Raw genomic sequence first — 69,181 nt, forward strand, 5'->3', positions numbered from 1 at the left:
GCGCTCATATCTAGGTACAAATAGTACAGGCCTTCTGTAGAGCACGGCAGTGTGAAAAATAGTAACACTTAAAAAGATGTACTGGATGAGCAATACAATGAATGCTCCACTTCTGATGCTGTGGAGAAGACTAGTGGAAGTTTTGAAATAGTAAACTAGTAAGGAGGAGTAGAAAGGTTATATGACTGCTGTATGTGACTTTTGTTACGTCCCACAGAAGAGGTATTTGAATTTTATAGAAAGTCTTATTCATGAATGCTTGTTGCTGAAGAGCATTCATGCAGAAGCACTTGTATCTAGCCTATCTTCCACCTCCTTAATGTTGCTGACTTGTGTGTACTCTTAATATCCCTTTGCACTTGATCAACTGCACATACATTAGTTTGTTTCTCTGCCACGAATTTTTGCTATTTCAGATTAGTTCAGGACAGTTTCGCAGTCAGGGACTCGTGCAGTACTTGAGAAAGCTCAAGTATGTAAAGTCAACAAGTCTACCCAACTGGTAAAATGATTGTAAACTGATAATGGAATTATAGTGTTTACATAGAAAAAAATAGTGAGGCCCCAGTGAAGAAAAGCAACAATTATTTGAAAATTAGAGAAAACATCTTATAATGGTGTAATTAAAGAGTATAAGGTAGCTGAAAGGTGACTTGATTATGGCACATAAGTTCCAGGAAAATATCATCAGGTAGTAATATTCTTCTTCAGTCTAAAAACATAGCACCACAAAAAACAATATCTGGGAACAAAACCCTAGCAAACCTGTAATCAGATATAAAATCAGATTTTTACCAGTGTGGATGATAAACTATTGCAACAAACTGGATGCGTTATGAAGTATGAGATTTGATGAAACACAAGTAATAGGGCTTGTTAGAGAAGCAGATAGAATTATTTAGTCTGTGATATCCAGAGGGATGTAATCAGATTACTTCTGGTGGTCTCCAAACACGAAGTCATTTTTAAAGGTGTTTCTGCTTCAGTTCAAAAATTATAATGGGTCACACATCCAGAAAGTATGAAAACTGACAGGGTGCTAAAGAAAACCAAGTTCATAGTGAAGTGATACCTTTTATTAAAAATGGGAAAGTACAGTTGTGCCTATATATCATCATTTTAATGTATCGCCTAAAATATCTATTTTAACTTCAAAATCTTGAAGTCTGAATGTAGTAACTACATTTTCCCTCTTAAAAAATTATAAGAATTTTCATAAATAATTGACATATCTTTGCAGGTTATTCCAGGTGGTAACTTTGGACATTAAGTGCTATGCAGTTATTTAAGCTTCTGCTGAGGTGTGTCTTGTGTTTCAAACATTAATATAAATACGAAAACATTAAATTTATATTTTTAACAGACGTGATTTTCCAGCCTATGATTTTTGAACTAGTGTAACCATGGTGGTTATTCCTACATGAGAAAGAATAATTTTGTTATTCTTGTTATTAAAATGTGTTACTCCAGCTGAGACTTTTAGCCTCAAAATTTCCAGTAGATTGACAGCTTTAATAGAATAGGTGGAGTTGGATAGATAACAATGAATCACAGAATCACAGAATGGTCAGGGTTGGAAGGAACCTCTGGAGATCATCCAGTCCAACCCCCCCGCCAGAGCAGGGTCACCTACAGCAGTTGCACAGGACGGCGTCCAGGCGGGTTTGGAATGTCTCCAGAGTGGGAGACTCCCCCACCTCTCTGGGCAGCCTGTGTCAGTGCTCCGCCACCCTCAAAGGAAAGAAGTTCCTCCTCATGTTTAGACAGAACTTCCTATGTTCAAGTTTGTGCCCGTTACCTCTTGTCCTATCACTGGGCACCACTGAAAAAAGACTGTTCCCGTCCCCCTGGTGCCCTCCCTGTAAGTATTTGTAAGCATTAATAAGATCCCCCCTCAGTCTTCTCTTCTCCAGACTAAAAAGCCCCAAGTCCCTCAGCCTTTCCTCATAAGAGAGATGCTCCAGTCCCCTAATCATCTTAGTAGCCCTTTGCTGGACCCTCTCCAGCAGTTCCTGTCCTTGAACTGGGGAGCCCAGAACTGGACACAATACTCCTGATGTGGCTTCACCAGGGCAGAGTAGAGGGGGAGGATGACCTCCCTCCACCTGCTGGCCACACTCTTCTTGATGCACCCCAGGATGCCATTGGCCTTCTTGGCCAGCAGGGCACATTGCCGGCTCATGGTCATCCTGTTGTCCACCAGGACTCCCAGGTCCCTTTCCACAGAGCTGCTCTCCAGCAGGTCAGCCCCCAACCTGTACTGATGCATGGGGTTATTCCTCCCCAGGTGCAGTACCCTACACTTGCCCTTGTGGCATTTTATAAGGTTCCTCTCTGCCCAACTCTCCAGCCTGTCCAGGTCATGCTGAAAGGCAGCACAGCCTTCCAGCATGTCAGCCGCTGCTCCCCATTTTGTATCATCAGCAACTTGCTGATGGTACACTCTATGCCTTCATCCAGGTCATTGATGAATATATTGAACAGGACTGCACCCAGTACTGACCCCTGAGGGACACCACTTGTTACTGATCTCCAACTAGACTCTGCATCAATAACCACAACCCTCTGAGCTCTATCTGCTGGCCAGTTTTCAATCCACCCCACTGTCCATTCATCTAACCCACACTTCCTAAGCTGGCCTATGAAGATGATGCGCAAGACAGCATCGAAAGCCTTGCCAAAGTCAAGGAAGACAACATCCACTGCCCTCCCCTCATCCACCCATCCAGTCACGCCATCATAGAAGGCTGTCAGATTAGTCAGACATGACTTCCCCTTGGTGAATCCGTGTTGACTACTTCTGATAACCTTCTTTTCTTCCAGCTGCTTTGAGATGACACCCAGAACAAGCTGCTCCATCATCTTTCCAGGGATGGAGGTGAGGCTGACCAGCCTGCAGTTTCCCGGGTCATCCCTCTTGGCCTTTTTGAAGACTGGAGTGACATTGGCTTTCCTCCAGTCCTCAGGCACCTCACCTGTTCTCCAGGACCTTTCAAAGATGATGGAGAGCAGCCCAGCAATGACTTCCCCCAGCTCCCTCAGCACTCGAGGGTGCACTCCATCAGGCCCCATGGACTTGTGGATATCCAGTTTATCTAACTGATCTCTAACTTGTTCCTCATCAACCAAGGGAAAGTCTTGCTTCCTCCAGACTTTCTCTGTTACCCAATGAAGTTACTGTAATGATATCATTCAGTCTGTGGGATAAAACAGGACATAGGACTCTCCTGAATTATTTCCTGTTTGAACTTGTCCGTATCCTTGGAGGGGTGGTGTGTTTGTTTGTGTGAAATCCAGTTACGAAGGCAGACTGCAACCTACAGAGAATATAATGTGATTACTATCCAGCATTTCTTTCTGGTGTGAAGAATCTGAGCATAATCATTTTTAGACTGATGTATTATTTGACTTCAACCATCCAACCGGAGTGCTGCAGTATTAGATGTTACAGGGCCTACCAACAAGCATTGCTTGGATGCTCTGTTTTAATCTTGAACGTACATTTTGTGTGACCACCTACGCAAGTGTTGGAAGCCCAGCAGTTTTTTAGAAGACATAAGGAGTCTAATAACCATTACATCCCCAGTCAAACTAAAGCCAGTTTCCTTAACTTCAACTTCAGAGTGTCCCCACAGTGAAACTTAAGGGCAAGTCGTCATTGACTATACAAGCATCTGTTGTCCTTGTTCTTCCAGGAGAGAGAGAACTTATTTAGGAGAGCTGATAGAAGAAGCTAAGCTTACGTGAAACTCTCATGTTTGGAGAAGAGTTGACGATGGACTTAAAGTTGACTTGCAAAGGATTTTGTTTTGAAATTGAGCTTGTCCCTTTTTAGGTGGGGGGCTTTTAAGTTGAGAAAAGGAAATCACACTGTGAATGGTGTTACAAATTATGCTCTTTTTGAAACAATCTAATCTAATCCAGGGTTGCTGGTACAGTCTCTTGGTTAGCTCAGCTGTCGTCAACTCTCACACTTGAATGGAAACCCAGGACCTGGAATGCTATAACAAAATACCCATGATGTTCTGATGTTAAGTGGATCGTAGCTAAGCCCACCATTCGGTTTTTCAGCTCTTTGCTTTCCACTCTTGTGTCTTCATTATTTTTCCAACTGTTACGGTTCTTACAGGCTGAACATGTTTTGTAGTTGTGATGCCAAAGGCAAATCTCCCTGTGTTTTTTTTTAGTACATTTTAGAACATTTTCATAATGTTAAATAAACCTAATAAGGCATAATTCCCTCTTCACTTTGAAGTCACTTTAAGGCATCTAGGTGTTAGATCTATTTGGTCTTCCCTTTTGGGTTTTACATCTGTAGTCATTTTGAGCCTGTTCTCTCTTTTTTTCTCACTCACTACTTACAAACTGCTGCAGAATCAAAAAAAAATGTTGAACATTAGAGCTAGTATTATTTATTGTCTTTGATTATTTTAAATGATAAATTCATATAGAAAAGTATATTAGTGAGACCAAATTGGCTTTGAGTGTAAGTGTTCTCCAATTATGATTGGAGATTATATTTCTGTTCTCTAATTATACTGGAGAGGAATTACTTGCCATGTCCTCTGTGCTGGGCTAAAACCTGTCTCTTTTAAAGTCCAAAGAAGTTTACATTTTACTTCAATGCAGGCAGGATGTCATTCATTAATTACTGAAAATTAAATATTTAAAAGTTAGCTTTTCCCTAGGCATCTAGGACCCCTCAAAAACCTGCAATGGAAAGTATATGACAGAATGAGCTCAGAATATAAAATAGGTTGCTGGTACTAAGATTCAGAAGTGCAAAATTCTCTCCTCCACTCTAATACTGCATGATAATCTAAAATAAAAGAAATCCTGTTAGCAATAAAAGAAATCCTGTTAGCATGTGGATTTCTAATGAAAAGGTACATAAAATAATTAGAAGATATAGAGAATCGCAAAAATCTGAAGCAGCTTTCTTTATTGGTGGTACCTGAGTCACCCCAACATAGTATGGGACGTGAGAATAGTTTTGCAATGGGAAAGGATGGTTTCAGGAATTTTTGATCAGCCAAAGTTCCCAGTAGAACAGTACTGAATACCTGTAGGAGGGATTATTCCATTATAATCTGCTAGATTTTAATTCTTTGACTTGTCTGGATTTAAATTTCCACTTGATGGTAATTTAATTCAAGTATTATCCAATATATTTAAATTAATATAAAGAATTAGTTGAATCTCGTCCTGTCAGAAGAAAATAAATATCGCTAGCTACAATGTTTTAAACTGTAAACTGAGTCTTCCTCAGCTAGAATGAAAGAATGTTAGATTATCATTGTTTGGTAATTTCTTTACATCCATGTGACATAAAAATTGCATATTAAACAAAAAGATGAGAGATAATACGCAATGACCTGTTAGCATTACATAGTCCATCTACTATGGCTAATGTTTTAAGTAGCAATAATAAAATGAGTATGAGTAATTTTTTCTCATATTAATGTATTTAAAGCCATTTCTGCTTCTGATCTACAGTCTTGTACCAATCACACTGTAACCGGGTAAAAGAATTTAGTCTCTGCAAGGTATGGGTAGAAGATTTAAGAGACAAATCAGCTTACCTTTGGCTTCCACAAAATGATGCTTACTGTGCCTCGTGCACAGTGCTGGATGTGTGCATGGAAGACGTGGTTTGCTTTTGCCAGACAATACCAAGCTTCCAAGCTAAAATAATTTGCAGTGCTTATCTATATTTGATAAAATTTCCAGTGGTGTTGTTCAAAACGCATGTAGAAATATTGTTGACCCCAGTGTAAGATTTGTGCAATCTGAGAGTAATTTGACCCAAATATAAGCTGGTTTAGAGAAATTTTGTAAGCCTGACACGTGTTGGGAAAGTCCTGAGCCCCAAATTCCAGCCTGGTCATGGAACCACTAGTTTTATGCCAGCCAAGGAGCTACAATAGGAATGACTCATCCCTTGATTTAAACTGGCATTTATTGCCAATGGTTGCAGTGTTCGGAAATATTCTGTTCATTAAATTTCGGTGAAGTCTCCTTGGAAGTCTATTGAAAATGAACTCATTCTTTAATCTGTTTGCAAAAATTATGCTTTACTCTGGGTTCTACTTGATGATTTCTGTATTTATGGATATCATCAATATTTCCACATATGAAAAATAAAAATAGAGAAGCCTTGATGGTTTCAAGGATTTATTATAATTATTGAAGATTCTTGTGTACATCGGTGAAAATAACTGAATCCTTTTGCCAGTAGAGGAACTGAGGACAATTAACGTGCTGTCAGCTGCAGTGTATAGAAACTGGTGTGCAGTGGATAACTCTCTCGACATTTTTTTTGTCATGGAACTCCGGCTCTTCTAAAGTGGCAGCAGGTCAGCAACAGCAACATTTGTTCATCTGCAGCTCAAAACGTGTGTTTGTGTACATTGTGTTGGGTATTATGACAAAAGCAAAATGCTTGTGAATCAGATATGTAGTCTTTTTTATCAGAAGATAAATTTGTAATTAACTTCAGAGCTGGAATGGAAGCAGTGGAAGGTGATATTCCAGCCCCACTGTTCTCGGTGCAGTTCTCGCTGGTTTACAGTGGGATAGGCAGGGATACAGGGCTGTACGCGCAGGATTAACTCATGCAACATCAGACATTAGGCCTTATTTCTTCTCAGTATTTGGTGGCCTAAGGGAACCATGTTGGTATAATGAGAACAAAGACCCTAGCTAATTCTGAGGTGCTTCTGTTCCAGAAGATTTATTTGGTTTTATTAAAGTAGATACAATATGCAATTTAGTTGATAATAACATCATTGAGCCCCGAAATTAAGCAGCACAGCTAAGGGAGAGCCATGAGGCAAGACGTTTTTCATGTCTGTAAGCACAGACTTCAAAAGGCCCTTTTCCCTTGAAATCTCTTAAAGATTGCCATCTAAAAGGGAATTTCATATAACTGAGTATAATACTGGGTATTTTCAAAACTCGTGTGGGAGAATCACAGTAATGTAAGAACCAGTAACTTGAAGATTCTTGTAGTTTTAATTGTTCTGCAAGAATCACCTTTTTCCCCAGGAAGACAGCAGTAATCATGATGCACTCGCAAGAAATATATCCAAATGTTTCTCAGTGCATATCACCTGCAACTCTAAGTCTAATGACTCATTTTCACCATGTTTTTACTGTCTCCTTGTAATATCATTTCTGTTTTGCAGAACGCTGAAGATAACTCACGGAGGAATTGTTCTCCAATCATGCTAGCAGCTGCTTGGAAGGATTTTAACAGGAGGTGCTTATTCACTAGCATGTCTCACTCAGTAAATTGCGATTCTGCAAAAAGTACACACATGAAAATCTTCATGCACGTGAGCTGCTTCCTTTGAACAGTGACTATCATTCAACAGTCAAGGGAGCTAAGGTCGTAGCTCTGCAACTTTTTAGTCCTTTGAAGTTGGTAGTTATTTCTTCAGTGTTGGTAGTTATGAATTCAAGGGATTTGAAGGGGAACAGAAAGTAAATCTAAACTTTCAAAGTTTAATTCTACTTCTTAATGCTTTCAGATACAAAAATCAGCAAAATATTTGCTGATGTGTTTTGATGTTGGAATATAGTATTTTCCTCTTATCACTAAATGTGGCCTTGTGTCCCCGCTGACAGACTGCAGTACGTTTATCAGGAGTGTAGCGTGACATCTCGGAGGAGCAGCGGGAAGGAATCTGCTGCCTCCTCCCCACTTCTTCGACGAAGGCGTTCTGAAGCCTGATACAGTATTTCGTTTCAATTTGTGAGTTCCCTCACTTTGACTGGGAGGTCTTTCTTGGATCTGTGATGGGAAACAGACATTTTGTGACATACACATTTCTGAGAGAAGCCAAGAGAGTCTCCTATTTGTGTATCGTGAGTCTAGACACAACCTGAAATGGGACTTGGATCCCGTAAGGTAGCCTGAGGCCATTTTTTTTTTAAAGCATGTATATGTCAGAAACATGTGACAACAGGGAGTTGGGATGAAATGATGCGTTACAGTTGCCTCTGTTACTCACCGGCGGGTTGGCTTGTGGTGTATCTGTGCAAGCGCTTTAGTTGAGATGACTGTCACAGGAGTACAGCTGTTCTGCTTTGAGGGACAGCTCATCTGGAGCAGAACAGAGGCTTTGAGTTGGAGCAGAGCCTGAGCTGTGAGGCTCAGCCGGATGCTAGCTGGCTCCTTGGTGGTCAAACGTCTTCTCAAAGCCAGGCATACTGGGAGGTGCAACACAGTGATACCCAGATGTCTCTGAACAAGCTTAACCTGGCTCCAACTTGGAGTCTTAGCCAGAGTTCAGGGCTGGCCCTTGTAGACCTGTCAACAGAGCATTCAACAGTGACAGCCCTGAAGCTCAGAGGGGGACAAAACCAAAGTGGTGGTGGTTCCCGTACCCTTTGAGGGAAAGGAGGTGACATTCTATTTTTTCTATACTTTGCTTTTTGGCTTGGACAGTTATGTGTTAATGCACAGAATGGGCTTGAAGCAGCACTGTGGCCCCAGTCAATATAATATAAGAATATAAAGCAGGGATGCTCAAGTGACTCTGCAGCACTGGCTTTGTGTGTTAGGCACATCCCTCCCGCATCCCGAGCTCCTGAAGCTACCCAGGCAATTTCCTATGTAAGTAAGAAGTAAAAGATTATTCAAGAGGCGATAATACTACAGCAACTAAGGGAAAGGGGTTGCTGGTTAAATTAGTTGTGGATCAAGACAGAAGATAAATTTTTTTATAACTAAAATATTTTGAATAAACGTGTTCATTCTTTTTAAGTACAGTGTATTAAATCTGAGAAGGCAAAGTTGGCTTCTGCGTACAGGTTGTGTAGGAGATCTTTTCTTCTCATGGATCTAGCCACTGAAATTAATGGCATTAGATGCTGTTGAGACCCCATTACCATTGGGTTTGCTTACATTTTTGGAGACTAGAGAAGGTGCAGATAAGGTACCAGATGAGCACTGAGGCTCTGTAATACATAGCTGTTAAGTGTTTGCCTTGCTGCTTAGCTTCAGCACTGCCAAAATTTCTTTTGGGACTTTCATTAAACCCCTAGGATATGTTATAAAAAACTTTTACAAGAACCTGTTAGTAATTTCCAGACAACATCCAAAGAAAGAGAACCATAGGATTACTTAAAATAAAAATAGTGCACAGAGAATAGGATGAAATATTATAAAAAGCACGTTTTGAATACTATGAAGAACCTTACGATACAAACCACAGCCAAACTGACATCTTTCTTTCTTGCTATGACATGTTTTCATGTAAGAATTGAATATAGTATGTAAATTTGGTCCTTTACTGTACCTTTAAAAGCAAGGAGCCTGTTGTAGTCTCCACTGCTAGCAGGATTCCAGCAGATCCTCAGCTGCTAGAAAACAGGAACATATAGCTCATACCTGAGGTATGGTATAGGTACTGAGACGTAGCTCCCCGTAGAGTTCAGTTTGCCACCAGTCAGCTGTAGCATGCTCGTTACCTCCTGTATTTATAACCATTACATCTCAGTTCCAGAGGATTTTGGGGGTGTAATCTGTTGAGGCCCTTTTCCTCAGTTTCAGAAACAACTGCTGCAAATATCTAGTAATTGTCATACTTCTTGTCAAGTTTTTGGGTCTCTAAAAAAGGCTCGTTGCTTATATGCAAAAACCTCCTTGCTGCTTCTCTCCGGTGAAAAATGCTGCGTATGCAGCAGATAGGCTATCAAGGAAGTCAGATTAGCAATTCTGTCTGCTTTAGTTGAGGGCAAAGGGCAAAGAAATATTGTCTTGAATGGCAGATGATGTATAAGATATGATTTCTTCTTTTGTTTAAGAAAAAATAAATCTTAGAGTCCCACTAGCCCATCAGTTCCAGGCTACTCTCAGGCCTGGAAGTAAAGGCATTAAATTACATATTTATGTTCAAATCTACTGGACATTAAGAAAAAAAAAAAAAAACCAAAAACAAAAACTCAAAATTATTTGTCAGGAATGTCAGTTTCTGCTCAAGACAACCTCATCACAGTGGTTACAATTCCATTACTCCCCTGCATGCCAAATCAATCAGAAAAGCTTGAAAAAATAATCAAACACACATTTTAGAAAGATTGTTCTGCGTTTGAATTAGCCCGCAAGATTCTTTAAATAGCAAGCCCCACATTAGGGTTTTTCTAAGCTTCTGTTCATGCAGCCCAATTACGTTAGATTTAAATAGGCTACATACAATAGCTTTTTATTTTTGTAAAGTACTATCAGACCAGTCAGAACCAGACAATATAATTAGCATTTCTTATTCCCTGGACAGTCCCAGTAAGGCTGTTACTAACTTTGATAACATCATGGAGAATGACTCAGATACACTGGTAGATAATTTTCCGTTGTAATTAGGTGCATAATTTCTGTCATGAAATAAGGCAGATAATTAATGCCTCGTATCTGGTTTAAAATATTTAAATCTTATTAACCCTTTTGGATACTTTTACAGAAAAGATAAAATGAGGCTGAAGTGTGAAACTCTAATTGCTGGATATCAATTATAAAAAGATGTATCTTTCGCTAAGATGCTAGAGCAAGCTTTAAGAGGAGGCTTCCGTAATGGGGCAGGACAGGAGTCAAGACAGAAGGCAATGTCCCTTAACAAAGGGACTTTGGCTGAGAATACAGAGGGGTTGCTTCCTCGAGGCAGATGTAGGTGTCATAGGGCTCGTGGTTGAAAGCCCTGCTCTTTCAGACGTTCATCTGTCTCGTGGCACTAACAGCTTGGCATCTGCCAAAGCTCATCCATATGGTGAGATTTAAGCACGTAAGGGTGGCATTCATAGAAGAGAGCACATGAATCTTGTCCTCAGCTAGCTACTAGAAGATGTGAATAATGGGTTGTGTGGTTTTAGAAAAAATTCTACCTTTCCCTAGGAGTTAGATTTCCAAATTTGAACTGTTTGGCTCTTTATCCACAGATAATTTCCTGGAAAAGCCTAATCCCTTTATTTCAAAACTTCAGCCTCAGATTTAGGGATTCAACAAAGTGATTTTCGGCGCTCTCCTCTGTCACAGAGAGTCGAAAAGGAAACACTGTGGCTATGTCTATAGTGCCTGCTGAAATTCAGTGCAGAGTTACCTACACTAGGATTTAAGTGAACTTGCTCAAGTGTTGAATGCAGTCTGCCTCTGAGTGTGGATCTCTCTGGTAGGTAAATTAAGCCCTGTGTGTTGAAATTCTGCTCAAGATGGTGAACAAAGAGGTTCGATACTGATGTCAGAGCCGTTAGGGACTTGCAAATACATTGACAGGCAGACAAGGCAAAACCAAATTACTTGGATCCCAAGAGCAAAGGCCATTCCTGAAAATGCAGTCTTGCATGTTTGTGGTAGGAAGCAAGGGTTGACAAAACCAGCCTGAGACTGTAGGACAAGAGCATGTCCCTCAGAAACCACCAGAGGAAAGGGAAGTTGTAACAGAACTGTTCCGTCAGAGCCTAAAAATAGGCATTTTTATCTGCAGCTACAACTGAAGTTGCTGCTCTTTCCAGAAACGTTGCTGAAAAGTTGTAGAGAAATGCAAGAACTTGCTAGAAGATGAGAAAACTCATACATTGTTTCTCTTCTTTGTTTGTCACTGATGCCTTTATACTTGGTGAACACAGCTGTCTACAGTTAAATTACTCACGCATCTGCAGATAGCTTTGTAGGTGACATCTTTCTGATTAAACTGCTTTGAACAATAATGACCAAAGAATGCGATATGTCCCCGTGTTCTTCACAAACAGAAACATTTCTTGGTCAAAGTTTTTTTCTTTCCAACAAAAGAAGAAACTTGCTACATTGACAGCCATGACAGCAAAGACTGCACTTTAGGTCAGACAGCAGCGTTCTTCTTATGGTCGAGGAAAAGAACCTCCTCTGTGTAGCCTTATGGTTGTTATATTTTCTTTTTTGAGATGGTCCTTTCCAGGAAGCATATATATACCACTTTCCCTCCTTTCTTGGCTGGAAGCCTACGTAAGTTTTTCTTACAGAGCAGAGCCAGCTCTTCTGGAGCTTTAAAGAGGTGTATTTTACAAAGGCATACATTTTAGCTTATCTCAAAGTTCCGAGAGGAGGTTTTTTTTTGATCTGAGGGATGAATCAGTCAGAGGTGGCAAAGACTGCCTTCATGCGTTATTGTAAATTATTTATGAACCCCAAGTTTTCATGGCATGTTAAAAATTCATATGAAGATTAGATTTAAAATTTAAGTATCTGAACTAGCTGAAGCACTTCCTCAGGCTTGTAATCAGGCAGATATGTAGCACTATGCCCAGCAAGGGAGACTTGGGACTTGTGTCCAGACCATCAGATGTAATATGTAGCCAACTCCCATTGACAGTCTAAATTTGGTCCTTGGATAAACACCGTGGTCTCTCCCTTTAATCATCCAAAGACAGAACATGTCAGTAATGTATGTTCACTCTTCAGCAACCTGATTTTGTGTAACTGAAGCTAGAGTTCTTTAGGCAGGGTTGGATTGGTAGCCAGTAACAACTTCTTCAACTAGAAAGTGCTACTGAATGTGAGTGGCCACAGTGAAATCTGACCCTGCATTTGCTCTTTGCTATCTTTCTGGGTTTGGAAGAGGTATGAAACAGTAGTCTTGCCCTTGATTGTCTCAGTCAAATCGCATAGCTTTGTTGGGGCTATATTCCTCTTACTTGACAGTAACCATCTGAACATTAAGCATGGGCTCCAATTTAGTCTGTTGAATTAGCCTTTTAGCAGACACTGTGAGGCACCATTGGAAGGCAAGTCATCCCACTTTTTTTAGAGTGGGACAAACTGCCTTGTGGAGCCGTCTGTCTCTTTCTCTGCTGTCCCAAGGGGAGTCTGGACTGTTAGGTAGGTAAATATACCTGGTCAGGCAGGTAGCTTTAGGTACCAAGTTAACAGAGATAGCCGGAGAGGCCTCAGAGATAGCCTTCTTGTTTTCCATTGAGAAATAAAATAGGAATCTGCAAGGTCCTCCTTTTGTATAATAACAAAAATATTGGCAAATAAACTGCTGAGGAAAGAGTCTGCTAGTATTCTCCTAAATTCTTAACAAATTAAAATTATTGACAATGGAAATAAACAGAGTGTTCCATTCATAATTTAAAACTTTTACCAAGGTGGCAAATCAAATATCTTTTGATATGTGCTTATGGGTTTTAATTTGCTAAAATCACTTTTCTGGAATTCCTGGAATGAGAAGGCTAATATACTGAGATGCTTCAATGTTGCCAAAAGGAACAGCTCTTTAAACATTAGGCTTGAGAATTTGTGTGGGGTGGAGAAAAACTCATTGTCTTCATTGCGTTTAAATCTGAAATTCTAGGGAGAGTCTTCTAATATAGAGGTGTTATATTTTTGAAAGAACCGAGAAAAAGGAAAATGAAAGTATTTACAAATAAAGCCTTCTTACATAAGAGAGAGAAAACAATAACCGACATAAGTATAGTATAAATGTTTATATTTCAGATGTTCTCTGCCAGACTTTGTACAAAATATCAAATATTCAAAGGTATTTAAACTAATTGGTTACTTGACTTCAGATGGTAAAGAGTTTCTCCTTGTTGTAGAAGTGAGCATAATCATCACAAGTATGTGCATAAGTGGAAAGGAATGCACTCAGTTCTGCAATACAATTTTGTAGCTCATGGCTTGTCCTTGGCTGGATGCTGATTTGAGGCATCTCCTGCTAAGAAGGCGCTGCTTGTGTGAGAAGAAGCAGCAGGTAGATGGAGGTATCAGATATTTGACCTTGGTTCTCAGAGAAGGTGCTCTGGTTGTCACAGGAATAACAGTTCTCCTCTTGGCTGATGATCTTGTGCTTTTTTGATGTTGTCTTCCTCTCCACGGAGCCTTGTTATCCTTGACGGGAAGCTCAGCTAGATACGAGCACTTGCACTTACATTTCCTTTGTGGAAACAAAGGTAATCAGCAGAGCAGCACAACAGTGGCATATTACAGACCAAACTGGGACCAGGTAGATAGAACTTCCCAGCAGCTAGAATCAAAATTTGCTAGCTGTGGCTTCCTTTATGAAGAAGTTGATTACAAGGGCTTCTCCATGGGCGAAAATCTTGTCCCTGTCTCTCCTTATCTTTCAATGTCCTACAGCAGTGGCAGTCTTGGATTGAGAATGTACAGGCTGCTCTCCAGAGATCAGAGATCTCCTATCAGGGCAAGGGTCACTAAGAGTGGAGAGTGTTGCATGAAGAAGATGCCCGCCACCGTCCAACAAGTGGTTTGTGTTTCAGACCAATTATTTTTCTCCAAGTGAAGCAAATTCTTTTAAAACTTGCCATCTCTCCTACTCAGAGTAGACAAACAGATAACCATTGCTGAAATATTTCTTCTGCAGAGCCCTGAAAATCCTCAGAAGTAAAACAGAAATAAAATCAAACTTCTGGGGCTTGGAGGTGTAACGCAGGAAACCTGTTTCCATTTCTCTGTGTACAGTGACCTCACAAATGTATGCTGCCTTCATTGGGACCAGCCGGTCAGTCAGTCATTTTTGATCTAGGCCTGCACATAGCAGAATGTACAATCTGCGTCCACCTTGGGGTGATCCTTTGATCTTGACAAGTGTATGTCCCGAACGCATACCAGCACAAGTTCTGGAAGGGTTTGTTCACGTGATCTTCCTCCACAAGAGAACCACTTTCTCACAGGACTCCTGAATAAGGTCACCCATGCTCATGGAAAGGTTTTAGAGACTATAGGGTATGCTTAAAAGGTGTGACACGCCATCCTTTCATGCCATAGTGCTGAAGTCAACTGCTATGTCCTAGCGTAGTGGGTCTTTTGGTCTGGGACATCCACTAAACTCACCTCCAGTCTCAGAGAGGACATTGAGGTGCATGGGCAGAGCTAAAAAGATAAAGCAGAGTTGTGGGACTTCTGACTGGTGCTGTACCCTTCATAGTACTCGTATGCTTGAAAGGTGATTCAGATACTTAGATGGTGAGTACAGGTTGAGAGTCTCTTTAGAACAGAAAAATACAGGGAAATGAACAAGTGAGACACATACACAAAGCAAAACCATTGTATTTGTAACAATACCAATCAGAAACTAGGCAAAATATCATGACTCTTGGAGAAGAGCACTGAAATTTTCTGATGAATATTTGTTTCTATTATTATAATATGGTATACATATACACATGGCATAAAGCAATCTGTGCAGTAATGCAAGTGAACTACTAATGCTGCAGTAAAGATGGCTAAAATTGTATTAAACCCCAACAAATTATGTGCTTCCAGAAATATGTAAAGTTAATCTGTATGTAGTACATGGAGGAAAGCAAATCAATTTTTTAGTTGGGCTGCTTGTAAACATTTATTAAAGCAGCGCAAGAATCTCAGTGGGCACCTCACATTAGTAGCATGTGCAAATTTGGGAACAGAGTCTGTTCTTGTGATTCTTACTCTGAATCAGCCAAAAAGAACATTTTTTTTTTTTTTTTTAAAGTTAGGACTCGTAAATCCAAGCATCTCTATATTTTGCCATCTGATCTGCTGTCTGAACTCTGGCTAAATAGGTCTGAGTAGATCTCATATTGACTAAAGGGATCTTATATATTCACTCAAATGAAGATGCTACGGCTTAGTTCAGTGGTCCAAGTATAGACTCCAATGCCATTTGTTATGACTTAGGTGATCCTGCCAGGCCTCCACAGACTGCAGGGATATGCTTATCGAGCTCTAACAATCTTCACTGCAGATGCAGACCTCGTGCACAGCTATGTGACAGGCGTGATCGGTAACGGTTAAACTGGTAGAAGCAAAACAATTTACTGTGTAAGTAAGTATCCAGAGAAGGTAAAGGCGGCATTACAGTATGAAGATAGTCATGCAATAGCAGTAAGGATCGTGAATGATACACGATCGTAGGACTATACAAACAGAAACACATTTTCTATCTGTAGAAAATAGGACAGTAAAGCAGGAACATTCTTCTTGCCACGCTTTTCTTTTAGGCACATAGCAATAGCTTTAATCCACCTCCATTTCCTCCTCCTGGTTTTCAACTAACTCGTTGCTTTCCACAAATGAGCAGCTTTCAGAGCTTGTCATCTCTTGTTAAAGTCATTAGCAATTGCCTCAGTGGCATCTGGAAAGAAAAATGTGCTTTACAGCATGTCTTACACGGCTTTTGTTTGGGGGGGGGGGGCATGCCTGAGCTGAAGCCACTGCCCATGATAGCAGGGCAGGGGATTCTTGTCAGGTAAACAGGAGCTAGGTCTACATCTATATTGGCAAGGTTTTAAAAAAAATAGGGGCTTGGGCTCAAACACTGTGCTCCGCTTGTCCAAACTGTTTAGCTGTTAGCGTGCTCCCTGCAATATTTTGGCAGATGCCAGTTAGGATTTCTCCAGACAATTCCTGAGCTTGTCTCAGAGGACAGCACAGGCTGGGGATTTTTCCCGAAAGGCAGTTCCCTGCTCCGCCTCCCATGCAATAACACTCACCATCGTGGTGAGGGCATAAGGGTACCAAGGCCTCTTTTATTCATCAGTTTGAATGTAGCGTAGAGTACCTCAGTCCTCTAACTGCTGTCCCTGCCTGGTACAGATCAGCCATTTCCCTTCAGATCTTTGTTGCAGTTCCTGTCAAAACACGGAGATGCTAATGCTCAGGAAGAACATTTTACATATCTTTGTGATTTCAAGATGGGGGGGACACTGCATTTTAACCACATCTTTCTGCTCCTCATGTCAGGTGCTTTTCCTGCCAGTGGTCACTCTCTCAAGGCGTAAAAGCTCCAAGTGAGATCAACAGAGAAACGTGTTAACTTCTCCTCCAATACCAGTGGCATTGACAGTTTGCTTCCAAAGCAGAAACTTGAAAGTCCTCGGAAAGTGAGCTGTATGGGTAAGTCTAAAATGGTTACCCATTTCAAAGTCTATTATAGTTCTGTTATGCACTTTGAGTGATCTTACTGGTATTAGGATCTCACTTCAGAGACACAAGAAAAGCGAAACTACAGGTTTAGTAAACTAAAGTAAGTGTGCTTTCAAGATGAGAAGTGAAATTCAGGAAGATGGTTTGTTCTAAAAAGAGAAAAAGAGTCTTTTCAACAAGTAAGTGGAAACATCTAGTAAAGACCCAGCTGGAAATTACAGGCAACTCCCTTCAAAATCCGGTTAGTTCCATAATTCCCCCTCCCAGTACTAAAACCACCACCCGAGAAAGCCAGAGCCGGCAGGATAACGACTCAGTACTTACTGCCCCTGGGGCTGCAGAGTCCCCTGTTCAGCATGGGTGTTCTTGGGAGGGAAGGCTGTAAGGGAGCTGTTGCCTGGAATGAAGAAGAGACATTTCTGAACGAGGCTGTGTTCTTTTCTGCCTAAACCTCAAGTAGCCTGAAACTGCAAGGGGCTGGAATAGCAGTGCAGCAGCTTGTCAGGATTTTCTCCAAAATTTTTCTCCTTCCTGGAAAGCATATTGAAAAGTTTCAGATATGGAAAGAGAATAAGATTCCCAGGACCCAATAATTGACTTAATTCCTATCCAGAGCACAGCCTAGGGGTGCTTTCATATACCTGCATATCCGCAATTCTGTGGGCTGGGAAGGAGGCACGGGGCAGGAGGGACAGGGATTTATCAGAGTAGATTTGGGGTAGAACACGATATTTTGTCTGTTCTTCTACCCTCCAAAGCTCTAAAAGGCAATATCCCTAGTCTAGGCAAACTAGTAGAATCATTAGTTCCACAAATTTTAAAGGCTTTCTGAGCTCTTAATCAGACATCTATCACAGCATTTGCTGGAGACTCTGTTCTGTGAAGAACGTATTTTTTGAAGTTAGAGATGGCCTTTGAGGAAGATCTTTTAGGTGTGCTCTTCAGAACGTCACATTGTTCTTCAACACTCACTTCCATTTCCACTTGCATTGCTGGATCTGAGTTTCCTCTTGCTCATAGGAGGGTGCAGGAAGGTAGATTCTGGGATGATGTGATGGAGGGAGATGTTTTTGGTGAGAAGGTGATATAAATGGGTAGAGATTTGCCCATCCCATCCTCCTGTTGAGGGACCCATAACAATAAAATGAGGGTTTTTTTGAGATCTTAAGAAGCTCCTACTTAATTTTAGGTCAATTGCTATGGGGGTGAGAAAAAGGCACATTTTTCACTGGTCTCTTGATACAGACTGAGAGCACTCTTCAACACATGCTCTTTGGTTGGATTTATTTTTAGTAAGGTTCTGTTCATTTTTTTGTTCATTTTTTTCCCAAATATCCTTCCATAAAACTAAAATAAACTTGAAAAGAAGGAAGAGAAAATCAGTTTGATATTTGCAGTGAAGCATAAGACATTTCACTCTGTTACTTTATCTTAAAAATGGGCAAAGGTAAAGGAGCAGAAAAAAGGTCTTGGAATATAATGGATCTATGAGCCATCTCTAATAACCACTTCCAAAAAACCTCCCTTCCATCAATCCCTCTTTAAATACAAAGGAGCAGAAAAAACACTTTCAGCATTTTACTGGAGTGAGTAAGCAGGAGGAACACTATGGGAATAAGTGTAGAAATATTAAGAACTCAGATACAGACTCCTTGATGTTAACAGCTTTTCTTGCCAAGAAAGACCTTTCTTCTCTACTTGCGATAGAAATCCCCGCTATACACATAATGCAGCTAACACGGGACTCTCTTCCTAGCTCTGATGCAGTTTGGACAGGAGGGTCTAACTGGAGTGCATTGCATATATTTTCTCCTCCTTGGTTATTAGAAGGAATTCAATTAGACTAACTTTTCCACCACCCCCTGCCCCAAAGGAATGGGTTGATGGGTGAGAAAACAGCCCAATGCATTGGGTCGAGATGGATGCTTTTGTGTATTTGGTCCTGACAGTTACAGGATGTGGGTATGTATGGGAAGAATAGGAGCCCCAGGGACTTCAGAGAAAAGACAGAGGACTCTACAGCCCTGGGAAAATGGTTTCTGCTGGGAGCCCAGGGCACCAGAATTTGGACATACTCGTATGTTCATATTCATAGCTCAGCAGAGAAAAACAATGTGTAAGGCCCAGCATATTCTGAACTCATCTGCCATCTGAAGAAAGAAAAAGATGAAGAAGATGGACATGGCCTTCTTGTAATGGATCTTGGTTCACTGTGAACACGGGGAGGCTGTGGATGTACCATCTTTCAATACTGTCCACTCTGTGGCCACATGAGGGTACTGCCAGCATGACACATCCGCACCGCCTTTTAGTGGTGCGTGATCCATTGCATGGAGGGACTGATGGGATGCTCGCGTATTATATTTCTTTCTGTCCTGTACACCAGATGCTGGTTGTAAGCAACGTTCAAAGCCATTTGTTGATAGTTGTGTTTTTACAGTGTTTGGGTCTTCCTCAATAACTTAAAATCACAGGAAAACTGAGCCACGTACACCTATTTCCAAACTGTGTGTGTCATGGTCTGCATGGTACATGAAACTGATAGCAGTCATTGTATCTTTCAAGCTCGGTATCTCGGGCATCACAAGACCCAGCTGTATTTTTTTTCAAATTCTAACTAGATTTGTAATGCACCTGGTAAATATCTGCCCTTTCGGAAACACAATTTCACTTCTGCCAAAATAAGCATTAAGAATACTAATGCAAGGTCAAGTAGTTTACTGTCGGTATGAGCAACAGCATAAGTAACCCATAATTTGAATCTAAAATGAATAATGAGTAGCTGCCATTGTATGATTTAAGACTCTCTAAACAAAACAGAAGGCAGTAAAGAAATCCAAGAAAAAGGTTCCTGGAAAGACAAAACAAAAGAACGTTACAGCTGAGTTGATTTTCTTGCTTTAGCTGTGACACTGAGGTGGGAGAGCAACTGTGGAGGTACGTAGAGCCTCAGATAAAGGATTGGAAAACCTATAAAACCTGATGCAAACAAAGAAACCCTGAATCTCTGCGTGAACGCTTTTAAGCTTAAGGAGCTGAGTCTGAATGAAGTATAGCACCTCCAGTTTCCCACATCTCCTTGGGTAGCCGGTGAAAACACTGGTAAGACCCTGTTAACAAAGTGCATAAAGTCAAATTTGCCACCATATGTAGACAAATCTTTCCCCTGAACAATGTACACCGTGCTGTTCTAGTCTGTTTTAAGCTGTTCCTAAGTTGAATGGCTAAAGCAATCCGGGACAGGGATCAGTGTCTAGAAAGCTAAGTTGAGCTCTGGCTTTTTCATGGAGTTTATGTGTGTTTTGGGACAAATAATTTGATCTCCTGTGACACAATGATTGCTAATAACTTTATAGAGGAAGCAAAGTTTATGCTTTCCAAAGAGAATTAGGAGCGTTAGAGGCCTGCAGCTTCCTTGACCCAGGAAAGGACAAGGATCTGTGTTTATTGTACAAGTGCACTATTCACGCTCTGTTTGCCCCTTTTTACCTTTACTTGACTCTAAAGCTGAATTTCATTTCATACTGGAGACATTCAGTGAAGTGGATTTTTATTGTATGCTTCAATTTAGATCAAAATGTCAGAACGCTATAGGAAAGCAATCTTTATTCTTAGCCACAGAGAGGAAATGTATATACTTGGAAAGCCTGTCCTTGTGAAATGTCTGCAGCACTTTTGCAGAGGCAAGAAATTTAAGTACTATCCGAGTGCTTTGTCCTGCAAAGAGACTGCCATTGAATAATAATTAGTCCTTGTAAGGTAAATAAATCCAACTGTCCTTCCCTGCATGCCAAATCGGGTCTTATAGCCCCGGGATGGTGGGATGCGGCTCAGGGTCTGACAATATGCCACCCTAGCATTTCTAGTGCGTGGATACCAGCAGTCCTGAAACACCTGTGGTCCTCTCTCTCCAGCATAGTTAGGTGCAAAATTATGTCATGTTGTTTTTGTTCGGCATTGTTATTTTATTAACAAATGCTCTGTGCCTTCCCTACCACAAAAAAAAACCAAAAAAACCAGCCCAAACAACTACTACAGCTACTGAAAACTGATGTTACAAAACAAGGGAGAGGAAGGTTGATACCAAAATTAAACCCAACAAAGAAACTATATCAAAAAAAGGTGTTCTCAATCTGATTGATAAAGACAACGGTCTCTCTGTGTTAACATTTCTTCCAAAATTATGGCTTAAATAATTTTTAATCGATTTTAAGTCAAAGCTAAAATTTGTATGAAGCACAACTTAGCAGAGTGCAGATTTGACCCATCCTTACTGTTACTTGGCAACATTTTCAGCTGATATAATTGATGTATTTGGTCCATCTATGGGTTTGGGGGTTGGAGCTGTACTTCCTGGAGGGTAGTCAGCGGGTCTGCTTGGATAAGATAGGACAGAGATTAAGTAAGGGTGGCAGAACTGGCACCTTTAAGAAGCCCTGCATTTTTATGTGAATTTCTTGGATATTTCATAATAATTATTTCTCAAATTTTCTGCAACACTGTTATATCTCACTTTAGTCTCTGGTAGTGAAACAGGAAAGGAATTTCACTCTGTTGTGGTCAGTTCTGCTTGCTTTACCTCTTGAAACGACTCTATTAAAATTACAAAGCCTCATACTAGTGAGGTGAACATGAGTTGTCCTGTAAAGCTTGGTTATAATACTTAAGTATTAAATAATCGTGCTTAGCACTTATGCAACTTAATGCCTTATAATCTTCAAAGCACTTTACAAATCTTAACTAGTTAATCCCCACAGCATCTCTGCGTGGTAGGTTATGAAGGCCACGCATTAAAAATCTCCCACAATATGAGCTTGCCTGCACACTAAGCCTATGGGAAAAAATATCTGCAGAGTTTTGTCCCCGAAGTCACGAGTGTTTAATTTTACTGGACTGTAACATGCCTTGCCTTGGAGAAATTAGTTCTACTTTCGTATCCCATTCAAGGTAAATCCATTATAGCCTGCAGCATGGCTCAGCACACAGTATTATCACAATTTTGAGGATTTTTTTTTATTATTAAAACTCCTGGAAGCAAATAAGAAGCAGAGAATCTTAATTTTATTTAAGAAATCAAGTTTCTAGTGCCAATGATTTCAAAGAAAGTGTATGGGAAAGGGTCAGAAAGTCTCTAAATTTAGATTGAAGCATTCACGAAAGCAACTACTATTTTTAGCCACTTCTTCTGAAAATGTGAGTTTTGTAATATTGAGATTGACTGGCAACATAATATGCCTATACTCAGTTTCCCTGGGGAACTTAACCCTTCACTTCATTTAGGAAATAGTATCTTTTTCTAGCTCAAATTTTTTTTGATTTTTCATGTTCCAGAATAAAGAGCATGGAATAGTTATTGCTTTAGCCTGTTTCAGGTCTAAAATTTCCCATGAAGTGGAAATACTGCTTTTAGTCAACTGTAATAATGGCAACTTACTGATAATGTCACAGACACCGCTGGTTCCATTTTTTGTTAGTTATGCTGGAAAACCTTTTAAAACAACATTACAGTCTGAAGGTAACATCATAATTCTACGCGAAGACCAAATTCACCAACCAAAGATGTAAGTTATTCCCTCGTGATTACATCTCAAGCATCTCCATAGAAAACAATCCTCTGAAAAGTGTTTATTCTTTGTAATACCTGGCGTAGAGAGGAAGCAACGGCTTTGACTGGTGAGGCCTTCTACCAAGAGAAGCAGATAGAAAGTAGAATTTTTGTCACAAATTAAAAAAAAAATCATAAATTTTCCAGAATGTCTACTGAGGCAGTGCAGTATTATTTATAAACAGAGTTGTCGTGGTCATGTCATGCATTCTTTTGCTTTCATCTACAACTCACTCTCTCTGGAAAGCGTGTAATTTGAGAGCTGATCTTTTGTAAGAAGGAAGCTCTATGATATTAGGAAGACTGACCTCAATTCCTTATTTCCCTTCTGCTTCAACCCGGGAAATTTGTTTCCTTGTTTTTCACTCTTTTTCTTCATCACTCTGTTTTCCTTCCTTTCCATTTTTTCTCACCTTTGGAGAAAAAATCACAAATAACCTTTGAGGAATAATTAGCAATCTCTGTGACCCTATGGTAAAAACTTTTACCTGATTCACCGCTGAAGTGGTTATCCCAGGGTAAGAGTTTCAGACAGAGCAAGGAAAAAGAAATTTCCCCGTGAGAGATGATAAGGGATGAGCAGAAGCGAGACCCTAGAAAGCAAAGGAATAAATGGATGGGAACACAGGAGGAGACGTAATTAGCCCGTCTCACACGCTTGCCCACTCCATAATTTCAAATGTTTGAAATGGAGCCTGGTGTCCTGCAGACAAGCTCGTAATTAAGTACAGGGTTGCAATGCACACGCACAAGAGGTCTGAATTGAGGTTTCATGGGTAGTCTTCTGGCTTTCCCAACCTTTGGTCACTTAATTTAGTGACCTAAATCCTTTTTAATATGGAAAAAAAAAAAAAGATTTTTATGAGGTCTTTTAATTGTTTAGGGAGGAGGGGTTATTAAGGAGCGCAATTTATTATATAATTGCAGATGCATAGTACTTCAAAGGGAAAAGTATTCTATTTTTATTCTGCATAAATTTGGATACCATGCTGAGGCCTTAATACCTGTGGCTTTTTTCCTAACGTGCATGAAACTACATGACTAATATCTATTGTAAATGCATCAGAAGTAGGAGGTCTGCCAGAGAATCTATAGGACCGGCAGATAATCATGGTTTTAAAGAGCATCCGGGAAAGATTAGGTTGTAAGGGGGGAAAGTCTGCATGAATTCTCCATGGAGGAGTTTTAAAAGAGTCTACGCCAGAATCTTTTTCTAAGAAGGTTAAATTTGAGGCAGTTTTTTCAAACAGAGAACCTTTTAAAACAAGTCAATAATTATGTCAACAAATCACATGGACCGGGTGGTATTCACACTTGAGGGATTTTTAGGAAACGCAGGTGCTGTGAAAAGTTCTCTGAGAGAATCTGAGAATGGCAGACCCTAATTTGTCTGCACCAGTCAATTTAACTGACGCTGCATTGCAGAATGAAATTAGCAGACATACGTGGAAGTATGGAACAGCAGGGACAAGTCAACACAATGTTTGTAAAGGACAGTCATGTCTTGCAGATCAGTCAAAGCTCTTTAAAGGAGTTAAGAAGGTTAATTATGGTTTAGCCAACAGCCCTGACTGATGATAAAGAGCTTCATAGTTACTCCATGACTTTGGTGTATTTAGTAGAATATTAGGTTCATATGTCTTCAGTATAGTTTTTAGTTTTTCTCAGCTTGGTCTTATAATCTTCCTGTGTCACTGTTGTTTGTTGGTTTTGGTTTTGTTTTTTTTTTGTTTTTTTTTTTAGTTCAGGTGGGATTGTCAACAGGGATGCATGCTCCTGAGTCATTCTGGCAGTTTTGAAAATCCCATCAATACACAGTCATGTTCCCAGTATTTTCCCATAATCCTGTCTCCAGGTACCTTCAAAGCTGATTTGAGCAGAAGGCTACACTTAGCAGTAAATAGTTCAGTACCTTCAGTAGTTTGTGCGATGCTGTGCCGAGTCCCCTGCCTGTCATACTGCCTGGTGTTGTTTCATCGCATTCTTCTCTAGCTGTAATCTCTTATACATAATGTATAAGGTCTTGCAACAGGACTATATCTTTGGCTCGTGTTTATGTAGCGCTAATAGGATGGGGGTCCTGGTGCATAGCTGGGGTTCTGTGTGCTTATCTAATAAACACCTATAAATGTCATAGAATCACAGAATAGTTCGGGTTGGAAGGGACCTTTAAAGGTCATCTAGCCCAACCCCCCTGCCATGAGCAGGGACATCTTCAACTAGATCAGGTTGCTCAGAGCCCCGTCCAACCTGACCTTGAATGTTTCCAGGGATGGGGCATCTGCCACCTCTCTGGACAACCTGTGCTGGCGTTTCACCACACTCCGTGTAAAAAATTTCTCCCTTCTATCTAGTCTAAATCTTCCCTCTTTTAGTTTAAAACCATTACCCCTTGTCCTATCGCAACAGGCCCCATTAAAAAGTATAGAAACAAGCTATCATTTTTAGACTGCTTTAATAGGAATTGGTGCTGGAGTAGGAGGAAAAAAAAAAAAAAATTATTGACGCCCGTCCCTCTCGGGATGGGCAGCGTTGCAGGCAGGACCTAGTCAGGAAGGTTAGCGTTGAGCTTAACCTTTAAATGAGCAAAAGCTAATCCTCCTTGGCCGCTTTTATCGCCGGCAGAGACAGCCCGGCTCCCATCAACCTGGGTTTAGAGGAGCTGGGGGACCCTGCTGCTCCCCCCCCCCCACCTCGGGGACTCTGCTGCTCCTTTCCCCCCCCCCCCCCCCCCTTGACGGAGCATCCCACCACCACCACCATCTCCATCAGCACCACCCTGGCAGAAGATGCCCACGGGATGAGACGAGGAGAAGGGTTAACCGGGGGAATTGATAACCCGGCCCTTTTTTCCCCGCCTCCTCCTCATCCTCCTGCCTGCGGGGAAGGAGGCGGGGTGGGGGGGTGGGGGTGGGGGTGTGGGGTAGGATCGGGACCCACCGATCGGGGGTGGCCCTCCGGCGGAGAGGCGCGGGGAGGGCTCCGCCGGGGGCCACCCCCGCGGCACGGCCCGGACCGGCGCGGCCAAGCACCGCCTCCGCGGCGGGATGCAGCCGCCGCCGCCCCGCGGGTGCAGGTAAGGAGCGGGGAAGGGAGGGATGCGGAGGGCAGGCAGTCCCCCCCCCTCCTCGTCCCTTTTCACCTCGAGCTGGCCCCTTGGGGTAAAAATAAAAGGGTGGAGGGGATTAAAAAAAAAATAAAAAACCCTATAACCAGTCCCCAAAAAGCGCCGCTGAGGGCTGGCGGCGGTGGATTTTTTTTGCAAATTGAGATGATCCTCTTAAAAACGCTGGGCGCCCAGCCGGGAGTAGCCCCTAGGGCGCTGACCCAGCCCGGGACGGAAGGATTTTGAGATTTAACTAATTTTTTTAACCCCCCCCGCGGTTTTAATTGACCGGAGCGGCGGCTTGCCGAGCGAGGCGGCGGCAGGGATGCTGGCGCTGAATTTGGCGTAGCAGTTGGGAACGGTAGTTTGGAAGAGATTGGGGGGGGGGGGGGGGGGGGAATTTGCACCAGAAATAATAAGTTTCTCTGTGGTCGCCTGATTAATTAAAAATGAAGTACGCGCTGTGCATCGGCACGCTCCTAAGCAATGATGTGGAGCAATCCTACATCGTAATAGTTAATTTTTTCCCTTTCCTAGAAAATTCCAAATACCCAAGTATTACTGCCTTTGTAAACCGACAGAGAGTCCTCAGCGTTGCAGAGCGGTCGCTGCTTAATGAATGTTTGTAAAGGGATTTTCATTCCCACCGAATGTCAGTGGGAGCAGGCAGAGCTCAGGGAGGCAGGTCGCCCGTTTAGCAAAGAGAGAAGGAGCAGAATTACTTGAGCAGCACTGCTGTGTTGATGGAGTGCCCAGGATGACATTCCCCGCTGATGGAGTTGAGGAGGTGAAGCGTGCTTCTGGAGTTTATGATTTTGAGCACGAAACTCGAGAAACAGATAAGAAAAACAGTCAGCGGGCTCCCCATAAGCAATAGAAAAGGTCCTCTCCGGACTTTTTGATGCCCCATAATGGACCCCCGGGGGTTGGATTTCATTTTTGTAATTTGTTTTCAGTCTAGTATACCGCTATATTCATTTCAGTTATATATGCTATTTATAGAGCATGTCTTTGAACTAGTGCATTTTTATTTACTGGTTTCCTTCTCACATTGTGTGTTTGTAATGGATTGCACGCTGAGATATTTCAGTGGTGCTACCATTGTTTAACTTACGGAGATGTGCATTTTGGGCAAATTAAATACATGTAGATACCTGGGGCTCTGCATTTTAATACCGCCTCCGGTGAGGTGATCTTCAAAGGCATAAAACATTTTCAGAGGTATATATAATGCTAAACTGAACTTGGTGAGAAGAAAAAATACAAGTAACTCTTCATCATTTTCTGCGTTTTCTAAGGTAAAACAATCATAAATCCACAGCTGAAATTATAAAGCAAATCCAGAGTTTGCAGTCAGCCCTGCATGAAGGGATAAACACTTCCCATGCAAACACTCGGATTTGCAGGTGTTCTGCTGTCTATTCTGGGTGGATGAATCAGAATATGGGACAGTACAAACAGCATAAGGCTCTGTCCTGAAAAAAATTACGTGCAAATTCCTGCCTTTAGTTACTATTAATCGGCCACCTGAGTTGAGTAAGATGATTTACAGTGCATAAAGTTAAGCAGATGTCGAAGTCTTTGCAGTACCAGGATCTACATGGGCGTGTTTATAGGTAATAACAGATACAGAATAAACCTGTGTGGCAGAAAAGCATGGTTTGAGGGCTGCATGTCTCTTTAATTTATAAAGATTAAAGAGATTGAAAAAATACTTTGAACTTTTATTTACCTATGAAACAATTTAAAAATAATTTTAAAGTGAAAACCAAACTTATTTGGTTTAAAAGTGCTTAATAGTAAAGACACTTGTTCTTCAAAAGTTATGTATGTACCTTCATAAATGAAAATTGAAGTATCAACTGAATTACTTGGAGGAAAAAAAATCTAACTGTTGAAAAATAAAATACATATTTGTGTCATAGCCAGGCTTTATGTAATTGACTAAAACTCATGTGACACAGACTCCTGCCTGATAACGCAGTTGGACCAAAGGCACTGTATATTTTGGTTTGCGTTTTGCTGTTAAAAAATATTCCCTTTTGAAGAAAACTCTACATTCAGATCTACATGTAGTAATTTAAAAAAAAATGAATTACTTGTGGACCAAAGTTCTTCTAAGAAAGTATTTCTGTTGATGCTCCAGATACTGATTTTTGTAGGTATCAACTCTTGTTCCCCATGATACAATACTGTCCTGGAAAATATTGATTTTTAAAAGAAAAAATTACATCTAAAAAGGCCATGGTATTAAAATACTTTCCAAATGGAGAACTTCAGTGGTGTTTATATGAAATTTCAGCTCCCTCAAGGAGCTTTTCCTTTCCATGCTGAATAGGAAAAAATTGCTCTGTGTAAAGGCCTTTTTTCTGTTAAAATAGAGGGCTTAGAAAGATCAAGTTATGTAAAAAGGTATATCACTCATGCTATAAAGCATTTAAACTGAAACAATCTTTCAATTGTTGTTTATGGATTTATGGAAATGAAAGATCTTTTCTAGGGATTTTGACTGGAGGGATGCTGAGCCTGCCCACCGCTCAGTCTGCTCCAGCTATGACTGGAAGAACCTGTGTCTGTGACAGTGGGCAGACACTTCATGGAGGGTTACACCTCAACCTTTTGGTAACAACATAATGCAATTTTTCTGGGTCTAAGTCTAGCTCTGAATCCTGATGGGATTACTGTTGCATCTTCAGATGCTGTGTCAGCTGGGTAAGCACCCAATTACTATCAGATAGTGCTTAAGATAACCTTTTGTCTTTGACCACCAACCTCAAAGACATATAAGACACTCTTTCTTTTTCAAGAAAGCAGGTATAAATACATGACTTTCTATGACTAACAATTACAAAAAAATAAAAGCTAATCAGTCAGATTTTTGCGTTTTGTAGAATGATAAAAATGTAATACTTTCTTTGCTGTCATTCTAATGGTCATCTGCTGAAGTTCACTTCATGCTTAATACTGTCCGCCACAAGACCTGTTCTTTTGAAACTGTATTTGGAGAGTATGCTCAACACCGAATACCTTTGTATACTGAAAAAAAATATGAATATTTTAAGATAGGAAATTATATGTTCAGTTATAATAAACATGTTAAAATCAAGAGGAGTTTATCAAGAGAATCCACTTACTTCTGTAATTACTGTAATTGATTGTGCAATATTTTATATTTTATCATGGGATCAAAGGTAACTATTGGCAGCCTTAATTTGGGATCCTATTTAATAAGGTGCTGTTTATCTTTCTGTCACCAAGATACTAAGTTTCAGCAGAAAATGCATTTTCAAGTAATTGAATATTACTTAAGTCAGTTTGTAAATTGTTTTAATTGGGAAGGCTTTGTATGTAGCACCAAGTACAACCTCAGTACCAACAGTGATGAGCATTATGGCCATGAAAACAGGGGAATTATACTCCGTCTGGAAATAGTACTCTAAATGCAATCCCAGGGTGTGAGGAAACAGAAGGAATTTAGAAAGCTAAAATTCCGGAGTTGTAGGATGACATTAAGAAATCAAATATCCCTATGAGCATAGTTTGGCATGAAGAATGCAGACATATGGAGAGGATACAGAGAATGACAACAATACTTGTACGGGACTACCTAGATTGATTCATCAGGGAGGATAAAAAGTACTAAATATTTAATGCTCGGTTAACTGCTGGTAAATAAGGAGAGAAGGCAAGATAACTGTTTGCAAGTATTTGAGAGAGAGCAGTGATCAAGGAAGGAAAATAGCTGCATTTAAAGCTAATGAGTAGCGTAGCATGGCCAGGGGCTTTGAGATACTGATGAAGGGCTCTTAGGAAGCAAACCAACCTGCTGGAACTCAGGAGGAAATTAGTTTAATATCTGTACTAATTTAGCTGCAGATACAACCCCTGTGTTAAGGAGTCATAAATGTTGTGAAGCAACCTTTCAGACTTTCATTTTTGGTTTTTTTTTCTCTACAGCAGGTCACTGAAATTTTGCTTATAACTTGAAAAAGTGAAGTTTTATTCTTCATAGACCACAGAGTCACAAGGCTAAACGTTGGGGCATCACCTCCCTCCTCGAAACCTGCATCAATTACATGAGTGTATTTCCGGACAGGTGCTTAACTAACATGTTTTTAAGACCCCATTGATGGAGGCTCCGTGACCCACCCACTCCAGAATTGTTTCCAATGCTTTTCTGTCCTTCTTGTTTTTAAAATACCCCACCTATATCTTCCTTGCTATGGTTTAAGCCCACCATTTTCTGTCTTCATTTTGGAGACAGATTTTTACCCTTCATCTTGGAGAACAGATTATTCCCTCCCTTTTTGCAACAGCCCTTCTTCTGTGAGAAGATGGCACTCTCTTGTCCTGAGAAACCACCATCTTTCCCAGAGGTTTACATGACTTCTTACCTCTTTGAGATTTACAATGATTTCTGATCATTGTGGTTCTCTTTGTAATATTTCCAGTGGATCTACATAGTTCTTGCTTGAAATCAGACATAATACCCAGACTGATAGATCAGCAGCGCTGAATGTAGCAGAAGGACGGTTTTATGTAATTTGCAAGTATCTGCCCTATTTCTGTGTGCTGGTATTCGTTTTTTGCAACAGTATGTTGCAAACTCCACCATAACACCATAGCATGTATGGTGTTAAACCTGTGAAATGTTACAGCGCTCAGATCTGCTTCCGTGGAACTGCTGCCACTCGTCCCATCCTGCCTCCCTCAGCCTTTATTTGTGCAGCTGGGTATCCTTATCTGAATTAAATGCTTTGCTTTTGTCTTCTTCAATCTGTCAGAACACTTGAACTCTAATACCATCACCCAGTGCGTTTGAACCCTTGTCACTTTGGTCCATCTGCAGATATAATGCTACTTTCTAATCCATCATGCCAATAAATCACTGAGAAGTATCCAAAAAAGACTGCTGAACAACTTTGCTCAGGGTATCCTTCCAGCGTGATAGGGAATTGTTGATAACCACACTCTAAATATGGTCTTCTAAATGATACCAACTTCTACTGCAATTTCATCTAAGCCAACTGTCTCTAATTTGTTTATGAGGATATCATGAGATTGGGGACTGTACCTGTTGCCCACAGTTTCTCAAATTGTGTTTCTCTTTAGTTTCTCTTTAATTTCTGCTGGCTCTGAGACTGGCTACTCTGAGGCAGGTTCCCTAAGTACGTTTATTAGTCTAGTTGTTTTGAAAACCCTGAACTTATTTAGAAAGCCCCAACCTACTGTTTCCCATTCCATACATCTTCTCTTTGTCACCGATGTTTTTGCTGCCTGGTGACAATTAACATGAATAGTGAAGAAGAGCAAGAAGAAAAAAAAAAAATAGACACTTTCGTCTTCTCAGCACCACTTATTGTCGGATTTTTCTTTCTGCTTAGTAGATCCAATTTGTCCTGGTTTCCCCTTCTCTTCTAGTGTCTGTAGAGTGTTTCGGAAGATGCATGGCAGTGCTCATCCAGCAGCGGGGATTTCTGACTATGGGGCACCCCAGAAGGAAGGGACCCTCTTTGCTGGGACCTGAGTTATGAGTTTTGACGTGATAGTAAAGATGAACAGACAACGAAAGGAAATGTGCAACTTGGGCATGAATATGCTCCTTTCTGTGGTTTTTCGTGGCAAAGGGTCCGTGTTTGTGCATTGTCATCTTAGCACAATGTTACCTATCTACAGAATGGAGTTTATGTACTTAGTGAAATAAATCTGTTTACAGTGCAACCTTTCAGCTACGTCGACTCTGACCCTAAATGCAAAACAGCAAGGGGAATATTAAATGATTAACCGATCCAAGAATGTGCAGTAAGTAGTACTAGGTTTTGTCTGGACTGGAAAATGAAACTAACAAAATGAACGTGACGGTGAATGGTTGTCATTTTGAGTAACAAGAGCTTGAGCTTAGTCCAAGATCTTGAAAGAACAGCCTCAGTGCTTTCAATCTTTGATTAGGGCAAGGTTCTCTCTATTTTTTTTTTTAGTAAGAAAAAATGCAATAATGGTGAATTTATTTCAGTCAGTGAAATTACTTAAAAGTGTGAGGTTCACAGTGAGCACTTTCACTAACAGTTTTGTCAAATGCGTCTCAGCATTTTGCTTTTCACTTCAGAATTTCCCAAATTCTACTGGAGGAAGGGTCCTGAATCAGGATTTCAGCTCAGTAAGTTTTTAGATACGCTGCACAGAGTTTCCCTTGCCCTGGTTTTAGGCTGTGCGTTTTCATGGGATAATAACGGTTCATGCGTGGGTGAAATTAATTACCAGAGTTGTTACCCTTATGTAAGCAAACTGTCTCATCTTGCTAAACTTCCATTGCAGCTAATTTAAGTATTCACAGCAGGATTCCTATTATTTTCTTTCATTATCCTTTATTTACTAATAAAGCTGTTTTACGTAATGATTCATATCTGGCAGCAATTTAGTATGTCATCATGCTCCTATTTGTTGCCTTCATTAATGAAATGAGAAAACATTGTCAATCAGAATGGAGGTTGTTACTATGATTTATAAATGCGATCCCAAGAGTAAGCAAAGTTCTGAGAAAGAAATCTGAGGTCTGTTTTTGAGAAGGGCTGCAATGAGGTTTTGCAGTTGCAGATTGATTGGATTTTTGTGTTTGCTTGGAAAAAGGGACTCTGGTTTATAGGTGACCATTAGGGCTGTCCATTTAGCTTTCCCTGGCTACTTAAATTTGAGTGAAAAGACTGATAAGTCTGAAGCAAGCTGGAAGTAACCTGAAAGCATTGCTCGCCGTATAAATCATTCTCCCTGTTCTGTAGATGAAGGGGGAGAATGCAAATTGGAGTACTTCACTTTTTACCTCGCTGCCAGTGTCAGCTACAGCTGCAGACGTTATTGCTGGAGAGCAGGGTATTGTGAGATGTAGACCCGGCCCTTGTGGTTTATACTGTTTGATTTAAGGCCAGTGATTAATTAGGTTATTGCATCCATAGCTGGACTTGCATGCGTAACCAAGATTTATGTTGCTGTAGCAACATAGAGAGACATAACTGTGCTGAATTTCCTAGATCTTTGAAGTGGGAGTTCTCCTAATCCAAAATGGGATTGAGAATTCCCATCAGCACGTGAAGAGTGTAACTAAGAGGGGCCCTCGTTAGCAGCCTGAAATCTTGCATACCTGACTCTCAAAATGAGTTGAGTAAATTCTCGCTGCTCGTCGAAAGGTTAGAGAAAACAGGCAGTTGCAAGAGAGGAGCCAAAAGGAAAGCCCGTGGCTCAAATTAATCAAGAGCAATTGATTTGAAGACAAATAGGAGCAGTGCAGGATTTGATGATTACCGTGAAAATCACAGGGTGCTTCCAAGAGGCCATTGACAAAAAGTTTGGAAATGTGTTGCAGGTATTGTGACTATTCTGGAGATAAAGGTAAGGAGGAACTGAACACGAGCCAGTTCAAGACTTCACAGTGTTATGTATCAAATTAAAATAGTGGTGGTGACATGGAACATGCTTAGGTAGACCGAGGAAGATGCGAAAATCTTAGGTGGATGGGGGGGATAAGCTGAGGTGGATGAGGAGGGCTGCAAGGGATTCAGCAGAACGGCAGGAAGGGGTGGAAAGCTTTGTGTAAGCTGTGGTAGAGGCAGAGTTTTTGGACTGAACTCTACCTCCTGCGCTTCAGTGGTAGGACAACCCTTGTGTCTGGGAGCCAGCAACTGTTTTGTCCATTTGTGGATAAAGTATTTAATAGTTAGTCAAAATTGCGAGTCAGACACTTTTAAAAAGAAACCAAAAAGTTTGGGGGGAAAAAAAGACAGAAATACAAATAATCCTGACTTTTAAAATATTGGAAACTGGGATTATTAATTTTTGGTTGTTGTCATTTCAAGGTCACATGTTTAAATGTATTTATTACTTCAGCAGTGATAGAAAATGTCCAAGCAACATGACTTTCCTTAAAGCAGTATCCTTGAAAAGTTAATTATCTAAAAGGTTTCAAAGTGTTAATGGAAAAGGAAGAAATTAGATTACCTTGGAGTCAGGGAACTTTTAATGAGATGTGTAGCTATGAAAATATATGATATCATATGTTTGTACAATTTCTTTTACCCCCTGGAAAGCTGTAATGTTTTTAGTTTATTTTTGCCTTTTTTTTATATATAATGAAGGAAAGCAGCCATGTAGGATAGAGTCTGTAGAGACTGTAACCTATTTACTTTCAAAGAGTTTCGTTCGCATACCACAGTTACATGGGACGGACTGGGGATCCATTTCCCTCCAAGTTCACCAGGAACGACACTACAACTTTCATCCAGTTTTCTCGCTTCATGGATGAGCTGCAGCAAGGCCCTGCTGCAGTCTCATCGGTGAACCTCGATGACCAGGAAGCACTGAAAGGGAAGAGAATCCCGCTCTCCATTTGTTATCCAAACTGCTTGTTTGCCGGTGTCTCACATTTCTTAAGCTGCATCCCCGTTTTGGGGACTTGCCAAGACTTGGGGCCGAGCAGCTGATCAGCTGGGTGCCAAGTGACTGCACGCTCCCCATTCTGCACCAAGTCTCCGTGGGAACCCTTGGACCGGAGAATAAGCTACCACACAAGAAAAGAAGACTTGAGCATGGGGAACGTGTGTCCGTAAGTGCGTTCAGCCCGGAGAAGACTCAACTCCAGGGAGACTTTATAGCAGCTTTCCGCTATCTGAAGGGCACCTGCAAGAAAGCTGGGGAGGGACTTTTTACAAGGGCATGTAGTGATAGGATGAGGGGGAATGGCTTCAAACTGGAAGAGGGGAGATTTAGATTAGATATTAGGAAGAAATTTTTCCCTCTGAGCACGGTGAGGCACCGGCACGGGTTGCCCAGAGAAGCTGTGGCTGCCCCATCCCTGGAGGTGTTCAAGGCCAGGCTGGATGGGGCTTTGAGCAACCTGGGCTGGTGGGAGGTGTCCCTGCCCATGGCAGGGGGCTTGGAACTGGATGATCTTGAAGGTCCCTTCCAACCTAAACTGTTCTATGATTCTATAATTGCCACCTTCTGCCCTTCTTCTCCTCTTTGCTGGCTTATAGGACAGCTTCCAGGTAACTTAAAGGAGAACTGGAGCAGGTGCTGAGGCAGTGGGATTTCTGGACATCTTGGGTTTTCATTACCTCCTTTGCAAAACAGACTTTGCAATTATCCTGGAAGTTACAATCCAGAAGTCGGATGAACAGAACATTTTCTGCAATTTATGTGCGACAGCGATACTGTCTGGTACTTTCCAGGCAAAAATAGTTGTAGTGGTTGTTTTTCTTTATAAAGGGAAATAGAGGTATTGAGTTTGGCTTGTAAAGTTACGACGTTCTAAGTTTCTGATGTTTTCAGTGACATTAGACTTGTGTGAAACTGGTACAGCTGCAGGTCAGGTCAGACTCCACAGGTTTCTCGCCTTTCGTAAACACTGAAATGAAGAGGTTTATTGCTTGGACGTTTCCCTGCTGTGCTGCAAAGTAAAAGTTGGTAGTGCTATGGATCTTGACTGGAAAGTCAGATTGGCAGGTCTAATTTCATCATGTGCCTTAATTATCTACAAAATATAAACAATCAGCAGGAGTGGAAATTGTAATGAAATGGTAAATGAAAGAATTTGTATTTTAGTAGACTACTGTTATTCTAAGATTATAACCAAATTATTATCTTGACAATGTTTATGAGCATATCTAAAAATAATAAGCTCTAATGCACTGTTGTAATACATGAAGTGTCTCGTGTGTCCCATAAAGCAGAAGAGTCAGTATCAGTCCCAGTAAATGAGAAAGTTAAAGGAAAAACTTAATGGTCTTTTGATTCAGTAGGAAACTAAGCCAAATTTCAGCCTACATTGGAATTCAATAAAGACATTTTAGGAAAATTATAATATAGCATTGTATCAATGGGAAAATTATTACCATCTTCTAAGTCAAGTCCAGGTTGGCTTTTGTGTTTCTTTAAAATATTTAAATTAACCTTCAGTTCAGACGGCTACCCATGCAGTTTGCATAAACTGGAATTTCTGTAGCATTGGAATCCAGTATGAATGACTGAAAACAGTCTCCTCTTTTGTTTTTGTTTTTGGGTTTTTTTTGTTAAGAACTGCAAAGATTGAAGAAAGAGTTTCAAGTGGAAAGTTAAAACCACTTGGAAACACTGAACTACATCATAACCAAACATGAAATATAAACTAGAGCAAGAGGCATATCACATGGCAAAAGAAAATAAATGATTGTTATTCTTTGGAATTTCTGCTTATAAATAGAGGACTTCTAGGCAGTTGAACAACAAAATAGAGTATATTTTGTGACAGAGAAGAAAGAGAACTGCAGACATGAAACATCCAATTTGTTTTATTTAAGGGTCAAACAAGAAAAAAAGAATGGGCTTTTGACTCTAAGGAATAGTTATTTGAAATTACTGCAACTAACCCATCCTATTTGACAGCATAACTTGAAATGGCATTCTGAGAAAATTCTGATTGAGTAACTTCTGGCACATGTAATATAAGTTTGTGTTTCAATACTGTCTACTTCTGTTGTTCCGACTGTTATGGTTTTCCACTTTTCAAGATGACACTGACAATGTGCCCACTAGGAATTTGCTATACTGTTACTGAATTTTTTATATATATATATTTATATATATAGTCAGCTACTAAAAGGTGAGCTAATGCATCATAAAAGAAAATTGTGGATTATGAAAGGAAGGATTGTGAAAACATTGAACATAAATGTTTTGAAGACAGATACTCATAGATAGTACAGTCAGAATAGACTGTGACAATTTGGCAGACTACATAAACCCAGTGAAAGGGATCATGTCTTTCATACTATTCTTGTGGGCACTCACACACACTTAACTTGAAGTACATTAGTTGGGTTTTTTTTTCAGTCATTGGGATTAACTCCCATTTTCTAAATTAAAAAGATTGTGCTCATAGGACGGGTGTTCTGAAGGGCTCATAACATTATATGTTATTATACACAATATTTTATTTTATTTTAAATCTTTTTTCATAATAACTTATTTTGACAGTAAAAGTGACAGAAAGAAACATTTTCTTTGTTATGATTATGTATATTATCTGAAAATCAAGGAAAGCAAAAGAAGGATTTGTTGTGTGTTTAAAGTCTTTTCTTCTGACATTTTCAAATGCAGCCAAAGGAGTCAAATTTCATCTTGATAATATATTGCTTAGTTTCTTGAAAGAAGTTTGGAAACAGGCTTTAATCTCTGCCGAGTACTTGGACGATTAAATAAGTTCTGTTTTAATAATGGGAGGGAATATTTCTTGAATACACAGGCAGTTGAATTAGTTTGAAGAACGCCTTAACACTTTGAAAAGTAATCTCGTCAGCCTCCATCAGATATTAAAGTCCGACCTGGTTGGTACTTAGGTGAGGGGAAATCTAAAGGAAGACGTAAGATTCTGTATAAAGGGATTCGGTGTCTGCATCCACATGGTGTTTTACATGAGCTTAGGAGTCATATTAGAAGTCTAAGAAGATAACGCTTTTCAAATGAATCATCAAACTGAAATACTTTGCTAAGAAATGAAGACAGCGGAGCGGGAGCGGGGAAATCATGGTTTCGTTGCTGGAAAGTTTCAACCAGCTCATCCCTTCCAGAGGGCAGATAAATCATAAATAATTTGTGCATGATTTAGGGGCTTTGATTTCAGGCTCCAGGCTATATTTAGAATAACACACCAATAATTTGCCTACCTGCTCACCTTAGCTCCAACTGAAAAGTCTATTCTTAACTTTCTGTTCTTAATCGTTCTGCGTTCCTGTGGAATCCAGGCTCCGTTTTGAACCAGATAAGCTTTTACTACTCTGGTGAATTTATTTAGGAATGCACATAGTATTGACCAGACCCACGCAGTTATATAATGCTCCTCGGGCAAGATGAGACATTCAAATTTTTTCTTGACTTTCACGCGTTAAAATCAGGTCCTTTGAGTAAAGGCCGTTTTATAAGTACGATGACTGTTAGATGGGTGGAATGATTTTACGAACGTAAACTCACAAGGTCCTGCATAATGCATGTCTACAAAACGAAAAGCCTGCGCTACGACAGTCTGTGTTTTGCTGTACCTAATCTCGCTTCATTATGTTTTCAGGATGGAACATGAGGCTACCCAGCTAGAAAAGCAGCACGTGCACAGCGTGTATGAAAATACAGCTGCCTACTTTAACGATCTGCAGAGCAAAGCGTGGCCTCGTGTTCGGAACTTTCTGCTGGAGCAGAAGCCGGGCAGTCTCGTCGCTGACATAGGTATGCCATTCCTCGGGGTGGTGTGGAGGATTGTCTATAGACTTTATTAGTTTATACGTTCGTCGTATGTACCCTTCAGAGCAATTGTTTTTTATAACTCATTTAGATTTGTTTTAAAGATTGTTTTAAAATTGTTTTTAAACTCATGTTAGAAACCATATACCGCTTGCTTTATTTCGCTGACAGTGCGTCAGGTAACCAGGAAATATGATTTTTGCCTCATTTTGGTTGAGCTAAGCCTTAATCTACCAGTTTCTCCAAAGACTTAGTGGTCTGTCATTCCCCTGGAGACCTTTTTAAAAAATGGTGTTAAAGGCTCAATTATTTCATATTTCACTTTCTTTGGATCTCTTTAAGTACTGCTGTTTTGCAATTTAATGCTTTTCATTTGCTCTAAAACTCCTCCTATCGAGGCTTTAACATAAGAGAAATCGGATGTGATCGCTGTTAAAAAAAAAAAAAAAAAAAAAAAAAGGTTGTGATCTGAGAATCTCCCCTATGGTCCTTAATACAGAGACCCAAACCTCATTTTCCTGCTATACCCTTGTCTTCCCCACATGTTGAATTTATATTTTCATTTTCTGTTGCGCCTCCAGACTTTTTAGGGGTTTCCAGATCCTGGCGTGTTTGCATTCTGTTGGTGTTATGACTTCAGTGCTATACAGCACATCACTGCAAACAAGATGCTCCTTTGCACCACTGGATTTTCCTCACTGTTTAGATTAATAAAATGCTTTGACACAGCAAAGTATAATAAAAGTACACGACAAATTATGCATCTGCCTTATCCTATCAGAGAAAACCATTCTTTTAAGATGTTGCAGGCTGTAATCAAAAGATAATATATAATTCTCCTGCTGCTGTTGAGCAGTACCCCAAAATGCCCGATTGCTGTTCTTTTGAATATGTATTTTCGTTTATATGTCAGCACCATTTTCACTATTACTCTCAGGAAATATCCTGTGGCATATGCTCATTCAACAGCCAGCTTAACATGATATTTCTCAGCCAAAATTTTTTGTCACCTCAGTAGAAGTCGTTGGAAGCTTAGCTGAAATTCTTTGAGGCTTTATCAGCAGGCATCGCAGTGGTTGCCGAAAGCTTAAGATCATCCTGTTACAGTTTCAGCTGGAATAATTTAAAGGCATGTGATACATCTGGAGAGGAGGTAGATGCTTATAGTTGCCATTAAGAATGTTCCCGTCAAGGCACACAGGGTACCTCCTTTCATGTGGTTTAATAAGACCTATGGGAATCTGGCTATTGTGTTTATTTTTGGTATGTATATTTGGAGGAGGGTTGCCCAGTGGCGCCAAAATTTAAAAAATAGGATGTCCAATTGATAATTTGCTTTTCTGTTTAATACCACCTTTTATTAAAATATTTTTGTCTGCTAGCTTTACACAGAGCATGGTAATGGCAGCAGAATAAAATATCATTTTATCTAATTGCCTTATTATTGTTCATTCGTCAAAATAAATGACAATAGCATGGTCGTTGTTAACAGCTTGGTGAAGGAATCCATCTCTTGGTCACTCATTTAAAAGGGAATCTCCTGCAAATAGAGATTTTTAGAGTACTGAGAGTGTTGTCACTATTTAGCTTCATTCCAGAGAGGACCCTATACTTCCAAAAACTCAGTGTGATTAAAAAGCACTCCACCAAAAGCCATGTATTGAGCAACGGAATCTTCTTAATTCATGTACGTTTGACTAAATATGCTTGTTCTGCAAACCCAGTAACCAATAATACTTTATACTAATTTTAAAACTTAGGCTTTCTACTGTGCAGAGCTTCATGTTTTATTGCATATGTTCCTTGAACTGCATTAACAATATTAATCTTTTCCATTTCTCTCAAGTGTTACTTCAAAGAATAGCGCTTGCTTTTTCTTTCGAAATATGCTCTTTTTTCGCCCCTGAAGTGTTGTGCTGTTCTCCAGCAGTTCCTGCGCTGTCCTTCTAGATAATGGCGCACATTAACATCTCCGAGAGCAGCAGCGCTGCAAGAAGCAGTGATGTTTCTAAAGATAACTCCAGGCCTTTAAATTGAATTACCAATACTGAGATGGTTCTCTTTGCCAAGCTGCTACCCCGTTGCTTGCTGTCAACTTTCAGAAATTATTCTTCACTGCTGACCCACAACTGCAGTGAATGTTTCCTAATCTAATTTTGAAAAGTGCCTGTTATGCATACGGTATTGAAGAACACTCTGAAAGATTTCAATTTGGTACAGCACAGTCCTTGAGAAGACAATACTTTTAGGTGGAAGACATTCTGGAACAGTTCATTACGTTTACATGTATTATAATGCATTGGCACAAAGACAGAAAGAGGACGTACATGAGACGCGGCAGGAATTTTTATGATTCACCGTTATTTTCAAGTCTGTATTGGAAGTTAAAATTGTCCTCTCTGACTTGTGTGAGTGACAGCTGTGGCTTAGGACTTGGAGAGAAACGGGATGCACTGGAGAGGTGCTGCGTGGGGTTTAGCAAACACTGGGGAAGTACTTGGAAGAGAGATCTATTGCAGGTCACTAAAAAGACAAAACACGCTGGTTTCGGGAAAAGCCCTAAACAGAAAGTAGTTGGAAGCTGGAAGGTTGTTGACGGAAAAGGATCATAATGCTTACCCTGTTCTTACTCTTTCCTGGGCGCCCATTTATGCTCGTTGCTGGAAGCAGGATACCGGGCTATATAAAGGCTCAGTATGAAGCAGCACGGTTGGGTTTTTGCTCTAAGATACGGACTAGTGCCCGCAGAGGAGCACTCCTTCCTCCTCCCACCTGCACTTACCCTTCTTCCCCAAAGCAATACACATAACCTGCTATTACACAGGGCTGTGTACTGCGTATTTTTGTTGGTGGTATTGGTACTGTTACACTCCTAACGGTATGAACGTGTAATTTCAAGCAGTCTAAATGAGCCCTGCAGCAGTTAGGCCAGTAGGAGCAAGCTGTCTCATTTTGCTTTCCAGGAAACCTTAGAACTAGGAAAGCCTCCCCGTTATTTTCACTGCTTTGGGAGGGGTAGCAAGTGTTTGCAACAGACAACTTCTGATGTAGTATTCTTTTCTTTAGGTTGTGGAACTGGAAAGTATCTCAGTGTCAACAGTCAGGTGTATAATCTGGGCTGTGATTACTGTGGACCATTGGTAGAGATTGCAAGGAAGAAAGACGATGAAGTTCTGGTATGTGACAACCTTAACCTTCCCTTTAGGGACCAGTGCTTCAATGCAGTCATTTCCATTGGAGGTAAGACAACGTACATGCACACTGGCCCACAGCAAATGCAAATTTTTTTGTATCCTTTTCTTTCCATGTGTCTTCATTTCCAAGTGTCTTCATTTCAGTGAAATTTGTTTTGAAACAATTCCCTTAGAATCACAGCAGATATTACCGAAATGAATGTAGTAAACATGAAAAAAAAAAAAAAAAAAAGAGTTCCATTGCACAGAGGCGCTTGTTGACCAGGGAAGTATGTGGATCATTTGTTTGTTTATATGTGGTCTTGTTCACCCTGTGGAGAATAGATTTCCTTCCAGCATGCTTTTTAAACAAGTAAAAACTAATATAAACATGGCTGCTCGAAGTTTAAACAGATTAGGTGGTCAAGATAAACTCTTGGTTCCTCCTTAGGATCTGTTTTGACTTGCAAATGTGCTGAAATGAAAACTTGCCTTCTCTATAGCAGAACTTGTATCATGTTAACTATTGTGTGTTATGAGTACAAATTTCTCTTAGTCATGAAATAAGAACTTGGAGCCATACAAGTGCCTGTCGTCTAAAATGAGTGAAGCATCTCAGCATCTTAACTCCTCTGGCCTCTCTTTTTTGAAAATATTATTCAGAATTTGAGAAGTATAAACTGGAAAAGGGCAGATGAGGAATAGTTAGAGTACCCAGTTACAGTCTGTGTTTGTAGCTCTACTCTTGCTTGAACTTCTTTCCGGCTGTTTCACTCTAAAAATATAAAGCGTGATAATTATTATTGGTAGCAATCAACAAACTGCTTGAAATATCGCAGAAATATATTTTCAAATGTATTTTTCACATATGCAGGGTAAAAGAAAGGGTGACTAACGTGCAAGCAGCATCTATATTACTTTACTTTCACGTTGGCTAGTTAACCAGTGAGCCCTAGCCACCTTTCAGGTCTTGTAGCATAATTTCGGTGCTATCAGATCAGCTGACTTTAAAGGATAGCATACATATCTAATGTTTATACCAATTATAGGTCTGACAAGATTAAAAGTTCACGTGGTATTTCTGTACATTTAACAATGGTGGGTTTTAATCCCTCTTGAATAGAGAGATGGTATGCCTGTGGCCATCTAACTCTAAATGAAGTGGTTTACATCCCATTCCAGAGAACAGCAAGTATTTACGTACGTAGTCAAATACTCTCCTTGGCTTTGCTAGTATGACCCAGTTCATAGGATTTATATTTCTGCAGAACCACCAGAGTGATTATATAATTTTAACGATGAAGACTATTTAACCCAATAAATGAATTGCTTAGCTAGAGCTTGCGCAGATTCTGTTGGTTGATGGGCACTTCTTTCTGGGGAACTAAGCTCACGTGCTCATACTGTCTCGGTCAGTTGATACTACTTTGCAGGAGGTTCTGGGGTGATGTATGGCCTGACTCCAGCATGAGAGAAAACACCAGTTCCTTTCTCCCCATCTTGTTAGAGAAATGGAAATCGTAATTTATATTTTTTATTGCAAAGTTCGAGAAAATATCGACAAGAGTTAGGAGTACCTGGAAATAAACACTGACCGTATAGACCGGGGAACTCTTCTCAGGGTTTGTTGTCTTGTGTTCTCAGCTGCTTGTGAGGGCCTATCAACAGCCAAGAATGCTTTTCTCGGCTTGTGGTAAAAAAGTTACATTTTTTCCCCTTGGTAATTGAATCATTGTTTTGAATAAAGTCGGTGCTAGTTGGACACACTTGTCATAACTGCAGTGTTGAAATAACACTATTTCTACAAGTAGAATTGGCTCCTGTCAAGTGGCACGTATAAAGTTAATCTAATTTTTCTGAAGGAATGGAGATGTTTCCAGCTAAGAACATATACTGTTACTATATGTTGTTATATGGGTAGATTGAACGTTTTGCACGTAGAGGTGGCTGGCTCCAAGTCCACTTGAAACAAATTATGGAATCAGTCCTCTTTACGTCATTGATTTGAATCAAATCTGGTACTGATAGTACATATAGAACAACATGACCAATCTCAGCACAAGTTTATGTTTTTGAGAGTTTGGAGAGCAAAAGCTGATTTAGCTATTCGCAGTCTGTTCAAATTGGTTCCTTCAGGTGAGTTGGAAGATATAAAAGTGTGGAAATTTTAAAACATAGCTTCATTTGACATTGCAATGAAGTTTGAAAATGTAGAAATTATCCTGGAAAGAAAATTTATCTATAGTCATCAATAGCCTTATTTTTTACTTTGACTTTTTATTTTGTAATAGCATTACATAATGTAACAAAAAAAATCATCATTCTCAGACATGCAGATGTACACTGAGATGCTTTCTTTTCTTTTTCTTTTCCTCCAAAACAAACATTCTGTAAAGGCAACACCTTTCTACAAAATTAACGCAATGGAAAATATTTCTGTCTAAACTTTCTCACTAGCTCTTTTGAAAGCGCAGTGCTATAAAAATAAGATTATCTTTTTGCTGTATTTGTTACATGGTGAAAAGATTTTCTGTTTGCAGTAAGATGAGTCTGAAACGTGTTCCAGATCTAAAGTCTTACCTAATCTCACCTAATGCACCTAAAGGCCAGGCATCTAAGTGAAAGCCAGTCATGCTGTGATCTTTTATGGGTGATGGAGAGAAACAGAAACCTCCAGTGAGTTATTTTGAATCCCTAATTTGAAATGAAATTAATTTCCTTCTTTGGGATTTGCCTCTTTTTATCAGTTGAACAGAAATGTAAAAGAGGGTAAATTGGGGGGTAAATTTGCCCTGTTGTACCAATAAATTCAGCACTGTTGCTGACTTGCGGCGAGTGATATTTGAGACATGGCGACTAAAATGATTAAACACGTTGAACAGGTTGAAGACGAAAATGCTCTGTCCTGACTAATATTCAATACATAATGCCTTTCCTTTTTCACAGTGATCCATCATTTCTCAACTAAACAAAGAAGAATCAAAGCAATAAAGGAAATGGCAAGGGTATTGGTACCCGGAGGCCAGATGATGATTTACGTTTGGGCTATGGAACAAAAGAACCGTCGCTTTGAGAAACAGGACGTGTTTGTTCCTTGGAACAAGGCCTTGTGCTCACGGCATTTTTCAGAATCGAGTCAATCTGGAGATAAGGGTGAGTTTGTGCACGCTGTAAAAAGCCGAGACGTACACCCCGCACAGCTAGTCATCTCCGATTGCAGCTACCAGACCAATCTGCAGCCAGAAACGGATACAAAGCGTTCCCACAATACGGACCATTGCTTATCCAGAGCCTGCTGCGTGAAAATTTCTGAGGAAGAAAACAGATTTTACAGCGCTCTGGGAAGATCTTTCCGCTCGTGGTTTTTCTCCAGGTCACTGGATGAATCAGCCCTGAGAAAGCAAACTGACAAAATGAAGCCTCTGAAGAACGATGGAGAGTGGGCAAACGCTACTGTACCCGTTCAGCATTCGCGTCACTGCAGTTTGGATTTAGGTCACCGTGGGGCACTGTTAAAAGAACAAAGTTTAGATGATGACGACGTGTTCGTGGAAAGCCTGCCTCTCAAAAAACCGCAGTGGTCACCAGCCATAGAAGCACTGAAGGATTTAAGTTTAAATGGAGGACACCAAAGTGTAGCTCAGAGCAAGAGAGAAGAAGCTTCATTTACAAACGGCCCGGTGGAAGACAGAGACTGCAGCTGCGGCTGTAGTAAAGATGGTGCTGGTAAGTCTAACGCCGGCAAGTTTTTCAAAAGAACTTCAACAACGGACTCCACTGACTCTGCTTTGGATTCAGCAGTGTCTGTTGGGGACCAAACTGATGCCATGTTGGATACAAAAGCCTTCATGCGTTATTATCATGTTTTTCGGGAAGGGGAGCTGTGCTCCCTTGTGGAAGAGAACGTGCCTGAGCTTCAGATACTTTCTTCCTGCTACGACCATGGAAACTGGTGCATTGTTGCAGAGAAAAGAGGAACATGGCTGTCAAGAGAACAAAGCAGAGTTTAGTGACTGAGGATTTTAAGCTGCTTCTTGTGTTCCTGTGATTGTGCAGCGTGACATGGAATTTGAATCTCATGTAGTTGTGTGCCATTCATTTCGGAGATGTTCTCTCTCTACCTGTTTAACTATCTAATGCAAGGCCTGTATGTAGGAATGTAAGTGGTAAACAATATTTATGTTTTGTTAAACTTTTATGAAGTTAAAACTGGAGAGTTTTATACGGCTTTTAGCAAATAATTGTGTTTTTAAATATACTTTTCTATTGAAAAATAAAACCTTTTTATAAGACGAGGATCAGGGCATCTTTTATGAGAAATATCCTCTTAGTAGAAAATTTAGGCTTTGTTCTTCAAATGCTGAAAATGTGTCACATTACTCCCTGTTCTCGAAGTCCTATAAATAGAGACACAGTCACGTTTGAAAATGTACTTGACCGTACACTGCTTGAGTGCATGCTGCAGAACTGGGAGCAAGCACGGTCCCAGTGCTACTTAGTTTGGAGTACAGTTGTTAATGGGCAAAAACTGCGTACAGAACAAGCTCTGCATATTCTGTCATTTGAGGTTTGTATTTGGGAGCAAATGACAGAACAAATTTTGAACAATGTTTTTGACTTTTGTTTTGGAAAGAATCTGATTTGTGTCGCAGGTGCAGGTTAAGATTTATATGTTAGTTCTCACAAATACTTCATCTTAATTTCCTTTGCTGTAGCTTTTCATTGGTTACGTGCACATAGCAGTCAAAGGGATTTATGAGAGTATCAGTAATGTGTAAAGGTTACAAAATATCAAATATCTGAGATAAGTTTATCTTTTTGATAAGCCCAGGAAGCTAAGATAAAATTAATAAAATTCCAGTGTGTATCTGGTCAGCTGTCACATTTGCTCTTCTCATTCACTGACATGGGAATATATATTAAATGGTGTGTTAAATAACGTAGATAAGAAAATACAAGTCCAGTTTGTATATAAAATACAAATTCCTGTCTTCTGCAGTTTAAATGAATCTTTTGAGACCTAGATGATAATAGATTGCTTAAACTTTCCCATTCCCTGTAAGACATAAATTTTGCTGAACATGGTGCCCCATCATCATCCAGTTGTACTAGATTGTAGCAGTAGCCCTCATGTAGTTCTTTGCACCCAAATAAGCTCACCCCTTTCAGTGGGAGGCTTATGATGTGAAGTTATATGTGCTGTGGATGAGATCCACCTGGCCTTTGAAGACCAGTAGGGAAACTGTAACGGCTACCAGCTGAAATGGGGCTGGGCTGGGCTAATTGTCTTATTGGTGTGAAGTTTCTTGGTTTTTAGGCTGTATTTACAGTCTGTGGTTTTAGTGTAGGGCACATCTTCAGCTGGTGTGATTTCACGACCTTTAATGGAGCTGCACAGATTCACCCCAGAGATCAGCCCTTTTGATAGAGCAGTTTTAGATACCCACATAATTAAGATGTCTGCCCTATTAGTGGGCAAATAACCTTGAATACAAAGCAACAGGAGTGAAATACCAAACTTTTCCAGCCTATGCTGTGTAAGTAGGTGGATTTTGGGGTTGTTAAGTAGAAAGCCCTGACGGTGGTGAGTAATTTTAGATGTAGCTGCCCGGGAGAATTACCACATGGTAATGTATTATAGATTTATCTATTGGAGCGATGCCTGTAGAACAATCATCTGCGTCTTCCTCATAGTTTGGGATCCTTGCACTTTATCCTTCCTGTGTCTGTACCACTTGCACTCCCCACTGCCTTTTGAAAATAAAAGCGTGGTCAAAGCACCATGCATCTGAGGCTTCTGAAACGTTATTCCGCTCTGAACCTTTCTTTCAGTACAGCCTGGGGCTTTGGTCTTCAGGCACCGTGTCTGACCCTTACCTTGGGAAGCTGGCAATATTCCCTGCGTTGCTGGGTCCGGCTGCATCCTTAAGCTCCAGGTTTGGAAGCACAGTGCACAAATGCCCGTGCTGGCATATTGCAGAGCCAGCGTGGACCGTGCTGAGCTCCACATCCCATCTGCAACGTGCTCGTTGCACGGCCTGCCTCATTTGTTGGGAATTTCTGGCGGAGCTTGAGGGTTTTAAAAGAAAACTCAGTTGCTTCCAGATAAGATATGTCAGTGGATATTCTGCATCTCTGGAATTTGGGCTGTATCTAGGAAAGATGTAATTGATTATCATCCTATATCCAGTTTTGAAAGTTTGTTGCTACACTCCAGCATGCAGATACTCTGTTACACGTATGTAAAAATATTTATAAAATAGTGTTAATCCAAACTGACAGCTGAGTTTAGTTAACTGGGAGAAGGAAAGTTATAATTTTGTTATCTGCACTGCTGCAGTCTATCTATGGAGTATCTGGTGTGTAGTCAAGCAGGCTGACAAAATTGGGGGTAAACTAAGAAAGAAAAGGCTTCCGTTCTCTTTACAACAGAGATTTACCGTCCTTGTGAGAGGCTGAATCTATGTTTCAGGCTCTAGTAAAAACTTCCTGCTCTATCAGCTGTATGAAAAGACCTGTCAGCCCAAAGCCACTGAGGTACTGTAATCTGGTTTTGCGTTTGTAGACTTTCCATGCGTTGTTTGGTTTGAGGCTGTTGCCTGGGGATGCTTCTCACAATTATTTATTTCTCTGTTGGATTTTCTCTTGTTTTGAGCTGATGCCATTAAGATGTGTCACGTACAAGTCTGGATTGTATTGTTATAAGTTCCTGGGGGGAAGGAAAAAGAAGGTTTGGTAAACTGCTTTCTTTTCAAATATTCAGTCTTCTTCTGAGGATTTATAATGACCACGTAACATAATTTTTATAGACTGGGGATCAGTCAGCTGAGGGCATGAATGTGAGGTCTGCACAGCAAGTCTTTATTCCCCTATGCAGTCTCCCATCTATTTATAGAGGCTGCCGAGGTCGGTAACAGCTTTAACATTTCGTAAGAAGCCAGATTACCTCACTCGGAGCATGGCGAGTGTCTCCCTTGATTGATTTCTCTTTTGATGAGGCCCATCTTAGGCAAAATGTAATTTCTAGAAGAATCCATGTGATCCCAGTCTTTAATAGCTTACAGACGTACTTAATGTGCTCAGAGAAGTGTGTATACCATTGAAGTCTATAGTAAATGAATGAATGAGTAAATAAAACGCGGTTGTCCTTGCATCCTAAAGCCCTCAGCAATATCCAGACTACAAGATCTGACCGTTATAAAGCAAAAGGTAAATACGTTCTTGTATTTATTGTCTGACAAATGGGCGATATTCTCACCCCGGTTATGCCAATAACAAACCTGCTTCTGACTGCAGTGGGCGAGGATTGCTCCTAAGCTGCTCATCCAGCTTTGAGTGGCACACGGAGAAGTCTTGATTATACAAGGAAAGATGTCCTGTGTTTTTACAATTTAATTTACTAGCATCTTTGTCAGTCTGAACTAGCTAAACAAAACCTTCTTACCCTTACATCAAAATGGACAATTGCAATAAAAAAGATGCAATTGAACAGACCTATTTTTGATTGCAATCTTTGATAAACGACATTTTGCATTTTGTCTTTTTTTTTTTTTTAATACATGAAGATATTTATATTAGAAGTGAAGAAGTATCTTTTTTTTTTTTTTTTTTGTACAAATGGTGACTAATTTACTTTCTTCCAAGCCTATGGTGTGGGAATTTTAAAAGCACAGGTGAGGAATGAAAGCTATAAATACTCCAGCAGTTTTTTTTTTTTTTCTGGTACATATTTATATACGAGTAACTCAAGTGCACAGTTTAAAATGCTGACTGAAGAGCTGTGTGTGTTCCACCAGCAGAATATTATTAGTGAACTGCCTGGGTAGATTCTGAATAGAAATAATGGCTCTAATCCTGTGTCCTGTCTGCCATGTCATGTCCCCATCAGACCGTATTCCTGTCGCTGTTGGGCTGTATTAGTATCGACGTTGTGTTGAATCTCCTGGCCTGCCCACTTTCTTGCTCAGCATTTTTACAGGATTTGTGGCTACTTTAGCACTCCAGGACAATGAAGTGTGTCAGTGTCAAATATATCCAGCTGTATATCTCTTTTGTGAGTTCAGCATTTCTTATTCTTACAGGGTATGAATTCTGGCAGCTACTGTCGATTCTGTCTTCCCATCTGCTGGTCAAAGCCGTGCTTAGGTACTGCTCTGTAGTCAATTCTTTGTCCATACCTGGAACCTGTTCTCTACTATTTGTCAGGACATGCATCCTGCTTGGTTAAAATAGTATTTCCTACAGAACTTCTGTGCTTTCAGATTAGTTAATAAATACGTTATCCACTGGAAACTCTGCCTCTGGGGAAGTTCTTAATGAAAGTTAAATTTGAGAAGACTTTGTTAGTGCTATTTGCTCCATCAGTTAGACCACGTGGCCATGATACAGAGCAGGTAAGCGCAGGGATTTGCTGTGCAGCCAAGGAGTTGGTCTTTACTTTAGACAACCATAGTCAACCTCGCCATAAATGGGATTATCTGAACTGCGTAAATAAAGGGGATGAAATGCAGGTTTTAATCACGTCAGTACTATATGTCCTGTTGATGATAGAAAAGCGGGCTGGTCAGCGGAATTAGTTGCTACAGAGCTACATTTCCTGCTCCTTCTGATCTGTTTATGGCCATCCAGGACTAAGCTTTGTCGTCTAAGATAACGTCGAAGTATTTCTTTGGGATTGTTGACTTTCTTTTTGCACCAATTTAAATCAGAAAAGAAAAAGAGAATGTAATTGGAATTACTCAATTGCCAGTTGAGGTTACAGCTATACTGTGTTGAAAGTGTTTTTACAGTCGCAGTGATCATTTGTTGTGTTTGTACAGTTACAGTGATCACTTGTTGTATTGTACTGATATGTTTATTATAGTAATGAGTAAGGACCTAGTAGTAATTAAGCACTATCCAGATGAGTATTAATACACGCCCAGTAGTACGGAGTACGTAATCTAATAGTGTTTAGATTATGGGAAAGTAGTATGAGCCCAGGCCGGACAATAGGGTGGTAACAAATGTAATTTCAGGGGGATATGGAATGGTCTTTATGAAGAGGGGATGAGTTAGATCTGATACAGTGTTGAGAAAAGCTAAGGAAAAAGACTACAGTATCCAGAGAAATGAAATGGAATGGCAAAGATGGGAGCAATCACAGCAACGAAAGCACAATCCGTGGTGCTGGATCTGTGGAGGTCCCTGTTTTCACTGCTCTTACTTCCTGGAGGGTCTAGTTGAAATCTTGCTGCTGTCTCACTTCAAGAGCTTGTGCAGAGGGAGGAATGCACCTTTTTCCCCCCACTTGGAGTTCAACACTCTTTCCTGTACACTTCCAAGGCTAGGCATACAACAAGATTGGTTAGAGATAACAATTTTTCCGTCCTTTGTTATCTCCATCACTTCATTGCGTCGTGTTCTGGTTTGATCCCTTTTATTCTTGCTGAGTGCTTCAGTTCGCTCTGGTTGGTTTGATCTTCCTCAGCTCTGCCCACAACCTTGAGTTGCATTTATTTTACCTAGTTACCTCTTCTACCAACATAGTTGCACCGGTACAAGCTTTACATGTAGAAAGGGTTGTAGGGACAGATTAAAAAAGTATTAAGGCACTAAAAGGTGCCTATTTTCAGCTGTCAGAGGGTGCCAGGGTAAAGAAAGGATTGCTCTGTGACTCCCCTGTAACGCATTAGGTATGTAAATGCTGTAGAAGACTGTACCAGCCACGTATCTGCATCTTTGATATTTAGATAGTTTTCAAAATCTGCCTTGAGTGAACTACTGGATAACTTGGTTTCCTTCTATAGTTGTAAATATATTTAGCATTCTGCATTCAGACGAATGTGATTGCACAACCTCCCTTTGTTTGACTAGTAACCAAGGGCTCCACTATTTCTATTTCATTTCTGTTTCCTTCTAATTGAATTTGTTTTCTTCTTTCTGAGCGTTTCCTTCCAAAGCCTCCCTGCCTTAGCCCACCTCTTTTCTATTCAGGCAGATACAGCCAAACAATAAATACAGCAGTAGCACCTCAGATTACCACAAATATGTATGTATTTCTCATTTCTACCTTTAAATCGCCACTTGTGATGATACTTCCAGGCTGTTTTCATACTTGTACCTCTGACAGCTGAAGATGAAAGTGGAAAAAAACCCCACCCTTAATACCTCAAAGCATCATAGCAAACCTCATCGCAATGACCTATTTAGGGGATTACAGGCACTTTAAATCTCTAACAGTGCAAAATGTAATGGTATCATCTGCACATAATTCTCTTTTTCGTCCTTTTTTTCTCAGCGGTTATTTGTTCATCATTGCCTTCACTTAGGTGCCTTTTGAACTCTTTAAGCCATCCCTACATCGTCCTAGAGCCTGGGGTGCTTGAGGACAGCTGATGCCTCTGTTGATATTGTGGCAATTCAGCACCAGCGCCTGCTGCTTTCCCCAGCACTCGACACAGAAAAGTTGTCTTAAATAGAATCCAAATAATCTGATTAAAAAAAAAAAACAGAACAACAAACAACCAACCTCCCCCAAACTAACAACAAAAATAACCCCTAGCAGGAGGTGCTTCAGCAGTTGCGATCGTACCCAAACCGAAATAGAAATGCCGGAGAAGAAAGAAAATATGGGTGTTATGAGTGGTGCTCCTGGCTTTGAAGAGATTCTCGGATATAAATTCTTCATCCCCTTTAGCACTGTTGACTCTGCTTTGATGAGGGGTGTGTGGACAGGACGGTGGACGCAGGAACAGTGAGATGGTATTAGGTTGCCCTCTTCTGTTGGTTGATTTGTGCAGAAAATTAACTGCTTGTTACTGTTTGTACTGTATCTGAAAGTCTCTTTCCTGGATGAAGAGAGGATTGCTCTGTGGCTCTCGGTCGTTTTGGAACTGTCATGGGTAAAAGAGACAAAGGGAGGGGGCATAAACAAGCAGATGTTCACCCCATAGCTGAACATATCACCTCTTCCCAGCGTGCTAACAAAGAAGTCTGTGTGTGCACAGTCAGGTTGAAAGCCGATGTTTCCTCTTGCACAGGGAGAAAGTCATTCATGGGAGGCTTTTTGGTGAGGCGACTGCCTGTTCTCTTCGGTGTCTCTTTTCTGTGTCTTTATAAGAGGCTATGCTACACGGCAGAATTACTGAGAATGAATTGACCCTTGAGAGATCTGCTTCATTACCACAGGGCTGACAGGACGGTCAGATTTAGTTCGGAACATTTGGAATGGGTAAAATAAGGTGTTTCCTGCGAAAGGAGGAATTAGCCACTTGGACAGAAGAAAAGCTGTAGTGCAGAGAAAGCAGAGCCACTCGCTACGAGGTTAAACCTTTCTACTTACAAGGAGGGAAAACAGACTGTTTTGGGGCTCGCCGGCCTCAGCCGCTTTCCAGCGCGTCTGAGAGAACACCAGAGGTGAGACGGTGATGAAATTAATAGAGAGCAAGTCACACACAGCATCTCCGGGCTGCTTCAAATTGATGTTTTAGTCAATGACGCGGCCTGTTGAAGGTCATTGCCTGCGCTGAGCAGGAGCGCCTCCCATCAGCATCAATAACAGTCAAGAGCACCCGCTGCCTCTTGGGATCTGCCCCTCTCCATTTTATGAAGACTGGCTGTTCCAGCGTTGACCACTGCACCATTTAAAAGGGTTACTCTAACTCCTTTTTTGAATAACAAACATACATATATATATTTTGATGCAATCTTTTTTGCTTGATTTTCTTTCTTTTTTTTCTTTTTTTTTCTTTTTTCTTTTTTTCTTTTTATCTTTTTTCTTTTTTCTCTTTTTTCTTTTTTCTTTTTTCTTTTTTCTTTTTTCTTTTTTCTTTTTTCTTTTTTCTTTTTTCTTTTTTCTTTTTTCTTTTTTCTTTTTTCTTTTTTCTTTTTTCTTTTTTCTTTTTTCTTTTTTCTTTTTTCTTTTTTCTTTTTTCTCTTTTTTCTTTTTTCTTTTTTCTTTTTTCTTTTTTCTTTTTTCTTTTTTCTTTTTTCTTTTTTCTTTTTTCTTTTTTCTTTTTTCTTTTTTCTTTTTTTTCTTTTTTCTTTTTTTCTTTTTTTCTTTTTTTTTCTTTTTTTTCCTTTTTTTTCTTTTTTTTTTCCCTTCTACATGTATTAAAGGTTTTACTGACATGACAATACAATGGTAACTAGCGCTTGGTGCAGTTTCTGAAAGGTAAACAAACCGTTTGATAACGAGGAAGAAAGGACTAAGCCATTGGTAGGAATGAGCTGCCAGCCAGGGCACGTCTGGAAGGAGGCAGCGGGGGAGAAGGGAAGGGAGCCGGGAGAACCACCTTAAGACAGTAACAGAAAACTGCTCAAGCCTGCGAAGTCTGACCTGATTCTGGGAGTAATTACATCAAAATCTGATTCAAAGTCTTCCTTTGTATCGGTTGTTCTCAGAAATGCATGTTTACCCCGTGATTTTCCTTTCTTTCATTCCGAGGAGAAGCAAAGCTCCCTGGATGGTTTACTTTATGCTTAAATATACAGTAGACCAATTAGTTTAATGGTGGAACAAATGTTTGACCCCAGTTGCCCAGAAGTGCTTCCACAGTATCTTGAAGAGTGAGCCGCTGGCGCACCCAACTCCCTTTCTCTGTCCAGCCTCTGCCTGAGATTCACGAGGAAATAAGAATAAAAATCAAAATCCGAGAGTGAAGAGCAGAGCGGGGCTGTGACATGTCCTCGCCATCTCCTTGAGCTGGCTATTCAAGTCACCGAAACCTTGCATCTGTATTCCTAGCTACCACGAAAAATACCTAAGCCTCAGCCAGAGATACCAAATGACGGAATAAAAGGCAACTTTTCAAGTTTACCTGTGCAGAAAAATGTGATTCTGTACCTGAATTTGCTTTGAGTTCCACTCGCTGACTTTGCCCCTGTTGGGATCAAGCTCCTAAATGAGAATTTTGCTGTGGAGAGCGTGTGCCTGCTATTGGGCTGCAGGGTATTTTTTGGGGCCAGCATCGGGAAATCTCTGTATTCAACCCTGCGTGTCCTAAGAGTCACCTTTGCCTTTCAGTTGGCATAAAGCCTTTACAGGAATCGTGAAGTGATTTAGTGCCGTGCAAAGAAGCCTTTCAAATACGAACTGAATTTATAATTGACATATCTATGAAATATTAAACAAACCATTAGTGTGTCTGAGCAGGTTACCCGTGTGAGCCCTTCAGTCTGTGCTGGATCACGTCTCTGTGGCAACATATTAGGCTCTGGCTTATTGAGAGTAAAGCAGCATAAATGAGAACTCACTGGAGACAGAGTATCAAAAAACACGTTTAAGTGGATAAATACCAAAAAGAGATTTAATGCAGCGGCTACATAAACAGTTTCAACATTCTTACATCGAAGTTTGAACTAAAGAAAAAGCCACGTGCGGTGATAGCCGCTTGATTATAATAAATATAGAGATTTTGGGGATGATGGCACGGAAAAGGAGTGTTGGCAGATGAAACAGAAGCAGGGGGAGGTTATATCTTTGTGCTCCTGGGTCAGAAGGGTTGTTCCCTGTATGGAACAGGCTACAGGATGCCTATGTGAAACCACGGAATGGAAAGAGGATCAAACAAGGGGGAGATGATTGCACATTCCCAAACTTCTAAACTTGACCCACGGTCAAGATGACGTCCCTCTCCGTGAATGGTGCAGCTCAGGGACACTCATGGTTCCCTCCTCACATCCTGAGGAACGAACTATGAACGACGATGATGTTCAACCATTGATGTGGTCCGTATCTGAGCCGCGTCCTTGTCGAGGGGTGTTTGGTAGGGTGGGCTTCTCTGAGACATTAGCTCACTGAAGGCCACAGTGGTTACGTTGAGCTGACAGCGTGAAAATCATTGCTGCAGCCTCTAATATGGATAGACCCGTGTTCTTTCTTAAACATAAGGGCATTATAGAGAAAGGTAACACACTCAAGGAAATACCAGCGCACGATGTGCGGGGCTGTGTTTCAGCTGGTTTGATCCCTGCGGTTTGTGTGTGCCAAGGCCGGCCGTTCCTGGGTTGGTTGGGTGTGTGCAGAGGATAATGTGAAGTGACATTTTCCTGCCGAGGTCAAGGTCATTGCTAACGATGTCATAGCAGTCTCCTGCATTCGCGTGCCAGCTTTCCCTCCGAACGAGTGCAAAGGTTTGAACGAGTAAGCCGGAAAGATTCAGAAATGGAAGAGAGAGAGAGAGAGAGAGAGAGGGTAGAAAAGCAATAACTAGGAATATTCCTAACAGTGCTGGAAAATGCCACGATTAAGAAAAACACGTTAAATACAGTAGTTTTAAAAAATATTAAGGAAAAGGAATGAAAAATCTGAACATGAAATATGAGGCAGTGTTTTTCTCAAATAAACTGGCCAAGAGCCTATACAAAGGACCCCAGGAAGTTTCTCAACTTTTTTTTTTTTGTTTTTAATTGAGAACTAAAAGCTCAACAAATAAATGTAGTTTCACTGAAGTCTAGACTAAAGACACTACACTGCCTGAGGGGATTAAGTGGATAATCAAAAACATTTTGTGGTTTCTGCTGTTCCCAGAGACCAAAAGTAGGGAGAGAGGAAAATGAGAGATGGTAAATGAGCCAAACTGGAAAAAAAAAAAAAAAACCAACAACCAAACCCTGTAGAAAAAGATGACTTTCCCATATCCTGCTAGAGGCCAACTGAAAGTAGCTAAGTGTTATGAAAGACAGAATACAAACACAGGATCTACAGCTATGATCTCAACTCCCTGCTTTTCTTTGTAGGAACATAAATAGTCAGAAGAGCTTAATGCTCATTTAAGTAACTATTAGATTTTTAATATTTGAGTCAGTACAACTCTTTGAATTTATTAAAATTATATATGACAAATTGGAATGGAAACATGGAGACTAACTGATTCTATAATGTAATGTGATTATTTAATTATTCTGATAGGCAAAATTAGAAGTAAGACCTAGATCGCTGTGTGGTTGGAGCGCAGGAGCTTTTATGGGGTCATTAGTCTGGGATTTTATGTAGGCAAATTAACTCCTGGGTAGCAATGCCTTAAACAGGCTTGGCTTATAAATAATATTTCATGACTTACTTATATATTAAGGTGACTATTCAGATCAAGTCATGTAATGTTTTGCATTGCTTCCCTCTAGCTCGTCGTTATCAAACCTAGCATTCAGATCTCCAGGATTTGGGTGTGAATGGCACTGCTGGTAGTATCAAGTTTTATTCTCAGCTACTTACTATACGATCTAGTCTTCATCAAAAATTACATATAAGATGATTACTTCTAAACACCTCAACACCCAGTTGAAAGAGAGGAGCAAGGTGGAGGAATATGGATTTTTCTGAGTCAGGATCTGACAGTTTAGATAACTTATTTTGTAAAGGACACACAGAGGTACTGGGAGAACGGACATGCTGTCCTAAGGAAGTGAATACAAAAGCCTCTCACTACCAGGGAATTATATTGAGAGATTTTGTCTGCAAGAGAATCCCCTCTGTTTAATTCTCCTCCAGCTGGACCTTGTAAAGTGATTTCTCAGCCAGGCTCGTAAAGCACAGCATTGCACCGATCACGTCTATTAGTCACCAGCACATATGGGTGATGGTACCTACATCAGTCTGTGGGAACTCTGCAGTCAGCTAAGCTGTGTTTGGCATTTGTCTTGCATTGCAAAATCCCTTCACAGATGCTGAACATTAGGCGACTACTGAGACAAGCTTCTGAAGCATCTACAAATCCTAATGACAAAGCAAAATCATCCTCGCATTCTTATCTTTAGTCAGACTGAGTGATACCATAAGATGAACTTCTCTAAGGCCGCTAGAAATAAAAATTTAGGAAAAAAATTACTTTTCAGTTCTTAAGTATTTACACATAAGTCATTAATAAGGGGATCAACGGTTCTGGTTCAGTGGAAACAACAACTCCAGAAGACTGTCAGTTTTGAGAAGAAATAAATTTATTTATTTAATTAATTTATTAGCACTTTAGGGGCTCCCAGAGCTGCATGTTACTGATGTGCTCAATGTGAAGCAGGGATGTACTGCGGTCTAATACCAGAGCCCCTTCACTAACCAAAGAACCTGTATATATTTAAAATGAATTGTTGTTGCTTGTCCTGTCTGTCATTAGACTGAATATTTGTACACGCTAATAAAATAGAGATAAAATGCAGGCGATCTGGTAATATTATTGTTTACTACAATAATATTGATGTCTACTACTAAGTCGATTCAAATACTGCCTAAAATGTTCGACTCAGCAGAATAAGGGAAAGAAAAGCTTTGATTTTCCACTAGGTGTCAGTCAATCTATTTCTTTGGCTAAATAGGATCTATCTGCAGAAGAGTATCGAGAGCAAAATGCAGATGCCGAGCTGCTCTAAAAATAGGTATTTTCTGTGATTACCACCCAGAAGTATTTTGAAAGAATGAGACCAAATGGATGACTTTTGCATTTTAATTGTGGCTCCATGTTTTCATGGTTGCTTTACATTTTCCCTTTAACAGCAGTGAAGAAAAACCCCACAAACTCCCAGCCTGATACAGCTGATCCACGAACAAGCAATTCCGGGGAAAGCGGAAGGCGGGAAGCAAGAGAAGGGACAGGCTGGCCTTGCCTACGGAGATGTTGCTTGGGTATTTCATGTCAGTCCTGAGCCAGTAGCAGCAGGGGAGAGTGCCTCAGGTACCTCTCCTTGCAATGGAAAGCAGAATTCCAACTCTTTTCAAGGAGGCTCCGAAGCACTGAGCCTTGGAACTGGTAATAAACGCCGGCACCTTTCCCAGTGTAAGGCGTGGAAAGGTCCTTGGGAAAGGTCTTGAGAGTGCAAGAAGAGTGCAGAAACATAAACCGGGAAATGATTGTCAAAGGGAGGAGAGAAGAAAAGACAACCACAGTTACAGCAGTGTGTCAATAGGGATTCGAAAAGGGCAGGCAGATGTGACTGTCCCTACTGGTGGCGTTGGTCCCACATCATGATGGCAATTGAAGACGACCGACTGCCCCTTGTGTCGGACTTGGCCAGACCAGAGCTGCCGTGGGGAGGGCAGCACCCGCCGGGCCGCCGGGGAAGGAAAGAGTAATGATGGTTCAGAGCAAAACTCACAAAGTGAGCCAGAGGATGCTACAGAGAGCACAAGAGGAAAGAAAGCAAACAGAGCGTTGTCAGCCCAGCTTCACAGAAGCCGAACAGCCCGTCTCTTGTGTGAGTCTGTCCCAGATACACCGTTTATAGTACCGTTTCACGTGTGGAGCTGCTCTGAATGGGTTACACTTGCATGGGCTACAGCTTCTTACCTGCCCTACTGTGCCTGGTAGATACATTAGCATGTGTTAATCAAGACTGTTAATCCCTGAGGCTCTGTAAAACCATTAGTCTGAGAGCTGCAGGGTCCTTCTCCACCCCAGCTCAGTAAAGACTGGCAGGGTACCTATGGGAACAATGATCTGAGAAAATCTGGTCAAGGGGTATGTGGTGACAGGCTGAGGAGTAATGGCTTCAAACTGGAAGAGGGGAGATTTAGATTAGACATTAGGAAGAAATTCTTTACTGTGAGGGCAGTGAGACACTGGAACAGGTTGCCCAGAGAAGTTGTGGAGGCTCCATGAAGTGTTCAAGGCCAGGCTGGATGGGGCTTCGAGCAGCCTGCTCTGGTGGGAGGTGGCAGGGGGTTGGAACTACATGATCTTGAAGGTTCCTTCCAACCCAAACCATTCTATGATTCTATGAGAAGTCGAAGGTACCTGTTAAAAGAGAGCAGCAGCTTTGTGATAACAATTCAGTTTATACCCCATGTTCACCACGGAAAGGGTTAAAGACTAATTGTACTCCGGAGAGATGAAACCCTCACTGGAGGAACTGGTGAGCAAAGCCAATGAAAGTGGCAAGGAGAGGGACAGGCTGCCCAAAGAGCTGTTTGTTTGGCCTTTTGCTTTTGGTCTGTGGCTGCTGGGCTGTGTGATCTGGCAAAGCAGAGACCCAAAAGGAGCCACCAATGTGGTATTTTATCGCACAGCCTGTGTTTTCTACTCTGGCATCAGTGTCAGTCTTGTCTTTGTGATCCCTGGCTCTGATCCTCAGATAGAGAGATTTTTTGCTTGCTGCTAAAATTTTTTCTGTAATCCGTGGAGGTTTCTTACACCAGCAGAATCCAGGTAGTAGAAAACCCCTTCTTTCACAAGCCCCTCACTTCTGCTCTTCATTTATCAGTGTCGTATTTGCCATGTTACTACTGTTGTGTGCTGGGCTGCCTCTTCTCACCGCTGTGCAGCTCTCCCATTGACTCAGCCGTTAGGTTTCTCCCAGTGGCCTTACAGTGACGGGAATGTTATTGAAATAATCTGGTAGAGGAATTTTTAAGACAGATTTTAACCGAACCCCTTCCCCAATCTAAAAATTAGGTTATTATATTTTTTATTGCTCTTCTTCGTCATTTAAGTATTGGTTTGGGGGCCTGGCTGCGTACGATGGAGAAAGAACAGAATATTTTTGTGGGTCTGTTTGTGCGGCTTTGAATGGACAGACTCGATGGCAGCTACAAAAATCCCGCAGCCCTTGGTTTGCCCTTCTTCCCTCTGCAGTGCTCAGAGCCGCATCTCATTTTACATAACAAACGATGGAGTGCATCAGTTGTGCCAGAGGAGGGGTAGTCATAAGAAAAACAAACACCGCTCCATGTTCTGGCCTGTCAGCGGTGGGGCTGGCAGAGGGGTCAGGGACAGTGTGACACTGGAGCCCGGGGGGTCCTGGAAGCAGCAGCAAGGCTTTGCTGGAGGACCTGTGAGCCAGGAGTTCAATGGCTACGTGCTGTCCTTCAGCAACTCTCTTCACCCGTTGTCTCCTCAGGGAGACCTTATAGCAGCCTCCCAGTACTGAAAGGGCCTGTTGTGATAGGACAAGGGGTAATGATTTTAAACTAAAAGAAAGAAGATTTAGACTAGATATAAGGAAGAAATTTGTTACAATAAGGGTGGTGAAACACTGGCCCAGGTTGCCCAGAGAGGTGGCAGATGCCCCATCCCTGGAAACTTTCCAGGTCAGGTTGGCCGGGGCTCTGAGCAACCTGATCTAGTGGAAGACGTCCCTGCTCATTGCAGAGGGGTAGGACTAGATGGCCTTTAAAGGTCCCTTCCAACCCAAACTATTCTATGATTCTGTCTTCGTTTAGCTCAGCTTCCCTGCTTGTAAAATGAGAATAAAGGCAGCTCCTTTCTTCATGGAGTGTTTTCAACCCCCAACACCAAAGAGCCATATAGTGTAACTTCAGTCAGTTGATAAAGAATGATAAAATTGCCTCTTTTTGCCCATGGTAAACAGTGACTTTCCCCACTGGATCAGACATGGGAAGAGTCTTCCCAGAAACATGCTGATTTGGAAGGTGCTTTTCTTTGATTGCCAAAGAACACACTCAGGTACTGTTGCTGGTAGCACACCTGCACTAGCAATTTTTAAAGCCATTTATCTAGCAAAGACTGTGCTTTGGAGATCACCAGGAACTGGCTTCTGCCATTCTTCCACTAAGGTGTAAGTCTGTGAATAGCTCGGCTGCAAACCGATAGGAGGTTGTTTTTCCTGACAAGGTAAATGTGGGAGATTTGGGACCTGAATGTCACACGTCTCTCGGGGGAGATTTCTGTATAAACTGGAGGCTTGAGTTCAGTGCTACCTTTCCCTCTGCCCCTCAGTTATTTAACTGCCGTTCAGCTCTTGCATACCTCTTCTTCAAGTCTTATACTTTTCTTCCTTTAGTATGATGTATTTCAAATCAAGCCCATACACATTTTTCAGCCAACAGGTTCTCAAGGATTATTTATATAGGGCTATTGGTTTGTGACAGTCTTGGAGGAAGGAGACGATGCTCTCAGGATGAACCAGGACTGCCCATGGTGTGTGTGTGGGGGGGAACGGGATGGGACACTTGACCTATAGCAAACCTACAGGAACAAAAATCCAACAAAATTAGCGGATTGTGTTAAAATTGCAAATCTACCCAAGACTAATGTCTTCAGTGCTGGAATGGGTGCTGCTCTTACGCTGCGCTCTCTTCCTGCTGTTCACAAACATCCAGGATTTCGAGCTCAGCTGTGTTTTCTTCCCAGTTGACAGAAACCTTGGCTGTGAAGTATGGGAATAAATCTTGGGATCTGATGCAGTCAAGTTTGGTTTTGCTGTTGAAATTTTCACCTCTGTAAAAATCACTCCAGAAAAAAATGTTTTTATTTACGATGCTTTATTTATTTGCTATTTCTATGACACGTACTTCAGAAATTTAAGAACCCTCCTTTGTTTTTCTGTGTGTATCCAGCTGGTTCCCAAGAAACGGTGTGGCTGCATACTTGTTTGAGATGGAGGCGTGAGGGAAGTGCTGGCTCCCAGCGCCTGCCCCCAGTTCAGCAGATGGGAGCTACGGCTTTCCAGCTGCGGCTGTGGAGCCATGTAAGTAAAACTCTTTCCTATAGATGTCTTCAGGGCAAACGCTTTCTCCTGCCGAGACGCTGCAATGGAAACACTCGCTGGCTGTTTTCCTTTGAGGCTGGTGCTCTGTCCTCCTACAGCGCAGCTTTCTAATAGCTGACTTCCAGCGAGCCTCTGAAATGCCGAGCAGCTGAAAGCCCATCATATGCCTCTCGCTGTAGGGAGTATTGGCCGCTGGACAGAATTACTGATCCTTAATTACTCTGTCTGTACAGACGATGATCTGCCTGGAGACATAATCAGATACAAAAAGGCTCTGAAATAAACCTATAGACCAAATTCTATATTGGTGTAAAGCCCTGACAATTGGGAAGGCGTGCCAGCGCAAGTTATTAATGCCACCGTATTTTTATCATCAATATGACTGTGTAGTTAGTGATGGTTCGGAGTTTCTGGACATGGCACTGCAGCCACACAAACAAGAAGTTATTTCAGCCAGCCGGTTGCATTTGAGAGTGAATATCGGGCTTGCAATTCCGTGGTGAAAGGAGCTGACTATACTTGAGGAGAAGGAGAAAGAAGCAGCTTTTCTCAGATTTTTTTTTTTTTTTTTTGGAACAACTGCACTGATTTGGAGACTGTAATTCCCTGAGGAAGCCACGTCTCGTCTATAAATACCCCCGGAGCTAGCTCAGCAGGTTTATCTGGACTGGGATTAATTTATAGGTGTTGCATTTGACTCTCACAGGGGGCATATTTCTTATTCTCTGCGGAGCACTGACGAGGAAAAAAATGACCAAGGGAGTGTCTGGGGTATCTTGTAATGAACAGCTTCCTCCAGTGCTATTCTGTACGCCTTGACCTGCCTCCCAGCTCTCCCAGAGCTAACGGCCAGGGGACAGTCGGCCGCCTGAGGCAAAGTGTGTGTCTCTGGGGAGAGCAGAAGATGAAATAACAGCTAACAATGTTCCTTTGCCATTGCATGTGGCTGCTTTTAAATAACAAATCTTTTTAGGAATTAAATCTAAGTACAGCTGCCCATGATCGCCACTGCCACCGCCCGTGCCATTGCAAAGGGGAAGGAGGGACCTGGCGGTGGTAGATTTGCTTTTGGCCAGAGCCAAGCATCTGCCCAACTTGCAGATGTGTTTCCTACGTCGGAAGAGAGCAGGGGAGTGGGGCAAAATGGGGAACTGGGGCATGTAGATATCAGCCCGGCTACATAAAGTTAGAAATATCGCTGTAAGCGAGGATGTGGCAGAAAACAAGTTAAATTTAACGTAAGGTTGGCTCTTGCAGAGTATTTCTCCAGAGGAGAGCTGCTGGAGCTGAGTGTCCTCTCCCATGTTTTCCCCCTCATTTTAAAGGCGATGGGATTGAATCCTAAGATGCTGCAGTATTAGAACAGGCACAGAAGTGTGTTAAATTTAGCTGTTGAAAAAGCCCGATGCGGGGATCAGTATTGACACCGTTCTTCTGAGGTCACTGTTTGGCCTTGAATAAATTGATTGGTGACTACAAAAAGCACAGGATGAGACGATTTGGAAAGAGGTGCCACAAGGGACATCTCCATCCATGGAGCAGTAGGCCTAGGCTCGTTCGTGTTTGCTCGGAAAGAAAGTAGGTACTTTCCCCCTCCAACATAGCTACATCACGGGAAATGTGACAGCCAAAAAACTGACTCTGAAAGCCAAATTAATTTTTACCAGGCCCATAAATGCCACGTTGAACAGTGGCGGGCTCCCCAGCAGGTGAGTGTTCATGTGTGGCTCTCAAACACCTGGACACGTGGTATCAGCAGAGATCAGCTCTGGGGAGAGGCTGTGCTGTCCCAGTTTGGTCTCCCTCCTGATTAAAAGTGCCCAGGCGCAATGCTTGCCACCAGCGGCAACACGGCAGGTTCCAGCATGCGTTGTAATGGCTGCTTTCGGCCAGTTCATTGCCGGAGTGGGTCTCAGTTCACCAGGAGCAGCCAAGTCATGGTAGAACAGCCTTTTGATGAGCCTCAGCTTGTGGGTGCCTTGTTTAGTCACTTAATCTCCATACTTGAAAATAACTAGCAAGGCTTATTTATCATTTCTGATCAAGTTCTGATCAGGTTCTCCTCTTGTCCCAGCCAGAGAAACTTCTGGACAATCCCTCCTCTTGCACAGACATCACCCCACATGCATTTTTAGGGGAAAGGCTGGTTGTTCAGAGCTCGAGCTCTCCAAGAGGGTGATGACAGGCCCCTTACCTCCAAGTGCTGCAAACACTACAGGCAAAATAGACCACCTAGCCTGAGCTGTGCGTATGTCTGTGAAAGGTTTTGCATCAGATCAGGGCGGGCAAAGGGAGAAGGAAATGAGATACGGAGGGCTGAGCCCGGCCTGGCTGCAGTGCTGGCTCTGGCGGGATGGGGCAACCATCGCAAGCAGACAAGACACACCAGCAGTGGAGAACTGCTCGAAAAAGAGAGCTTGCAGGCTCTCGGAGAAGGTTTGCAGAACGGAAAGCGGCAATGCAGAAAACAGGAGGGCTGCAACGGCAGCGAATGGTTTCAAAAGCCATGGCTGCTCAGCCTCGGCTGCCGGCTCCTGCAGCGTCTCACAGAGAGCAACTGGAACGCCTTAGCTGTGACTGGGAAGCATTTGGGGAACTTTTGGTGCTTTTGTGAAACGAAAAGTAAAGTAAAGAAAGTTTAAGGTAAAGAAAGTTTAAGGTAAAGAAAGAAAACAGCATTTTGAGCAGTGAGCCCTAAGGAGCAGCACCCTTGGAGATGTTTCCTTACAAAGAGCGCCTTGCAGGCTACTCTGTTTCATGGTTTGAAACGACTGCAAACAATATGTATTTTTTTTTACCCCAGTTTATGAGCCCCCGGAGCATGATAATGGGTATAAAACATTAATCTGATTTGCTTAAAAATATTAATCCAATTTTTTTTTAATGGTACAAATCTGGGCACAACTGATAACAAACACTTACAGGGTCTTATCTCTTTACAGAGATAGCTGAATGCGATGCCATTCATCACGGTGATAGGTAGTTCCTCAGGCACAAATACGCACATATCGCGGTCCGTGCATGATGACGACCAGATCCAGCTCTGTTTTCTGTCTGCTGTTCCGTGTGGTGCTATCGACAAAGAGCTACGAGCAAGGGCGAAGCAACGCTCTTGACAAATCCTTCGCAAGTGTTTGGGTTGCTCTCCTGCGCGCTCCTCTGGCAAATTTTAAACAAAGCCCAGAAATCTGTGTTAGCCACAGAGCGCCAGTGCAGACTGCAAAGGTGACTGCTCTCTCACAATCACTCCAGAGTCTTGTTTGAAATGGGATTTCCCGTCCTTCAGTCAGGCCAAAGCTGATGGCCTGGCAACGGCAGCCCCGAGGCCTGGTGCGTTGAGAAGAGCCCCGGCGAGCAGAGGGCACCTGCGGCAGCCCCAGGGGTGCGCGGGTGATGCGGTGCTTGGGCTGGGTCATGGTCCGGCAGCAATGTCTTTGACAGTAACCGCTTCAAGGTAAATATCCTAAAGGGGGGTGGTAGATGCCCCATCCCTGGAAACATCCGTCTGTGGTTTCAGCAAGATGGGACTACTATGAATGGACGTTACCAGAGAAATGTGGAAATACTTTTAAAATCATCCTCATAATCTTTTAAATTACTGTATTTTCTTTCTTTTCCAGTTCATCTAAGCATTCTTTAAACCAGATTTATCAGCTCTGATATGTCAAAACTTGTTACTGTCGTTTGCATGCAGCATTGAGGTTGTTTTTCAAATAGTCTAGTTGCATCTCTAGTTCCAAAATCCTTTATGCTCTAGCTCCCCATCACAAAATGGGGTTAATAGCACATCTATTTCACCTCTTGTCTATCAAAAGTAATTTGATTTAGAAATTCTTTGGAGTTGTGTATAGGCAAGAAACACCTCAAAGGAAAACTTGTTCCCAACTTGGCCTCTAGGTATTTTTGTTTCGGCTTCTTGCTAAACTTGCGCTTTCAATTTGTGATTACTGAAGCACAAAAATCATATATTTTTTTTTTTCCCTTGAAGTTCTGGGGAAGTCTAACCAGGGGAAACCGAGGCACAGAGGACAAGAGGTCCATGTGGGAAACCAGACTGAGGGACAGGCTTAAGCCATACACAGACCCTGGGCTGAGTTCCCATTTAAGCCAAAGGTTTCGGACTATTCATTCGTGTCGGAGGCTGGGGCAAAACTTGGCAGGGTGGTGGGGACAGAGCTGGTGGGGAACCGAGTCCTGCACAACCTGGGAAACACTCTCGCCCCAACTACTACTTTTGGGGACCGGTTCCTGCAAGAATTAGGCAGAAGACAAGGGCAGAGCAGAGCGAGCTTGTTTGTTTAGACACACAATGTTTGCCTTTATTTCCCTCTATCTTTTCTAAGGGCCGTGACGGCACTTCCTTCCTAGTTCATTTGTGTGGCTGCCTGAAAGGGATATGTCTAAATAGGGGTCAGAGCGACTGCAGGGCAGTTTGCTTGTTTGTTAAACAATATGGGAAGAAAACAGAGGCCATGAAGAATACTTCCCTCCCCTCCGTGCCCCGGGGAACATTCTTTATAAAATTTGGCAGCAGCTCTTTCATCACAAACCAGCAAACCACTGCTCAGAGCGGCTGGCCCTGGAAACAAGAGAGGAAGAGGAGGCACAGGAAAGGAGCTTTTTTTCTTTCTTTTTAAAAAAAAAAAAGTTGTATAAAGCCTCATAGAAAATCTCTAAATCAGTAAGACAGAGTGTTTAAACAGTAAAAAATACGTAGCAGTTTTCAAGGAATTAAAAAAGAAAAGCATGTTGGGCTCGCCTGTCTGCCTGGTGCATTAGAAACAGGAGCACAGTAAGTATCATGTCATGTCCCGGATCGTGCTGCTCATCAATTTAAACGAATGCTCTCTTTCTGACAGCGACCATTACAAGACTGTTGAGAAAACAGCACAAGAAACATCCCGCAGGCTCTTGTGAAAAATGTGTCCAGAGGTAAGCCCAAGTGGGCTGGTGCAGAAATCGAAGCGTGAGAAAAGTAGCAGGAACGTCTGTAAATATATTTGTCTCCCAGCTCTGCTAAAAGCCTGCCTCTGAAGAGTTAGTAAATTCCAAATGCTAACGATACGCTGAAACTAATTACTTCTGCAACAGAGCTGATGGTGCCAGAAATCAGCTTGTTTTGCCTTCTCTCCTCAGACACCTTGGTGCAATTTTGCATCGGTGCTTCTGGGCTCTGTCTGTAGCAGTTAAGCTGGGGATGTGGTTCGATCCAAGCCTAAAACTTTAGGCACTTAAAACTCCCCAAAGTCTGCCACTTACTTAGGTTTTTATCAAATACATGCCTAACAGTCTGTCAGCCACGACTGGCCTGCTAAAACCTCTGTGCTCCTCGGTGGCGGAGCCTCTGAACTCCATCACCGCTCTCGGCGGGTCAGTCCTTCTCCCGTCGATCTTGCCTTCTCCGGTAGGATGCTCGGGGCGCAGCCTTTCCTCCTTCCCCAGTCCAATAAGTCTGATGAATTGAACCTAGCTCGATGACTATTCTGCCTGATCTTGTTTGCAAATAACGCCACAAGGCGAGTGCTTTACCTACACGGTTATATGCTATTTTTACACAAGCGTTCCTTCTTGTCGTAGGATAGAAAGGGGAAGAAAGCAAATGAGAAAGTATTTTATTTTTTTTTCAGACTATGATTCAGGCACTAGTTAGGCGACCTCTACTTTTCTGTTTGCTCAAGGTCATTCTTAAAAGACCTCCAAACACAATTTAATGGGTTTTCGGTGGTCTCCAAAGCCAAATCCGGGAGCTGGCAGACCAGGCGCTGTGTAGTGTTAGTGCTGCTGAGTGCACTGTTACGATCCTGGAATTCATGAGTGGTTATGACCTCTTCGAAATGTGGATTGTTTCTACTTCAATAGACTACTTGCCCTGCACTATTATCAATATGAATGTGTTTCTACGCTGCATGTACCACTTGATCCGATGAGGAGCATGGAGCAGAGATGGGGTGGCCCTGAGGGAAGAGAATCACTGTTGGTTCTCACCGCCTAAGACCGAGCATCCTCTGGTTTCGTCTGCTCCTCCCCTGGCTGGGAGGTGGATGCTCCCCGCCGCTGAGGACTTACAGGAGGCAGCACCAGAATTTCACAGTTTCAGTATTCTCTGTGTGCTTCTCCCAGTCTTAGATAACGGAGTACAGTGTCTATGTAGAGGGAGGGCAGGTGCTGTTTTCCAGACACATTACCTTAATGTACCTCCCTTTCTTTTTTAAGAAGGTCTAGCAAGACTTTCAAAACTGCTCTTCTATGCATCATGAAGCGATTTTCGCTCTTATCTGCTGCTGAGTGAAATTGTTCAGGGGTAGTAAAGTTTTACCATTTTTTTGCTTTTACTTGAGTACTGATTTTAATGCAGTTCTAGATTTGTAGGCGTGTCACTGAACTGGGATATTCAAAATCAATTTGGATTATTATTTGTGTTATCGTTACTGAATGCTTTATTACTTGTTGGATGCTTTAGAAGCCCTAGTTGATAAATGATGGAGGTGACAAAGGCTTCAATAAGAATTTTTATCCTGTGGGCAGTGGTAGTAAGGACTGTACAGTTTAGAAATGCTAAGGGCAAAGCTTACAAAATTCTCTAAAGCCTTTTTATGGTCCAACAACCAAAAAAAAAGCATTCCTATAGGTCAGTGAAAAACCCCATGTGTGCTCCTCAGACATTCGGTTGTGCTGCTGTGGTGCTGGCAGGTATTTAGAGAAATGAAAAGAGTACAGACTGCTGGAGACTAAATGATTGAGTTAAAACAAATATTTTGGTATCTTTGCAATCTTTCTCAAATGTTTAAATGGACTACTTAAAATATGCTCTATTGTACAACTTTCCCCAGTGGTAGGGGTAAAAAAGTGGCCTATAGGAACTTTGCTAACCATACCGTCAGTGTTTCTATAAGCTTGAATTACAGCCTAGCTGAAGATTACGTGTTTAACCAGCTCACAACAATGCCTTGACCAAAATTTATTTTCTTTTAACTATTTTTGAAACAAAGGAGAATTCTTACCAGATGACCTGTTCGTTTTGAATAGATCTTTCAGACTACAGTGTCACTAAACATGTTGGAAGTGTTTGGCCAACTGGGTCCTCTTCTTCCTTTTAGAAGAACTCTTCCTCTGTTACCCACACTTTACACAGCATCTTAGTCTGGGCTGTGTTATGAACACGATCTACTTCTGCTACTAGCTGGCTTATTTAAAAAATGATAGTTCTCTAAAGTGAACATTCAAGTGATTTGATCGAGGCCACCCTTTCTTGAAATTCCCATTTCATTTGCTAACAGTCCTCCAACTTCTCTAATAAATGAGGCACAAGCCGCTCAAACCAGAGCCGTCCCCGCTATACCGTCCTGTCTTTATGCTTATAACAGGCTTATCTCATCATATCGTGGAAAATGTTATTTAATTTATTAATATTAATTTCGCTACCTGGAACACACACATAACTGCACTGGCACTTTTAACACTTAAACACCTTTTGAATATTTGATTTTTGGAATAGTAATAGTCTTCTATTCACTGAGAATTCTGTTCCTAAGGGGCTTTTCTGTTTTTAGTCTTATAAAGCCTTAAGAAATGTCTGCTTGGGTCAGGAGCAACCGTGATGATCAGACCCACCATATCCCCCTTTTATTACTTGAGCTAATGAAGTGACTAGTAGAAGATTGGCACCTGGAGAAGCATACACAGCACACTTGCTGCAGGGCTTTTTCTTCTTTTTCTGGGAATAA

General features: G+C 41.3%; 1 protein-coding gene across 1 annotated transcript; it reads left to right on the plus strand.

The window, feature by feature from the left end:
- Nucleotides 1-25,549: 25,549 nt before the first annotated feature.
- Nucleotides 25,550-45,049, plus strand: TRMT9B (tRNA methyltransferase 9B (putative); the record flags this gene model as incomplete). The annotated part of the gene is made up of 4 exons (XM_082483105.1): nucleotides 25,550-25,578; nucleotides 37,697-37,851; nucleotides 40,933-41,106; nucleotides 43,986-45,049. 4 exons carry the CDS (start codon nucleotides 25,550-25,552, stop codon nucleotides 45,047-45,049), a joined length of 1,422 nt encoding a protein of 473 aa, XP_082339231.1.
- Nucleotides 45,050-69,181: the final 24,132 nt, after the last annotated feature.

Source organism: Vanellus vanellus (genome assembly GCF_965231255.1).
Source record: "Vanellus vanellus genome assembly, chromosome: 4".
Lineage (NCBI taxonomy): Eukaryota > Metazoa > Chordata > Aves > Charadriiformes > Charadriidae > Vanellus > Vanellus vanellus.